A 72,089-nucleotide genomic window follows, 5' to 3' on the forward strand; every position below is an offset into this window, starting at 1 on the left:
CCTTTCTTCTTCAGGACGATCTCCTGGAAGACAAGACATTACTGGCTTGTGACAGAGCAATGACCCCAAATCCTGTCTCTGACAGTAGCCAGACAATTCTACTGCTGAGTTTCAGGTGAAGGTGAGGTATACATTACCTGTCCAAGTGTGTCAATACCTGACCACAAGGTAGACTTCAGAGCGAAGGCTAGAAGTGACATCGTGCTCTTGGCCCTTCTGTACTCACAAAGTCTTAACATGGCATCTGGTCTGTAAGTGGCAGTGTCTTATATCACGTTCACTCAGAAATAATTCCTGCCTTCAACTGTACAGCCAAAAAGTCCTTCTTGTCTCTTTTTCACCACTATCACCTCTGTTTTTTCCATACGCTTGAGGGAAAAACCTCACTGTAAAAAAGTCAGTAAAGTCATCTCCAACCTTCCTTCCTTTTTCAAAATTCTTTTTTTTTTTACCAAATCTTTTAACACAGTTGAGACATTATCAGCCATACAGGGAAGAAGTATTCAGGTTATGTATTCATCCCTTTTACCCCAAAAGCAACTCTCCAAACATATTTCTTCAGCTTTCTGAAGCAGCACCTAATGATCTCTCACGTGCTTTGAAAGTGTCTTGATTAGAAATCTTCATTTCTCCAAGGAACAGTATTGTCTCTTGTAATGTTCGTAACTGCATTCACCTTCCCCTGTACTTAGGTCTGTGCTGCAAATGTAGACTACAACATTTTCAAAAGTCTAAGATATAGGATCTTCACAAATAAACAAGGTACAGCATTTTCAGGTTACCATTTTCCAAGTCATATTTGGATAACAGGTATAGATTCTTAGATAAACTACTCCCTGCTGAAACCCAAATTTTCAATCTGTGTCTAAATTAAATTCAGTAATGTTGATAAGTTGTCCCGGGTTCAGTCAGGATAGGGTTAATTTTCACAAGAAGACAAGAAGGGTCATAGTCAGGATGGCTGACCCAAACTAGCCAAACAAACTGTGAAGTCACGCTTGGTGCCGAGTGGGGCAGCTGGCTGGGGGGCACTTAATTGCAGCTCGGGAGCACGCATGGCATCGGGCAGTAAGAGAGTTGCTCTGTGTATTCACTTGACTTTTTGTATATTCTTCTTATCAGTATCATTGTACTTATTGTTTGCTTCCTTTGCTGTTCTGTTAAACTGTCCTTATCTTGACCCATGAGTTTTGCATTTTTCTTCCAGCTGGGGGAGGGGTGATAAAGCGACCACATAGTCCTTTGTTGCCGGCCAGAACTAAACCACAACAGAAGTTTAAATCCTTTCACACATGTGGTTGATGTCCAGTGGAGTTTCTCGACCTTTACTTGCTGAACAAAGATTTGAATAAATTAAAAGAAGAGAGGAAATTATGTTTAATGCAACGATATTCAGTACAAGGTTTTTTTTTTTTCCACTGACCACAGTTATTTTGGATCTACTAATAACCTCTTTTCTGAGGACTCTGAAAATCATTTTTCCTTCTGAGATCGTACCACACTACAGATACATTCTAGTTTCAATATTTTACTACGTTTAGTCTGTCAAAATAACACGTATTGATGTCATTCTTATCTATCCTGCACATTGGTTTGTCCTTTCTCTCATTATACTTACAGTGCACTAAATGATTTAGACTGCTGTCTGCTTTATTTCACTGTAGAGAAGAGCATTGCTGAGTCAGAATATACATTGAAATGTGATGAAATTATTTTCCATGTGTGTAGCCAGCCTTGTACTATTAATCTGATAATCTTTGTGAAAATGACAGATTTTAATGTCTGCACTACTTGGTCTGCTATGGTGATTTAAACTATCAACCAAGGCTATTATTCTGAAACTTAAAGGTCTATATATTGATTCACAACCCAGGTTTGTTTTACTAATTAAAACAATATTACTCTTCTGTTTTATAATAATCCCTATATCTGATCACTAGAAGTAAATAGGATGTTTCCTTACACTAAGAACAATCTGAGAAAGAGACCCTTTCAAAAGGTTAAAAATTTTTGCCTTTATTTGCAGGTATTACACCTCATATCTGAACATTTAAATAGGTTATTACTTTTAAAACATATGGAGAATCAGTGATCCTTGGATATTTTAGGTGAAAGTCTTATTTATGTTCCGAAGTACTATATGAAACATTAATTAGTTGCTGGGGAAAAAAAAGATAAATGTAACAATACGCTGGACTTCAGTTTTGGTAGGAATGTATGGCTGAACTAACAAGAATAAGGAAAGTAAGCGTAAAAAATGCTTAATGCTTGTAGTTAACCCTTTGTCCGATGCCTGAGTTTTACACAGTATATATGTATATATATACTTGGACTAAAAAAGGAAGTAGCATGATTGTTTAGATTTCATAATGTTATGCTAAAAGAAAAACTTTAATTTTTCTCCATTATATTCACAGAACAGTGAACTTCATTGTGTCTTTATCTTGATTTGCAGAATGGAGTTATCTATCATTTCACATGACTAAGAGTTTTTGTTTTACCTGTATTTCATTTTCCATTAGCAATTGCTACTGCTGCTACATTGTAATCTGTAGCACAGTATATTTAACATACAAGAAAGATTATGGTGTTTCATCTTTACTATGCCATCACTATTCATTTCTAAGTAATACATTATGAACATTTTATGGTTAATGAACTCTATCAAAAAAATAGTTATTTAAAATCTGCGGATTGTAGGAACAGTTCCAGGACAACTTTCATTAAGGTAACAAGGCAGCTCCAGTGGAACATAAAATATGACTGAAAACAAATAACTGGCTGAGTGAATTGTAAACCCAGTCCAAACCCCAACTTCTGGGGTTTTTCCCATGTTCCATTGCCCCATTTTTGTTTTGTTAGATTTTTAACTTTATGTAGACTTCAATATTTGGGCTACTTAAAATACCAAACATAAAAAAAAATCTTGTTCAATGGAATACAAAAAATCTAATTTTACATTTTCAGGAATGGCAGAGATGCACAGTACTTGTATGCGCAAACATTGTGATTGTTTAAGCATTAAACATTAATGGTGGGATAAATCACAGAATCACAGAATCTTAGGGGTTGGAAGGGACCTCTGTGGGTCATCCACTCCAACCCCCCTGCTGAAGCAGGGTCACCTAGAGAAGGCTGCACAGGACCTTGTGCAGGTGGGTCTTGAATATCTCCAGAGAAGGAGAATCCACAACCTCCCTGGGCAGCCTGTTCCAGGGCTCTGTCACCCTCAGAGTCAAGAAGTTCTTCCTCATGTTCAGGTGGAATTTCCTATGTTTCAGTTTGTGCCTGTTGCCCCTTGTCCTGTCGCTGGGCACCACTGAAAAGAGTCTGGCCCCATCCTCCTGACACCCACTGTTAAGATATTTATAAGCTTTTCTAAGGTCCCCTCTCAGTCTTCTCTTCTTCAGGCTAAACAAGCCCAGCTCCCTCTGCCTTTTCTCATAGCAGAGATGCTCCCGTCCCCTCATCATCCTCGTAGCCCTTTGCTGGACTCTCTCCAGTAGCTTCTCAAAAAAAAAAAAGCAGATCCTCAGCAGATTTGCTGATGATAAAAAAATGGAGTGGCTGACATGCCAGAGGGTCATGCTGCTATCCAGGGGTACCTTGACAGGCTAGAGAAATGGGAAATACAGAGCCCTGCACCAGAGAAGGAACAACCCCATGCACCAGTATGTCCAGTTGAGGCCCCCCACAACTGGAAAGTAGCTCAGCAGAACAGGACTTAGGGATCCTGGTGGACAACAAGCTGAACATGAGCCAGAAATGTGACCTTACCACTGGTAATGGGCACAGATTGAAACACAGGAGGTTCCCTCTGAATATCAGAAAATGCCTTTTTCATGTGAGGATGACCAAGCAGCGGTAAGTTTGCTCAAAGAGGCTGTGGAGTTGCCGTCCTTGGAGACATTCAGATGCTGTCCTGGGCAATGGGTTCTGAGTGGCCCTGCTTGAGATGGAGAGCTGGACCTGGTTTCTCCCTGAGATCCCTTCCAACCTCACCCATTCTGTGATTCTGTGATTTCTTTCCTAAATCATTCTCTTCCTGGTTTTCAGTGTACAAATTACACAGTGGCTACCAGATAGGCCTAAAAATTATAATAAAATAATTTAGACTTTGAGTATACAAAAGTCTTACGTAGCAACTGAACTGAACAAAGCCCATGGAAGTATCTGCAGCTTGCACAGTAAGTCTCCCTAAAGCTAATATTAAGAATGGTTATTCCCTATTGAAGCAGAGCGGCTTAGGTTCTGCTCCGCAATTTGCATCAGGCACAAAAAAGTTAGGCAATGTCAATCTGAAGTTTTTCCAATTTAAAAGACTATACTTTACCTTTCAAAACTGCATACTTTGCTTGGAAAGAATTCTAATAAAAGAAAGAAAAATGATGAAATATTCTGCATAAACTCCATGTGAAACAAAATATTTTGTTTTAGTAGCAACAGTACCTTTCATTATTCGCTTTATTTTCGGTCTTCTGAAAGCATCAAACCCAAAATGTTTTAGTTTCGTTCAAGTCATACTGACCTCATTTTTTTTATTTGACCACTGAACTAAGAAGTACAATACTTGACCAGTTTTATTTTAGTATTATTAAAATTACAAGTTGCATATATGCTTAGGGTAGATTTAAGTATTATTCCGTATCTGAAGCTGTGAAAAATCCTTCACAAACAGAAAATACCAAAACCTGATGCATATTTCCCTTCCTATTTCCTAAAATCAACAATTTTTCATATTTACACCCAACATCTTCTGTACTGTTCATCCCTCACCTAGAGTTATGCGAATGAGTCACATAAACTTGTTAATATTTGGTCATTTAAAAATTGAACTAAGAATATTACCTTTCTGTTTTGCATACCTCACAGTTTATTTGTAGTTGGGATGGGATCTAACCTGTGACTCTGGAGGGCAAATTCTTCCTATGCTGAAGTGATTCTCTAAAATAGGCTAGATGAAAAACTGCAACAGTGTTGAATTGTCCTCTTTGGTTACACACAGTATCTCCAGTTACTTCCTCAGGTGAAGATGTCTGTACTCAGGATGTCTACAGTTAGTTGAGATTAATCCCACTGATAAAGTTAGGTGGGATCTATTCACCTTTCATGTATAAGAAATATGTGGTTTTTATGACTATAGTAAATAACACTACAGTTTCTTAAAATATCCTTTGAGGATACTAAAAAGATCTGTAAGCATACCAAGAATGACTCTGTCTTAGCCAGACAAACCCGTGTAAGAAAAAAAACTTATTCTTTAGGCAGCTTGATGGAACATTATGGCTTTTTAAAGTCAGAAACAGAACCTTTTTCAGCAACATTTTAACCCATGATGTTTCCATCTACCATTTAACAATGGTTTCATTTATTTCATAAGATTGTATTTAGGCATGACTGTTTATCCACGCCAGTCAAAGCAATCCTATTGTGGTAGGACACAGGTTATTTGTACAAGATTAGCACCTGCTGATACATCTTTTTACTATAAAATGGAAAAACCACATGTATAATTTTAAAAACAGTAGTGTAGCTTTTGTTTTGCCTCTCTTGGTGTAAACTATTCTAAATCTCAATCTAAACAATAGTTTAGAAACTATTCTAAATCTCCTGAAAAAATTTCATTCCTGGGTTCTTTTCAACTTTTAATTCTTTCTTCATTTTTTTGTTTTATCTAGAGGCAATTAGTTACTTTGTCAGTATATCAGGGCAGGTATATCGAAAAAAAAAGTACTACTGAATCATGGAATATCCATAGATCAATTACAAGCAAGAAATATGAAAAAGGAGGTTCATTGCTTGGTGTAAATTGTCAAAGCATCTATAATGCTGATGGAATGATGTTGCTTTACTCCAGTAGAGGAAGTAGCATTAGAGGGTTTTGGCTCCGTATATAACTGTGTAAACTTTGTCCTCAGCCTGGTTTAATATACACTTGGTCCTATTTTCTCTAGGTGAGCATCCAAAATGCAGTAGTAAAATCACTTAGAACTGCAGGCTTTCATCCATTCTGAAAATCACGTCAGTGTAAGGAGTTCTGAAGGTTTCTTTCTTTAATGTGTTGGGGTCTGTTTCCCCCAGAGGTACTTGCCTTTCTAGATACCTACCTGCCACTTCAACCACGTCCTAAAGACTTAATCTTGTAAAACTATGTTAGACTGATAATGCTGAAAGTGTTCCTGCAAAATGCTAAAGGACAATCAACATGGCACATTTCCAGCATTAAATTTATAGATGCCTTTGATTAATTCATCAATAAATGGTGGGAAAATCTGGTCCTGTTACCTTGATTCTCAGATCCTAATCGATGGCTAATTAGCATTAAAAATATCAACAAGCTCTGCTAAAATATACATCTAGAGTCATCCTACTGAGTGTAAGGGGAAGAAGATGCTGATAAAGCTATTCAGGTAACTGGTACTTTAATACTACTTTCTGCTTCGAAACTTTCTTTATTCGAGTTGGAGAAGAGAGGAATAATAGAGAAGATGTGAGATGTGTTGTCATTGGATTCTAGAAGTATAGACACATATCAATAGTAGAGACTGTTTTAGATCTTGTGTAAAGGTTTAGACAGACGTGAATTTCATTTGAAAACATGTTTCATCACCATAGTTAAAATCTATCTTCCTCCTATTTTCTACATTTTATCCAGAATTTACCTTCCATACTCACCTCAACAGAAGGAAAAACGCAGCTAATTTTCATGCTCTTGTCCCATGAGACCTGTGATGCCTGCAGGTGTTTTTATTGAGGATAACTATATACAGGAGGCTAATTTTTTTGAACTACTGAACTAGATGACTTTATCAAGCTTCAGATTAAGATACATTGCCCACTCATCAAAGAGATCTAAGGGTGGAGAGCTGCAAATACAAAGCTCATAAGGATTTCAAAATTCTACTAATATAAACAGTAGAACTAAAGTCCAGATCAGTCATCAGAAAGAAGAAAGTCTTCTTCTGGTAATTAAATACACTGGATTCCTCATTCCACCTTCTCAAAGCTGCTTTAATATGGGTAAAAAGCTGTTGAGAAAATCCATGTTTAACACGTCATGAGCAAAAGAATACCAAGCCTACAAAATTCTGGGTATAAACTGAATGTCCATTAGCCCCATCTACTGGCATGTTAGTGTTTGAATACAAGTGCATTTCAGTCACTGGTGAGTATAAGGCAGTATTACAGCCTTCCCTTCACTTCAGTGGATTGTTATTTTCCCAGGTATTTTTAAGGGGAAATCTTGTTAGGTGCATATATTTTCCTGACTGAAAGAGAAATAAATTGCTGTGAAATAGAATTGCTGATTTCTGATCAGATACCACAGAAACCCCAGAATCTATAGACAGGATATGGATTCATATATGTAAAGCTGAATTCTCAGGAGACTATGTTTACTGATGTAATTACTGATGCAATACTGTGGGATGTCATACATCAGATCAGATGATCCTGTCAGGTCACAGACACTGAGTCATGTCCAGACACAGGGTGGTGAAATGGGAGAGGGCAGAAGCCAACACAATCATAAAGTTTTGAGGACCAGGACTTTGATTACCACCAAGGACTGAACCTGGACTAGATGCCAGGCTTTTTGAGCTAAAGGAACAAAGAATTCTTTCTGGTACTTTTTTTCAGTTTTTTTGATCAAGTACAACGGAAAAGGTGCACAGTACAGTACACAATGAACAGCACCAGCATGTCCTGAAGTTTGGTTTAGGTGCACTAATACAAAGGAGGCATGAAGCTATTACTGCTAAACATGTTTGACACCTTCAAAAGCAGGAATTGCATCAATCTATCTGCTGATTGTCTGCGGTAGAGATGGTGCATAAAGAGTAAGAGTTGTCTCAAATTCTCTTCATGTTTCTATATTAAATACTTGCCTGGTGTAAATCACACTGTTGCCAAAGATTTCAGCTTTTATTCCTACCGAGTCAAACCCTTACCTTTCTTTCTTCACATGTTGCCAAGATACAGTGCATGCTACAACATTCTCGAGGAGGGAAAACATCTAAAGAAGCAAGAAAAAAGTATGTGAGATGGAGAGGATATGGGATTGATTTGCTGTGGAAAAGAAATAAGCCTTTTACTTCTGTAAATGTCTTTGTACTATAGTAAATATGCAATGCTCATCAGGTGTCACTTGTGTCTCTCAATTCCTAAGCAAAATAAGAGCAATGACAAAACAATAAAAAAGTCTCAGAGACAAAGATATCAAATAATAATAATCATGACAATAACAACAACAACAATAATAAAGCCTTCCTTTAGTTCAAGAGAAAATTTCAACACCAGAAGATAAAATCTGTGATATCATGATACTTATTAGACAACTGATTTTTTATTAATCTGGAGCAGTCAAAATCCCTTGGGTAAGGAGCAGGTTTCTTTGCATGTTCAACATGAATTTAAATCTAAATTTTTGTAAAGAATCCCAATTTATCTTTTGTCGTATATAACACATTATTGTTTGCAAGACGAAGCTAGTCGACGGTTTTAATAAATCACTGACTTAACACCAGAAGGTCTGGAATTTTCTTAATGGGACAGAGTCTTACTGCATACTCTGTTGCTCACTGTTCGTCCTCTGTGCTTGTATCAGGCCATGGATGAAAAGTTGTAATGGTTTCCTTAAACGTGCTTCATGAGCACCTTCTGTACACACAGCTGGGAAGTTTGTTCTTGGCCTGCTAGGAAACTCCCATCAAGTTCAGCCTTCTTTCTCCTTCTTTTCTCTATATTGGAGATCTGGTACATCAACTAACTGCTGGATCCCTTCTATAATCCATAGTTCTTCCCTTCAAAGTTCAGTACCAAATAAGAACTTCTATTGTTTGGTGACCTTTTGTACAAGCACTTCAGCAGCAATTAAATGTTCCTTTCCTTTTGTGCCATGAGAAGACACAGACTGTCTGCTTGCTTTTCAAGTGAGGAGAAAAACAGTGCTGTTAAGAGCAGCGACAGTAGCCTCCTTTTTCATTAGCAGCAACAGTAAGAAAAGTCAGAGAAGGCAAAGCAGCTGCTATAGCTGATACCAATGTGCCAGTATTCCAGCAGGAGTATAATTTGATTTCCAACTGTGAAGTGACACATGCAGCACATAGCAGTAATTTTGATATTAGTGCATAAATAACACTGTGCTCAAACTCAACATTCTTATTTTCACCTATTGCAAAGAACAGGAAGCCAATTTCCTTCTCACAATTTACTCTACCATGGTACACAAGTTGTAAAGGCTTTTAACTACTAAATAGACATAATCAATGAGTTTTGTTCCTCTGTGTAATCATTTTTTTTTTATAAGAATAGCTAATGGAAGCTGCAGAACTGACCCAGTTCCCTGGATCATGCTATGTTTCTCACTTTTCACCTTGGCTTGTCCACATAGATGTGTTAACTGAAAGGATGAACAAGAAATGGTGAAAACCATCATATGCTATTTATTAAAATACCTTCCAAAGTATTGTAATGGTAAATAATGAGTTGGAACTCGGCATTTGCTTACAATGAGAAGAGCATACTGAAGAATTCATGGTGCCTACAAGCTGACAAAAAAAAAGGAAAAAAATCTGATGCAATGTGACATGAGCTCTGCAGCATGTTAATTTATATCCAGCCACCAGACCACACAAAGTACCATGTAGCAATATGAAATATGAAACTTTGTGTTGTGCCGAATCACTAATATGAAGAAAAAAAAAATGAAACAAAAAAAAAACCCTCAACAGAAAAATTGAGATCTTTCAATTCACTGGGATATATTCTCTCAGCTTCTGAAGCCACCATAGCAAAAGACTGCCTTTATTTCAGTTACTTTTCTTTCTATTAACACCCCCAGCCACATTAACTTAAAAGTAATTTTTCTCTTCGTAGAGCTACTTCATCACCACAGCACTTATGTATCAACTTCACTAGCTCCTACACTTTTGTACACTTTCATATTGCACTTGTGAAGGGCAATTTTCAGGTAGGTTCACTTACATGCAAAGTGCATCTATCACCTACCTGATTTAAATCATGGTGTGTTATAGATGAAGTTTAGCCAGAAATTATTTGTTCTGTTTCATAAAAATATTTCCATTTCCAGTGATCGAGCTTTGAAATTCAAACTTATCAAATGGTGGCAAATACTTTTCTTTACATCAACTAACATCACCAGTATCAAAGAGCAAAATCTTTTCAAACAGTAGCTGTAAAACCTAGCACACTTCTTGGCTTCATTGAGGCTAAGTCTTGCCTGACCAACCTAGTGGCTTTCTATGATGGAGTGACTAGGTCAGTGGACAAAGCAAGAGCTATGGATGTTGTCTATCTTGACTTCTGTAAGGCCTTGGACATGGTCCCCCCCAGCATCCTTCTCTCTAAATTGGAGAGATGGATTTGATGCATGGACTGCTCAGTGGAAGAGGAATTGGTTGGATGGTCACAGCCAAAGGGCAGTGGTCAATAGCTTGATGTCCAGATGGAGATAAGTGACAAGTGGTGTCCCTCAAGGGTCTACACTGGGACCAGTACCTTTCAATATCATCATCAATGACATAGACAGTGGAATCAAGTGCACCCTCAGCAAGTTTACAGGTGCCACCAAGCTGAGTAGTGTGATTGACACACCTGAGGGACAAGATGTCATCCAAAGAGACCTGGACAAGCTCAAGAAGTGAGCTCATGTGAACCTCTTGAGGTTCAACAAGGCCAAGTGCAGGGTCCTGCACCTGGGTCGGGGCAACCCCCGCTATCAATACAGGCTGGAGGATGAAGAGATTGAGAGCAGCCCTGCCGAGAAGGACTTTGGGGTACTGGTGGATGAAACACTGGACATGAGCCAACAATGTGCACTTGCAACCCAGAAAGCCAACCATATACTGGGCACCATCAAACAAAGCATGGCCAACAGGTTATGGGAGGTGATTCTGCCCCTGTACTGCACTCTGGTGAGAATCACAGAATCACAGAATGTTAGGGGTTGGAAGGGACCTCTGTGGGTCATCCAGTCCAACCCTCCTGCCGAAGCAGGGTCATCTAGAGAAGGCTGCACAGGACCTTGTGCACGTAGGTCTTGAATATCTCCAGAGAAGGAGAATCCACAACCTCCCTGGGCAGCCTGTTCCAGGGCTCTGTCACCCTCAGAGTCAAGAAGTTCTTCTTCACGTTCAGGTGGAATTTCCTATGTTTCAGTTTGTGCCTGTTGCCCCTTGTCCTGTCACTGGGCACCACTGAAAAGAGTCTGGCCCCATCCTCCTGACACCCACTATCAAGATATTTATAAATATTTCTAAGGTCCCCTCTCAGGCTTCTTTTCTTCAGCCTAAACAAGCCAGCTCCCTCAGTCTTTCCTTGTAGGAGAGATGCTTCGGTCCTCTCATCATCTTTGTAGCCCTCTGCTGAACTCTCTCCAGTAGTTCCTTGCCTTTCTTGAACTCGGGAGCCCAGAACTGGATACAGTACTCCAGATGGGGCCTCACTAGGGCAGAGTTGAGGGGGAGGAGAACCTCCCTAAACCTGCTGGCCACACCACCTGGAGTCCTGCATTCAGCTCTGGAGCCCTCAGCACAGGACACATGTGGACCTGCTGGAGCGGAGCCAGAGGAGGCTACAAAAATGATCCAAGGGGTAGAACATCTCTGCCATGAAGAAAGCCTGAAATTGTTGGAGCTGTTCAGCCTGGAGAAGAGAAGGCTCTGGGGAGAGCTATTGCGGCCTTTCAGTACATACAGGGGGCTTACAAGAAAGATGGGGACAGGCTTTTGAGCAGGGCCTGTTGAAACAGGACAAGGAGTAATGCTTTTAAACTAAAGGAGGGTAGATTTAGACTGGACATAAGGAAGAAACTTTTTTACAATGAGGGTGGTGAAACACTGTAACGGGTTGCGCAGAGGGGACATAGATGTACCCTCCCTGGAAACATTTAAGGTCAGATTGGATGGGGTTCTGAGCAACCTGATCTTATTGAAGTTGTCCCTGTTCTTCGCAGGGTGGTTGGACTAGATAGCCTTTAAAGGTCCCTTCCAACCCAAACTCTTCTATGGTTCTACGATTCTGTGATTCTGTGGCTTTTAGTGTGTCATTACTTCTTTCAAATATGAAGAGTTTGGGATTTTTTCCTTTCAGTCACTGCTCTGTAGCATCTATTGCCAAGTAATATACGTTTTTCTAAGATAATTGTTGTATTTCAGAGTCCACTACAATGTATCCAGTAACATATTGATGTGAGCCTGAACTAATCTAATACTAATAAGTGAATCTAATACCATTTTAGATGAACTGCCAAGAAACTCACATAAGACTCTTCTGGACATCACAGCAGCTGTGGGAGAGCCGTAGGCTCGAGCATCTCAAAGGTATAAAAGCTTGAATGTAGCACTCATGTGAAGGCAGTTGAATCAAACACAGGTGTAGATCTGGCTCCATAGATTGACGCCAGAGTGTGGGGGACTACATGGATGTGCTTGTATGTGAACTAGGTGTTGAAGTTAAGAACATTTCAGCCACATTTAAAAAGATAGATGGTCAGTCTGTGGAGAGTTGAGTATGACTACAGCGCAGCTGAGCAGTTCTCTGCTCTCAGTTATCACACTGACTAGATGATGCATATGGACTGTCAGGGGAGCTTGGACACCTACAGCACCTGTGGATGCCCATGTGTAGAAACCTACATCGTGTGACCTACTTGCTGACCTAATAGGTTGCAGAGAGAGCAGAAAGATTAGTAGCTTGCTTTGGCCTGTCAGTTCCCAAATCACCACACCTCATTTTGAGCCACTGAAAAGCTCAGTGTTTTTTCTAGCAAGTTAGGTGAGTAGTAAGAGAAAACCGGAGTAATCCAGAGACTGTACAGAAAATGGGATGGTGCTATGCAAAGGAAGAGGAAGGTGAATAAGGTTGAAGCCCACAGGAATTTGGCATCTTTAATTCTGATGCACAGGTGACAATTTACCTAAACATATAAACTGTGCCTCAATGACAGAGGTGCATAAAAGGATTCCAAATAAAATTTAAAAAATGCATTTCTGAGTGACAATAAGGCAACAAAGGATGCAAATCAGCCCTGCTCATTTACACTGATGGTCTAAAGTAAGTAACTTATGTGGACTCCATCTACAGTCAGTGAAGTGAGAGAGGTATTGCCAGAGGATGATTTGCATTTCAACATAGGTTAGCTGAGTCACTTCTTGGAGATGTCCAGTTCTATCATGCAAGCATGTTGACTACAATCAAGCATTTTGATTAAATTAAGATGGCATGACAAGAAGCAGCAAGCTGCAGAAACATAAATTTCTTGATGGAGAAGGAAGTAAATACGCATTGAGGTGAGCCGAGCTGTCCATAAATATAAGCTACAAGGAGGAACAGCATAGTAGACATAGAGGGAGGTAAAATCGCACAAGTCCTTCACGCAGAGGTAGTGTTTTGTGTACTGATACCATGCAAGATGAGAATTCAGTACTGCCTCTCAAGGCTGCTGGCAGGAGAGGTATCATGCAAAGCTTACACTGAACACCGGTCAAGCCACCCCATCATCCTTCATACATTCCAAACTTTAACAATTGTTGTTCTTATGAAAGAAAAAGCACACAGCTGTTACAGAAGAGACTTTCTGAATACATAGTACAAGTAGATAATACGTACAAAGACAGAATAAATGCTGAAATACCGGTTGGGAATGATGCATTATGCCCACAAAACCAATTGAGTCATCATCATGCCCTTCACAATCACATTTTCCCCTTGCTCTGCAGCATATTGGTAATTCACAAGATTATTATGCTACAAATAACTTATTCAAAGCAAAGCACACTGTACCCTGCCCTTAGTATAAATGTGATTTTTTTAATAAATGTGGTAGCACAGAAATACTCAGGGAGATAAATAAAATGAGACAAGCAGGGTTTTGTGGTTTTTCTGAGGTTTTTTAAGAAAGATGTGCCACATCTGGAGTCAAATGAAGACTTTAACAGTGGATTTTATGATTATTAAAGTTTTATCCAGTCAAGAAGGAGATAAAACTACAAAAACTACCGGAAATACATAAAACAAATGAGTACAATTACTGCACAAGGTTGTAATTTCAAGAGGCAATATTGACTCTTATGGTTGGTTTTGAGGTGAAGAAATTGGAGAAAATGAGCAATAGCAAGACGTACCTAAAGCATGGCATACAGAAATTCAAATCCTGTGGGTTTTGAATAGCTTTATTTTATGGGGAAAAGATGAAATTATAAACTTGCAGAATAAAAAAAATTTGAAAACCTCAATATGTGTCAAAAAATAATTATTATTATTTTTTCATTCGTGCCTTATATGAATTGGTTTTGACAGCTGATTATTAACTCTTAATAATCATAAGCTCTAAAATTTATACCCTTTTTAACAGGTTTAAATCTCTAGACAGGAATACAGTAGTGATTTTATCTGGCATGCTCCTGGGAAAGACCAGTTAATATTGTACTATTCTCATTCTAGGGCTATAGAAAAAGTAGGGAAACAAAATCACCTCTTCTAGGCTGTACTTCAATCAATAGTGTGACTCAGACTAATATTATCCCCTGGCTAATATATAAAAAATGCCTTAAACACAACAGAATTACTTGGACTGTAAATCCTCTGGGTCAGGCATAATTTTTAAATACGAGTTCAAACAGCATGAAGCGTATTGTAGGTTCTTATGTGCTTATAATTGGAACTTCTAAATACTATTGCAATACAAATAGTAAATAAAACCAAAAAAAGACCTTAATCTCACTTATCATAACAGTAATTAGAGGAACAAGAAATAAAAATTGATTCACAAAAAGCTTCCAAAATAATGCCTTGGAAACAGCCCTGTGAACTCTGTAATGGAAAAAGTGTATTTTAAAATGTAGCAAGGGAAGTTAATGCCTATGGAAACCAAGCAGATAGCTTCGTGCATTTCTGCCGAGAAGGGTACAGCATTATTGAAACTTTCTTACAATTGAAGCCTGCCTTATCAATATATATAAATACATATACACAACTATATATACAATTAATATATGTATACACAGACACATGAAATTTTCCTCCAGGTGATACAGCGCAGAAAGGCTTAGGTCATATTGATAGAAGACAGAAAGGCTTGGGTAATAGTGACGCTTTAATTTAGGCCTGACTACTTTGTACAGACAATCCATGTCTGACTAATGACTGTGCCCTTGAAGAGGAATTAACAGACTGATAAAAAGGAAACATCCTGCGCAGAAGGCACCGAAAGCCGGATGATTGCTGAAGAAGCATGAAGTTCATAAACACCTAGGGTAACTAGGCAAAAGGTAAAGGCGGCAGGGGGAGACTGCAAGCACCAACTCAATTCAGAACCATAAAGACTGCACTGCCCCCACCATGTAAGCACACACAATTAACATGCGCAGTTAAATAAAGAAGGAATATACCTTTAAGATGAGTGTATAACACAATGACCCAGTCAGAATGTAATGAATAATTTCTTATTTTTTGTAAGAATTTATAGTCCTTGCGACTCTGCAAAGCGGTGTGCTAGCTTTGTGGAATTATCACCTAGCACTCACATTTGCGCAAATATGCAATAAAGACAGTATATCTGCTCTGTGTGTGTATTGGTGTATTGCACACCAGTTAAATGATCCCACTTTTGGAAAAACACAAGTATCTGTAGGTATTTTGCCTTGTGGTCATTTTCATATTGTGGATCTGGCTGAGAAGTATTTCAGAAAAACTACTAGACTCAGACTTATGTTTTTTAGGATGACTGGAAAACAAGCTGATGATTGAAATTATTCTTGAAGTGACTCACACAGATTTTTACCTTCATTTGCCTATAGGATTATTTCCTTTGGAATGTTGTTCTCTTTCAGAGATACTTGTTTTGATCACTTCTTGAATTTATTATATCTTTTCAAAAATAGCTCCCATCTAACGGGGTTAAAGAGCTAGGCTTTTCCTTTCTTTTTTTTTTTCTTTTTTCTGTTGGTTTGCTTTGGGTTTTTTTGGTTAATCTCTCATGATTTCAATAATTCATTGTTTTATTACTTTTGACTACGAGATGCATTTTACCACTGTACTTTTAACCTGGGTGGAATTTGTGTTTGTATCTCTGATACTACATTCCTGAAAGGCTTTTGTTGCTATTATTGTCATAAAATGTCCAATTCCCATCTTTTCCAGCAGTCCAAAGATATAATCTATGTAATTGTGTTTTCTTTGATTTTTTTACTTTTGGGGAAGTTCAAGAGTGATTGCATAAGATAAGATGTATTTGCATCAAATCTGACAGCTACTTAAAGTGACACTTAAAATTCGGATTTGATGCTTTTACAAATTTCATGCTTAGAAAACCGATAAATATGGCCTGCAATTCTTTGCATGGATTGAGAACCGGGCAAATCTTTCCCCACAAAGAAACACTTCTTCTTCCCTCCCCCCCCCTCCCTATTCCCCCCACCCCAGGAAGCCTGAAAAATGCCTTTGAATAATGGGACTGAAGCTACACAGCAGCTCCTGCTGTGTAAGATGGGGACTGAAATAAATCTGAGGAGAACTCAGTGGGACTGGTCTGCTTCCAGCCCTGTAAGCCAAATTGGTGTGTCATGTCTACAGATCCTTTCATTCTGTGGGTTTAGCCACTTTCAACAAACATTGTCAAGCAGAAAGAAAAATCCCAACATCCATAAATACATACAATCTTATCTCTGCCCTTACTCATGATTAGGCCACCAGAGGCACAATTTTGCATTTTTTGTTTCTATTTTGTGTTCAAGAACAGCAGAGTTCTTACACACATATCAAACCAGTGCTTGATCCGTAAAGGTTTCATTGCAGAAGATGCCCATAGGAAGCTTTGATGCATTGAGACTGCATATTTAAGAATGTTGTAATTCTTATGAATGATTCTGAAAAGTTAGTTAGAGAGCTGACATGCAGTCTTTCTATGCTGGAAGTTAACTTTATTGTTGTTCATTTCAAATCCCATCTGTTTCCATAATGCTGCCTAATTTTGAAATTATAACATTTATTTTCAGTAGAACATAAATAAAAAAATTCATCACTAAATCAAGTATTTTTACATATCTCTCATCTAAAACAACAAAATAATGATTAGTTATTTTCCCCCATCAGACACTTCAGCTGGAAATACGCAAATTAATTAACTGCTAGTTGGTTGTACTCATTAGTTCTGTGTTTGTCTAGACAGGATGTTGATTCTATTCCCTTATTCATGGGAAAAGGAGGTGAGTAGGATCACGGTTCCCATTCTCTCCACAAGCATAGGTTTTTGGAAAAGCTTCTCTCCCTGTACAAATGGGAACGCAGGGATTTTATGTCTTCTGTTTCTTTGATAAAAGAGGGTAATCCACAGAAGTAGTGTCCTTCTAGCAAGTTGCAGCTATGTACCACTTTGAAAGTCCAACAGACAACAGGAAGGAAGGCTTAGGTAACAGTTTAGGGCTTTGTCAAAGACTAGGACTGAATTATCTTTTTTTCTCTTTCTTGAATAATTTCAGCAGCATGTGGTTTAGAGATTTCCAAGGAACCTGATGAATGCCCTTCAGGTTCTGTGTAACACTAGTCCCCTCCAATGCAGAGTAGCTCCAGGCAGCAATCAGGACCAAGAATTGAAGGTGCAATTACCTACCTCTTCTCACACCAGCTGTACAATAGCTGTCACCAGACAACAATAACCACTGGGGAAATAAAATATTTCAAAATCACACACCATCCACTAACTAATATTCAGATATTCTCTACTAGAAGTTGGAGCTAAGATGACATAATTGGTGCTTTCCTGATGTGTGGGCAATGGTGCTTTCCAGCAGCACCAGGTCATTTAATTCTCCTTGAATCAAGGTCCTGGGACTGACTTATCCTTGCTGTTGGTCTGCTGCCAGAGAGCTTTTCGCGAAAGAGAGCTTACAGCTTGTGATGCATTTTCCATGGCTCTGAGGCAAAGATATCTATCCTTTCACAGTGTGTCTCTCTCTAGACTAAGAGCATCACATCAGAGCTATATCCAGTGATACTGTGATTTTACTTTGTCGACAAGCTAACATCATTCTGAAGAGCTGGCAGCAACTCATTGACCTCAAATCATGCCACTTTTTGGTGTCTTAACTGTGTTGTGTCTAAGTCTGCAAGGGTTAATGTCAGTTTTTAAGAATGTTAGTGTTCTTGCTGTCAATTTTCTAACGAACAAAATATCCACAGTGGTAACCTATGCTTCATTGTTCACATTCTGTATTTTACCAGCACTAAATACAGATTTTGTAGCCTCTTTTTAAGACGTACTTTATTATTTTGACACTATTCTCCACAAGCTCACTAGATCACACAAGATAGAGATGGTTGTCTTGTCATTCTGTGGGCCACTGCCAGATTTTATTATTGTTAGTCTACTATAGATGTGACATGGCGACCACTACTTGGGAAATCATATCTTCTACTTAGGTTTTCTCAGGAAAGTGAGAATAAAGATCAAGGACAAGTATAAATATTTTTTCCAAATAATGTGAAAAAGTTTTATTTCTCTTCCAGAACCATTTTTTTGGAGTGTCTCAAGATATTTCAGCAATCTGATGAGCCTTGACAGAATTAATGTTGGTAACAATGTTAACAACTTTAACCATATTGCTACTACTGTAAATAAATCACAGATTTTTAAGGCCTTTCAGTTTATCATAATTTTTGTATATCCTTCAAATGCATTTTCCTTGTAACAACTTAGAAATGTCCTATGACTGGAACAAAAAATATCCCATTCTTCCCCTTAATAGTTAGTAGAGGTTAAAGCTTACTTTTGATTCTATCCTCTACAGTAGAACCACATTGCACTGGATGTCTTTTTCTATTTTACCTAATTTTATTAAGATATTTACATCTATGTATATCATTGGTTGCTTATAAGCTCTTCAGTCAAAACTGCAGTGAGCGTGTGTTGGTAACCACCAAGCTTCAGTTAGGTTTGAGTTCAGTTTATATCTTGAGAATTCATACGTAAAGGCAGGAGAGGTGTTTAGGTGATTGTAGTACATGATCTAGAGGCTGAGGAAGCTGAGTCTGTCTAGACTGAAGAAGTCTAACGGCTCACGTAATCCTTGTCTTCTACTAGCTAATTATGGGTTGTAGAGAAAACAAATCCAAACTTTTCTCAGAGGTGCACTGTAGATGAACAAGAAGCAATGAGAACAAAATGCAACAAGGGAAACTTGAATTAGCCACAAGGGAAAAATCTATTTGCAATGAGAGATGTTAAGCACTGGCACAGGTAGCCAGAGAAGCTCCTCTGAAATCTGCTCTTACACATTGCTAAAGCTCTACTAGATTTTATCTTCTTTGACATTCACTTGCTTTGCAGAGAACATTGAACTAGGAGACCTCCAGAGAGTTATTCTACTCTATTTTTCTACGAATCCATGATATCTGTGATTCTATGTGTGACCATGCTTGCATCTGTGTGTAAGTATAAATATATATTAGAGTAGATATGCATTTATACAAATAAAACTTGCATGCGTGCAGATAGTATATGTGTATTTACCTTCAAAAGTAACAAACACACCCCCTATATCTACTGCCCACACACACATATATTTATACAACATACAACATATTTATATACCATATGATATACACTGTAGATCAATCAACTGATTAATTGACTATAGTCACAAACAATGGCAATTGGTTCTATACTTTCTCCTAAATTAATAGTATTTTATGGCCAGCTCCATTTGACTCTACTTTGTCATAAATAAGTAATTTTCTGTCCATAAACTAAAGCTAAATAATTCTTTGCTGTTGCAGAATTGTGGTATCCTGTTTCAGTAAAGATACATATGTCACTTCTTTCCCATTTTAGCTGTATTGATGTAAGAAGGTGATGTCAGTTTTCTTCTGAGTGGAGTCTCTGGACAACACAGTCTTCATGGTCTTTCATGACTGCTCATTTACTAATCAACTCCTTTGGCTTCCCAGACCCTACATTTAGAATTGAATCCTGTGTCCCCTGAATGTTTTTTGTAGAGTACTGCTATAAAGCAAACGTTTTGTGGTTGTTTGTACTTCCTGAGAGTCTGCATCCTTCCATTGCCTACTGAGATTGATGATTATCTGAACTTTACCTGTGATCTCTATGTGCACCTTGCTGTGTCAACATCTCTCCAAGATGTATTTCACATGTTGCATTTTTCACTGTTTTGTGCTAGTCCAGAAAGTCTGACCCTGTCAGAGCTGACAGGAACCTCTGCTCATGCTATTCTACTGCTTTTCATCCTCTACCCTACAGAAGATCATCTGCCTTGATCTTGCTATCCTCTATATCATCAAAAAATTATTGCATTTCTTTGCAACTTATTGTCTGCAGAATAAGATCTGTGTGACCTTCTGAAAAACTGTTTGGCCAAAGGAGTATCAAATGTGTGCAAATGCAAGAAAAGAAAAATGTCTGGATCATCCCTCTTTGCTTCCCGCATCAAGGATTGTCCTGTTTTAAATTTTAGGGGTTGATAAAGAACCACTAGATTTTCTCTGTTTTTATATTACTTCCAGAACCATCGTATTTATCTCTCCTTTGAGTCTTTTTATTCTAGGAAGGAAAGCTTCCTCTGAGGGCAATCTGTCCTTTTTTCAACTCCAAGGCTACAGTTTAGGAACTGAGCTCTTAACAGGTAAGTCTTGCTAAGAATTTCTGAGTGGGTGAGTTGGGTCGCAAGTATGGTAGTGTCATAGATGACACAGATACTAGTTCTGTTTCAAGCAGCAGCTGTGACTGATTCTTAGCGTGTTGTACATGAAATATGGGGCAGTTGGGCCAGTCCCCTTTTCTGATTTGTACCCAAAGCCTGATACTCATCTGTCATCTGTTCAGTTCAGTTTCCGAGAGTCTTGATTCCAAACTTCGGCCAACAGCATTGGACTAGATGACCAATAGTTCTTCCTCACAAACTGCATCTGAAATAAATATAGGTGGCCCTAAAACATACATTTCTGAATATATGTTTCTGAAAACTTCTTTGTATTACAAGGTGACATCAAATTCTTTCTATTTTGTTATAATCTTTCATCCCTTCAAGAAGTGTACTTTTTGAGAACATTTTTGATGTTTTTTTCCTTGTATACTGGGTACTTTTACTCCTGGTTCAATTCTGAGTTGTGCTGTATTTTTCTTCAGCTTATTATTTACACAAAGCTATTGTTTGTCTTCTTGGTGAGAAGCTCATCACTTTGAATCCTATGTTTTATATGTTAACCTCTTATTATTGATGTTTGTTGTGGTGTTTTTTCTTATTATTTATTTTATTTATTTATTCCTGGGCTGCTATTACAATTTCAGTGACATATTGGCTTAAGAACCTGTGTACCTTAAAGTTAATAAATTCTCTGTTTGTTCTTTGACTACTGCTCCGTTCATCTTTAGGTATACCTCATTCTTGTATAAAGAATTCCTCAGAGTTAAAGGTAGTACTGTCATCCTCTTTGTCCACGCTGTTTATATTCTGCCTTTGCTTGCATGTCTTTGCAATTACTAAAAACCTATGCAGTTCCTGACCCCTTTACTAAAGTGCTATATTGCATTGCCTTGTTTGCCAAAGTATATGTTGCTCTGTGTGTTGGTTTTTGTGGACTGCACCTTGGAGCTCTTCGTGCCTTCACAGAATGGCAGGGGTTGAAAGGGACCTCTGTGGGTGAAGGATGCATGCCTCCATCAGATCTAAGCTTTAATTTGAACTGTGTGATTTCCTTGCCTTAACAATTCTAACTGCGTTTGTCAAGGTTTAGTTTCAAGTGTATCTTTTGACTTTTTTCGTTCTAGACACCAATCACAGTTTTGCATTTCATCAGAGTTTTGCTTAGTTCTCCACAAATTACAAGACTGGCTCTCAAGCCACAAATATTTTCATACCAAAAAAAAAAAAAAAAAGCAATCAAAAAAACCCAACCCAAAACAAAACCTCAAAACATTAGAGCATAAGTTTAGAGATATGTTTTGAAATAGAAATATTCCTCCTATTTCAGTAAAGATTTAATTCCATTTTGCTTTGTAATAGAAGTGTTCTGAAAATTACAAACACGTCTAGGTAAGCTATTATCATAAATTCTTGCTACCTTCCTCTTGGTCGTACCTATTACTTGGAGATGCAAAGAGAAGCACTGTGAACTTGTTGAATTTGTACAGAATATGGGATGCCATACACAATGTCCTTAGTCCAGAAAAACCCTGAACCTAGTACTGGCATATTTTTTCTACCTTAGGACAGTCAGACTTTGGTGCAGGATGCCCAGAGATGTTGCACAGTGTCTGTCATTGAAGATTTTCAAGACCCAACTGCCTAAATCCATTAGCAACCTACACTGAACCCATAGATGACCCTGCTTAGAACAGGACATCAGACTAAAGACTTCCTGAGGTCCCTTCCAACCCATTTTATTCTATCATTATGTGACTCAATGATTTACTAATGACAGAGAGTCCTAGGACAAAGGACGATTATGATTTCTCTCCTTCATTTACAATTCCCCACACTTTTTGGGATATGCTCCAATGCAAAATGAAATAAGGATTAGTAACCTAGCCTGCAGAAGTGTTGGGAGGATAAATACATTAAAGATTAGTGAGTGCTCAGATACTGTGTTAATGGGGGCCCTGTAAGTACCTTGGAGGGATCCAGAGCCCTAAATCACTATTAATGAATTGTATTGATTTCCCTTTAATTTCTGAAATGAAGCTATTCTAATAAAGCTTGGCTTTTATTTGACCTTTATCCAACGTGGTAATTATAAACACTATTTTACAATTATTTTATTCTTACTCCCAAAGGAAAAAAGTACTTGCTGATCTAGTCTGGGCTAAATGTTCCCTCTTTTATCTTTCTGGGGTTTTCTTCTTAGGCACATAGTATCAAATTATTCTACAAAAAAATAAATCAATTTATATAATGATTAACAGAGTAATACTTAAATTTTGGACTGGAGCTTGAGCATATGAATTCATTCATATTTAGTCTAGCTATGTCTAGGGTCAAAAATAATTAAATAGTTGAAAATGAAATAATGGCCTGGTGGGAAAAACCTGGCTGTAGTATGAAGAAAACTGGAGTCCAGTTATTGATACTTTATGTTGCCTTTATGATTCTTCCGTAAATTACTGAAGAACAGAAACATAGAATATCTTAAATACCAATTCTTATCCATGAAGTCAGGTTTCTAAAAATCATTTTAAGACTTTGCTGGACACTGTAATCTTCAAAACTCTTTTAACACTGTGGAGTTCACCCACTAATCTGCCTATGTGCAGATGTACCCAGATCCTGATAGTAAGGGAAAACTCAAGGATTGACTGAAACTGAAACCTTTTAAAGTACACAGCGTTTATTCTACAGACTTGAAAGTGCAGTACAATCCAGAAGACATTACCTGAATACGCTTTAAGCTCTAGCCTTTGCAAAAAAGCAAAGAAAGAGAAAAGAAAGAGAAAAGAAAAAGAGAAAAGAAAAAGAAAATATAACGAAAAAAGGAGAAAAAAAGAAAAAGAAGAGTAAAGAAAATACAAGAAAAATAGAAAAGAAGAGAAAAGACAAGGAAAGAAAGAGAAAAGACAAGGAGAAGAGGGGGAAGGGAAGGGAAGGGAAGGGAAGGGAAGGGAAGGGAAGGGAAGGGAAGGGAAGGGAAGGGAAGGGAAGGGAAGGGAAGGGAAGGGAAGGGAAGGGAAGGGAAGGGAAGGGAAGGGAAGGGAAGGGAAGGGAAGGGAAGGGAAGGGAAGGGAAGGGAAGGGAAGGGAAGGGAAGGGAAGGGAAGGGAAGGGAAGGGAAGGGAAGGGAAGGGAAGGGAAGGGAAGGAAAGGGAAGGAAAGGGAAGGAAAGGGAAGGAAAGGGAAGGAAAGGGAAGGAAAGGAAAGGAAAGGAAAGGAAAGGAAAGGAAAGGAAAGGAAAGGAAAGGAAAGGAAAGGAAAGGAAAGGAAAGGAAAGGAAAGGAAAGGAAAGGAAAGGAAAGGAAAGGAAAGGAAAGGAAAGGAAAGGAAAGGAAAGGAAAGGAAAGGAAAGGAAAGGAAAGGAAAGGAAAGGAAAGGAAAGGAAAGGAAAGGAAAAAGAAAACTAAGGTATTTCCGACTCCTGTCTCCATAGTAGTTTATCTGTGCAGTCACATGTTAAAGCAGTCGCCACAGATATGCGCTTCCTTGTCTGAAGACTGAGATTTCTAACTCTCAGAGAGTGCTCCAAAAATTGAAATGTATATTCAAGCCAGGAAGCAGGAATCTATTTGGTCTCTGAATCTCTCTTGAAAGGCACTCCTCTTTGCACTGAAAAATTAGTTATGCAAGGGGCCAAGAAAAGCAAGTATAATTTCCTGTCGTGGCAAGCTTAATGAAATAGATATGGCATGATATAGCTTTGAGTGTGGAAATCTGGATACTAATCCATTTTCTGAAATGACAGTGAACTAACTTATTTGTTGACTGTTTTATGTGAAATACGCAAACTATGGCCCTGGAAGTTTTCTCCCCTCCTTTCCTTATTAATGGAAGAATACTTTTGCTCCTCTTTGGAAAGAGCTCACTTCCACTTTTCTGAAAGTTCAGAGATGAAAGGGAACTGCTTATCAAGGAAGAGCAGTTTTCCTACTACTCTTCCGTCTTTCTAAGTAAGTAATGAATTACTGTTGAGAACTTTCATTTTAAAGGGAACTTCTACCCTATCAGAGAAAGGTAATTATTGAATGTAGGCAATCCACATTTTCAGTGCTTCATTAAACTGAAACTTTGGATGAAGGAGAGGGGCAGCACCTTCACAAGATGCTTGATTGAAGGAATTATTGTGTCTAGCTTTTGAAAGAAAAAGGATAGGAAAGTTCAGGAAACCCTTGAGGGTTGTGAATCCTCCTTTCTAAATAAACTATGCTGCCCAAGAAGATTATTAAATCTCCAAGTCTCCCGAAAGATTAGCAAGAATATTCAGCTATTTTTTAGGTAGAGGTGTAGGTAAAAGTTAGGAGTGTACATGAACAAATGAGCATTCCTCTAGAGGGTCAACACCAGCTCAGAAGAGCCCTGCATTGCCCAGATATCTGTCTCAGTTCCAAGAAAGGGAGTGGAAGCTCTCCCTGCAGGTCATGCATCCCTGCTTTTTGGTCTGGGGATGCTCTTTCTCCCATACCAGCACCACCTAACTGTACAGGGCCATACAGGAGCTCTGCTGGCAACAGCACAGACAATTAACCAAGGCTGATCTGCAGGCAGCTCCATGTTCCAAGGAATCTCTGTTAAGCAGACTAGTGTCAGATTATAAGGAGCACAACCCATTCAGGTGTACTCACATAAAGCCCCATTCTCAAGCCTATAGTCTCCACACTGCAACACCAAAAGCTGAGGAGGACCCCCAGCACATTGAAGCTATAAACTGTTAAATGTCCATTTAGACTGCATTAGAAACTCCAAATGAAATCTGAAAGACCCGTACTCGTCAAGGCATGTCAATACCAAAACTAGGAAGTAACACCTATAATACTAGTGAGGACATTCTACCCAAATTCAACAGCTCCTTTCTGTGCTGCTTTTCTGTCTGTAGGATAACTGGTTTTTACTCCGGTTATCCTGGCACTCAGTGATTCCATATGGCCAACAATGAATTTGTGACTCAGTTGTTGAAAAAGAGTGAGGTAAGGCTTAAGAAACAGTCTACTCTCTACCACTTCTAATTGTACGTCTTTACCATTGCTTTTTTAATATCTTAATATCCTTGCTTCAAAGGTTAAATTTTGTGGCTCTCCTCTCTGTCACATGACCAGACGAAATCCAGCATTGTTAACTGTATTGTCATGCCAAAGTCCTTAAATTTTAATACTTCCTCTTTCTAGGTCTGTCTTCCCTATCTCTAAAAGGCAGTAAATCAAACTTTCATTAGTTTGCCTTATTGTTGTGGTTTAACCCCAGTAGGCACCACACAGTCACTCGCTCAATCCCCTGCAGTGGGATGGGGTAGAGAATTGGAAGGATAAAAGTGGAAAAACTCATGGGCTGAGATAAATACAGTTGAATAATTAAAGCAAAACCTGCATGCACAAGCAAAGCAAAATAAAGAATTCATTCACTACTTTCCATCAGCAGGCAGATGTTCAGCCATCTCCAGGAAAGCAGAGTTCCATCATGGATCACGTGTTAGTCGGGAAGACAAACACCATAACTCTGAACGTCCTCCTTCCCTCCTTCTTTCCCTGAGTTTTACTGTTGAGCACAATGTCATATGGTATGGGATTTAGCTTTGGTCAACTGGGATCAGCTGTCCCAGCTGTGTCCCCTCCCAGCCTCTTACGCAACCCCAGTGAGAGAAGCAGAAAATGCCATGACACTGTGTAAGAACCTCTCAGCAATTACTAAAACATCACTGTGTTATCAACACTGTTTTCATCACAAATCCAAAACATAGCCCCATATGAGCTGCTGTGAAGAAAATTAACTCTATCCCAACCAAAATCAGTACACTTACTTAGACTGTGAAATGTTTATGTTTGACACTAATCCTTACCGTGCAGGAATTTTTATAGGGATACACTCATTTGTAACCCTAAGAACTATATGAATTTATTTGAGTTTTGTTTCCCAATAGTTTCTGTGACATTCCAAGTAAGTACTAACATGATAGTGATGACTTGCCTCCCCAAATAATATTTTTATGATCTCCACCAACATATTCCTTTACCATCAAGCCTAATTACCCAAGGTTTTTGTTTGTTTCATAAATGCTATATAGCCTAACCTTCTGTACGGCAGTGTTTTTCTCAGTGAGTTTTGTTCTGAACTTGTGAAATACTGAGTTTAACTGACCTTCTTGACTCTAATGACGTAAGTGGGGATTGAAATCATTGAGCACTTTATTGGTTTAGACCCCTTCACTTCTTAAATCTCAGAAGATTACTTCCAGTCACACATGGTCAGCAGGGTACTAGCCTTTCTAACACACTCTTTTAGAGCAGTTTCAAACATCTGACTTCTTACAACCTTCTTATATCTATGAGATTTCTCTTTCTTGGTACAAACCAGCTACTCAATAGGTCTCGGAATAACTTTCCTTCTTTTACACAGTATTTTGTTTGTTTTTCACTGACAGTAAATTCTAGTGTTATGGTTCACCATGTGACCCTGCACTGTTCTTGTTAATTACACAGCGAGATGATAACAAGCTGAGAGTTGTAAAATAGATGAAGTGGAGCAATGCCTTAAGCCCAGGCTACATTCCCTGAGTTGCTGTTCATATGGATAATAGCATTACTAAAAAATGAAAAAATCAGCAGGTATCTCTTTGATGCCTGGTAGACAAAAATCTAACCCAACTGCTGCTGGGGAGGAGGATGCTTATGTGAAATACACTTGAAAGGAAACAAAAATGCAATCGCATGTCCAGCAAGTTGCCAGTAAAGTTGTCTGACCTCTAAGGTAAAATGAATGACAAGAAAATAGATTAGCAGAGCAAAAGTTAAAAGCTCAGAATTCACAGATAGCACACCTGCAGAAATTATATTGCTGAAAATAGAAATCCCAGAAAACAATAAATATAGAAATAATATCACAAGAGCAGGTGTGTTGGTATGCAGTAAGAAGGCTCCAGTGAAGGTGGCAGCACCCTTAATTACATTTTCCCACATTTAAAAATCTTCCCTTCCTTAATGAGTATCCACATATGGTTTCAAAAGAAAAATAACCCCAGAAACTGTTCTAGACTTCTGAAAATCCTCCACCTTCAAAATAAAAATAAATTAAAAACAGGGATAGTCTTGTAATTTGAAATAAGACAATCAAACACAGAGGAGGGCCACAAAAACGATCCAACGGTTGGAGCACCTTTTCTAGGAGGAAAGGCTGAGAGTTGGGGCTGTTCAGCCTGGAGAAGAGAAGGCTCGTGGGACACTTTATAGCAGCCTTTCAGTACTTAAAGGGGGCCTACAAGAAAGCTGGACAGGGACTTTTTACAAGGGCATGTCGTGATAGAACAAAGGGTAATGGCTTTAAACTCAGAGAGGGTAGATTTAGGTTAGATATAAGGAAAAAATTCTTTACTATGAGGGTTGTGAGGCACTGCAATAGGTTGCCCAGAGAAGCTGTGGCTGCCCCCTCCCTGGAAGTGTCCAAGGCCAGGCTGGATGGGTCTTTGAGCAACCTGATGTAGTGGAAGGTGTCCCTGCCCATTGGCAAGGAGGTTGGAACTTAGGGGATCTTTAAGGTCCCTTCCAACACTTACCATTCTATGATTCTATGAAAAGTATGAGTCAGCATGCCATTCTTGTGTGGAGATCTAATGCAAATGGGGTGAGTTAGAAGAAATTAGAAGAAGAGTTAGTTAAAAAAATTCCTTTCAATGACAAGAGTAGATCCCAAGCTGTTTCCAAGGACTTTAAAAGGAAACCACTACTCGGTTCCTTCTCTTTCTTTAAAAGATAAAGAAAGCATCCCACTTAAAATATGCTTAAGAAATATGCAATGAACCACCTTTCCAATATATCACAAAAGATATCTAGATGTACCAGCTTAGTAGGCTATTGAACATGACTCACTGGAAAAAATATAGTCAGAGTAATCTGTTCAGATGCATAAAGGACAGATGACCACAAGATGGAAGTGGGACCCCTAGAGAAAATCAGTTAAATTTAAATCTGATGTCAGTGCAGGCCTTCCCAGTTTAAACACAGACACTCTGAGCACAGGTGCTGATGTTCTTCCAGCATCAGCATCACGCCAGCTAACCACTACAGGAATGTCCCCAAAGCCCTCCTCAGAAAAATGGCCTGGATGTTAGCAAGGGGAGACTTCCAGGGACATGCATGTGACCTCAGAGCACAGGGAGAAGGAACCCCTGGGTGTGCACGAATACACTAACAGGGGTTTCTCACTGTCACGTGCATCAGGGCTGCAGGGAGCAGCACGGCCCCATGTAGTGCTGAAGCATCTGCATCACCCATGGGAGGGAGGTGCATATAGGGACTAGACCCTATAGAAAGAGGCGTGCTGGTAATCCACACAGCCTTTGAGGTGTGTATTGGGGGAGTGCATGTAGCCATGTGAATGTGGATGTGTTCGCGTGCGTACAGGTGTGATTGGAACTTCTCAGGATTTGTCTTAGAAGCTTGTCTAGAAATTATTAATATTGTGTATCTAGTATTGTGATTTGTCCATTGTCTTCCTGATAAAGATCCTGAATTCATAGTTCACTGATTGCAGCTTAATTACATGCTGTTAATAAATCAATAAACTACTTCAAACCTATTCTGACTTTAACTACATGAACTGATCAGTTTTTCCCTGCAACAGGCATCAGAGAGGTGTTTTATGCTTGTAGGTTGTTTTGGGCGTTTTTTTGAGTAGAGACAAGACTGAATTTGTTTTCACACAGAACCAATTAAAAACTGTAAGAAGACCTCAAGGGGTGCCTAGTCCAGACTGATACTTTGGACATGGTTTGTCAGTTTGGCCTCAGAACTCTGCAAACATGCCTTCATGGCTCTGGCATGAGCTCAGAGCTCAGCCTGAGCAAATCTGAACCTGTTGAAAATTCCAGCAAAGCAAGACCTCATTTGCTTCACGTTTGTCATATTAAAAAAATAGTTGGTGGAAGCTTTGTATTATGTGCATACCAATGCAAAGCAATATCAATGAGAAAGTCTGTTCTGTTTCACAGTCAAAAATAAACCTAGACTATTTTTTTTTCCAGAACTCAACTAGTTTAGAAAGCATACATGACTCTCTGGCTGGTGTCACCAATACAACTTCAGCTTTTTTGACAACGGGATGGCCTACACAGCACCAGGCTTGTTGGCATCAGATGGGATTCACCTTTCTCAAAGGGGAAAGAGTATTTTTGCTCAGGAGCTTGGGGGGCTCATTGGCAGGGCTTTGAACTAGATGTGCAGGGGGAGGGAGAGCACATTGGGCCTGCAGGTGACAAACTGTGGTGTGATACACAGAGGCTGGAGGGACGGGATGCTAGTACAGGCCCTCAGCCTGTTGCCCAGAGGAGTGCTGGGGACACTGCAGCACAGTCAAAGTCTTGCAGAGATGAGCTGGGAGCTCCTGAGGTAGTAGGTGCCAACAAGAAAGCTTCTCTGAAACACCCCAAGGGAAACAAGGGGTGTTCCTCTGTGAAGGTGAAGGTGACATGGCCAACAGCCCAGATGAAGTGCCTCTGCAAGAACACACACAGCATGGGAAACAAACAGGAAGAGCTGGAAGCTACTGCACTGCTAGAAAGCTATGATCTGTTTAGAAAGGACAGGCAGGGAAAGAGAGGTGGAGGTGTTGCCCTCTACATCAAGAAATCAATACAGCCGTCCCTGAAGAATAGCCATGAGAAGGTCGAAAGTTTATGGGTAAGAATCAGAGACAGAGGCAACAAAGGGAACCTTGTCATTGGTGTCTACTCCAGGACTCTTGATCAAGGGGAACATACTGACAAAGCCTTCTTCCTCCAGCTCCAGGAGGCTTAGCAGGTTTGCGTCCTGCTGGGAGACTTCAACCACCCTGACATCTGCTGGAAAAGTAGCACTCCAGGAGACTCCTGGAATGCATTGAGCATAACTTAAACCAGGTAATTGACACCCCTACCTGAAGGGATGCAATACTGGACCTGATGCTCACCAATGCAAGTGAGCTCATCAGTGACATCAAGACTGGAGGCAGCCTGGGCTGCAGTGATCATGCATTGGTGGAGTTCACAGTCCTGAGGGTATGGGAAAGGTGAGGAGTCTAGTCAGGAACTCAAACTTTAGGAAAGCCAAATTTCAGCTCTTCAAGGAGTCAGTCAGTAGGCCCCCCTGGGAAATAGTCCTCAGCCTCAGGGGGGGCAGAACAGAGCTGGCAGATCTTTAAGGATGCTTTCCATAGAGTACAAGAGCTCTCGGTCCCCAGGTGTAAAAAAGTCAGGCAAGGGAGGGAAGAGATCAGCATGGCTGAGTTGAGACCTGCTGGTCAAACTAAACGGCAAGAATGAAATGCACAGGCAGTGGAAGCAGAGAGAAATATCCTGGAAAGAGTATAAGGATGCTGCCCAGTTGTGTAGGGATGAGGTCAGGAGGGCCAAGGCACAGCTGGAGCTGAACTTGGCAAGGGATGCAAAGATTAACAAGCAGAGCTTCTACAGGTATGTCAACCAGAAAAGGAATGTTAAAGAAAGCGTACCCTCTCTGATGAGCAAGAATGGTGACCTTGTATTAACAGATGAGGAGTAGGCTGAGGTACTCCACAACATTTTTGCCTCAGTCTTCACTGGCAACCTCTCTCTTCACCCCTCCGCTGTTGATGGACTGTGAAATGGAAACCAGAGGGGCAAAGCCCTTTCCACTGTGACAGCTGCACTGGAACACCAATCAAATCAGATATTGCTCACAATAAAGCTTTGCTTAAACACTGGCAAACATAGGTCTGGGCAGTGCCAGTACATCACCACCTTATGCAGGCTTATAGCAAAGTGTGTGTGTGCAGAACCATACAACCACTGCAAGCAATTCTTTTAATTGGGAAGGATGTACCAAGCAAAATTCTGATGGGGCCTATTCTCGGTCTGCTGCTCCTCAGTGTTTTCAGTAGTGACTGGGATGGAGAGCATACTTACGTGTATGGGCACCATCTGACAGCACTGTCTCATGTTCAGCTTGTGATCCACAGTGATCCACTAAGTGGCCAAGATCCTTTACTAAAGAACAAGTACTGACACAGTTAACATTTTTCCCTATTTTATATGCTGAAGAACAAGAGCAGGTTTTTCTTGAGAAGCTGGAGGAATGTTTAAAAAAAAACTTGAAAAAAAGTGATGCACAACTTACTAAGGCATGTAAAGAGCAGTATCATTTGTATGGTATGAAATAGTTCTTTCATTTTCCTCAGTGCTGCATACTGTGCTCCATCTCAGCAAGCACACTGTGTTTCGTTTTCTGAACTGCATTTCAGAAAAAGCATGGACCAGTTTCAAAAGAAGCTAAAGGAGACCAACCGGGAATTACCAGCTATCCAGAAAGCATGACTGATGAGGAGAGTTTGAAACAATTGGGGTAGTTTAGTTTATAGAAGACTGAGAGCAGACATAGGAATGTAAAAAGTGGCTGTAGAGAGTAAAGGACTAGAGTGTTCATGTCCCCTGTGGTTACAACAAGGGTAATGGGTTTAAGTTGGTTCAACAGAGATTCAGCTTCAACTGTAAGGAAAGAAAACCTGTGAGTCCTGCCACTAAGTTTAGGGAGGCTGTGTTTTAAAGAGCACATCTGTGAGGAACAGTCAAGGACAGTTACTCTTGTATCAGGACTACAGAACAGATGAGATGACTTCTTGATCTTCTTTCAGTCCTGGGTTTTTTTGATCACCCAGTTCTTCTGGATATTGTGTAATTCAGAAGTAATGGAAACCTTCCTGTCACTTGCAGTGTTTCCCTTACCAGGAGTGCATCTTCTGTTCAATATGCAACCACGTGCCATAATGCTCTGATGATAGCGGCTGAAAAAATCAGCCATAGACATCTTCCTCCACACTTCCATCAAGGAATCCATGCTCAGACAGTCGGAAGGGCCTGCAAACGCATGTTTTGCCCTAATGGCAACTGTCACGGGTTGGCAAGGCAATTGTCCAGACATACACTGTGCCTTATGAGAGAACTTTGAAAACCAGGATTAAATGGAAGGGAAACTTTCTTCCTTAAAAGGTGGTGGAGCCCCTTTTGTGATCTGACAAGGGAACTCAGGGAAATAATGTTTAGAAAGATAGAAATTAAAAATGTAAAGGCACTGTCTGTAATAACAAACATTGTGAAATAATTTATATTTGTGTGAGAATTACCACTTTTCTGTTACAGAGTTAGTGCTGTAATCTACAAGACTGGAGGTTATTGCAGCTCACCATCTTAATATATAAAAAAGAACTGTATTTTACAATAGATAAAGGGCAAGCTGATAAAAACTGAGGGGGTTGGTAATAAGAAATTATTTTTAATATAAAGGAAAAATGTAGAAGCATAAAATACTGGCCCTTTAAATGAGGGAAAACTAGGAGCTGAGGAAAGGTGAGTGGAAAAGCCTTGATATTCTATCAGCTGAGATACGCAGATCGGTACCATGAGACTGGTTTCTAGCCTTAAATCCACATACAAATTACCCTTTGGTATTCAGTATCATTCTGTTGGTTTATAGTATGCCGTGTCTGGGTAAATGAGCTTTTCAAAAACATTGCAGTACTGCTATTCAGTGCATAGTCTAACCATGTCACAAGGTGATGTACTGCACTTCCACCGTGCTACCTACCGGTTTACATCAGTGAATTATAAAGCATTTGATACCTTTAATAGAGTGGCATGTTTTGTCATTTGCAAGAGTTGTGTATTTGATGTATAGTCATAGCAGTATATTTTATTGAAGTAGAGCATATGTAGCACTAAGGAAATCAACTTTAAAAATATTCACTCATGCACAGAACAAGATTTTCTTCCTAGTCTCACAGAAAGCACCCATAAGCCTGTTTAATAATTATGTGATAGAAACAAAAAGGTTCCATTCATAGCAATGATAAGCATGACCCATATCCTCTGAAACCAAACTTTACTTTCTTATACTTCATTGAGAATCTAGTGACTGTCCTAAGGACTAATTCCAAATATCTTCACAGTATTCTTTTTTCTGGGTTAAGAAATCTCTAAATTCTGAAATACGTGGGATGAGATGATTATATTTTTCACAGTTTAGCTACAGTAGTGTGACAGAATCACTGCTTCCCTTGTAGCAGACTTCATCCAACAGCAACATATAGGACTAAATTAGTGCCATCCCCTAAATTACAGAGGCATGTTAGGGTTAAGCACCTCTTACATGACTAGCCCTACTGAACTTGTCTCCACCTTCTTTCTACCAGCAGAAAAATTTCTAGTTGCAGAATAAGGGTGTCTTGTGACATGCGTGTATGTCCTCTTCTGGCTCAGTAAATCATGGCACTGGGATATCTACAATGGATGAAGAAGATGGAAGAGGAGGTGCACTTCTTTTACTAATTAATAAAGAGACAGATGCCTTAATCAAGGGATGGAAATAATGCCATAAAACTGAAGAAAGTGACATCAACTAATTTTGCAGTGATTACTTTGGCCAGAGCCTTAACAGTGTTAGGGTGTGTAATTACTGCTAATTTCAATCAGAGAAGTTAAATACCTGTGGAAATATGGCTTTAGATATCTTAAATAACCCTGAGAATATGGGTTATAGTTCATCTTTTGCTACATTTCTCCCCCATGTTTTTCTTCTTTCTTCTTTCCATACTCAGTCATGGCTCATATCTTCTAACTTTTTTTGAGACTCTTAATATAATACAGAATCAGCTGAGGTTGAAAAGGACCTCTGGAGATCACTTAGTCAAACTCATCTGGTCAAAGCAGGGTCATCTACAGCAGGTTGCCCAGGTCTGTGTCCCTTGAGATTTTTAATATCTCCACAGATAGAGACCCCACATCACCTCTGCACAACCTTTTCCAGTGTGTGACCACCTGACACCTGGCCTTCTGACACCCTGCCCCTTGACCAACATTGTCAGAGTAAACAGACTGCTAACACCATGCCACTTGACACCCTGCCCCTTGACTGATACTGGCAGCCATGTAGGCAGGGTACTGCCCACATTTAACGTAAGGTGTGATTCTTTCAAATCATGATACCATAGATGGAGCTGAGGAGTGGTGTGACTCTTACCCACATTTAAAAGGCATTTACATAATTGGCTGTTGCTGCCAGTTGACCCAGACACTAAGTGTCCCTGGCAGCCTGCTAGAGCCATGGTATTGCTTATAACAATGTGTTTGCTATCAGCGATAGGATGAGTTGCCTTGTGTGCACATAGTTGCTCATCTTTCTTACTGCCTTAATGAAGTTTGTTTTATAATGTGTTGTCAAACGCCATTACTGTTTGGACCACACCACTGTCACAGTGAATAGAGAGCCCAAGCTGAGGAAGAGTAGAGGATGTGGGTGTGGGCTTCGGGTGGGGTTGGTCAAGGACATTAGGGCCTATAACACACCACCAGGGTGTGTCGAAAGCCTTGTTTAATTCACAGTAAGTAACATCCACTGCTCTTCCCTCGTTCACCCAACCAGTAATCTCATCCCAGAAGGCTATCAAGTTTGTCCACCATGATTAACCCTTCACGAATTCATGTTGACTGCTACCAATCATCTTGTTAACTTTCATGTGTTTGGAAATGGTTTCCAGGATGATTTGCTCCATCACTTTCCCAGGAAGTGAGATTCTTGATGACCACCCTGCAGTTCTCTGGGTACTTCTTGCCCTGTTGGTAGATAGGAATGACATTTGCTTTCTTCTGGTCCTCAGCAACTCTCAGCGCTTCCTTATTTGTGTGCATGTTTAGGATCGGCTAGTTCTGCGCTGTGTTTTAGTTTTCAAACTCTCTTGTCCATATCTGTTACTCATTACTAGAAAAGAATAATGTATTATTCTTACATCTTCTAGTACATACTATTCTGCATGTACTGCCAGCTGGAATTTTTGGAAGTGTCATAGTCCTGGCACAATTAACAGCTAACTGAGATGCACTCTTTCAAATGGAAGAGTGTTTTTGTTGTCGAACATCCCTGATGATACCCTAAAATCCTCATTAGTCGGGATACACAACAGAGTGACAGAAGTAAACCCTTTGCTGACAACAGATGTGTCGACATACTAGAAACAGAAGAACAAGAAAAAGGATGTTGCCTTCATCAAGGTTAACCACAAAATAAAAACTTTTTTTAATATTTTATTTTCTAATTCATTTCTTGTGACACAGAATGATAAAAATGTTCATGCAAAAACCTTCTTAACACTGTAACAATTAATTAGACCTATGTAGCAGCAAAAAATAATCATTCACAAATAATGAATAAATTCATCGAGCCAATAAATCAAAATAATATGCTTCTACTAATCCTGACTTTTTTCTTATACTAGAAATGAGTGGAAAATTAGCATTTAACAATGCAATTATTAAATGTAATCTTTCTATTGTAAATTCTATATATGTGGATGGACTTTGGTTCTTACAAGCTTTGTCATTTTTTGAAATTATTCCATGTGTAGAACCTCATAAGGTTCAACAGGGCCAAGTGCAAGGTCCTACGCCTGAGTCAGGGCAAGTCTCGATGTCGACACAAGCTGGGGAAGGAAGAAATTGAGAGCAGCCCTGCCAAGATGGACTTGCTAGGACACAGATAGATGAAAAGCTGGACATGAGCCAACAATGCGTACTTGCAGCCCAGAAATCTAGCTGTATCCTGGGATGCGTCAAATGCAGCATGACAGGCAGGTCAAGGGAGGTGATTCTGCCCCTCTGCTCTGCTCTGCTCTGGTGAGACCCCACCTGGAGTCCTGTGTCCAGCTCTGGAGCCCTCAGCACAGGAAAGACTTGGACCTGTTGGAGTGGGTCCAGAGGAGGGCCACAAAGATGATCAGAGGGCTGGAACACCTCTTCTGTAAGGAAAGGCTGCACGAGTTGGTTTTGTTCAGCCTCAGTAATTTTTACAATTAGGGTGGTGAAACACTGGAAGGGGTTGCCCAGAGAGATGGTAGATGCCCCATCCCTGGAAACATTCAAGGTCAGGTTGGATGGGGCCCTGCGTAACCTGATCTAGCGGTATATGACTCTGCTTGTTGCAGGGGGGTTCGACTAGAATGCTTTTAAACGTCCCTTGCAACCCAAACTATTCTATGAGTCTATGAGTAGTTTCATTTTAAGTTTAAAGATTACATTCACAAAATCTTCTGTTTTAACTGTTCTTCTGTTTTAACTAAGCCCATCTTGTATTTGGCTTCTTCATCTGATATGCTTTATAGCAGCTCACCAGTGCACCAGGAAACACTAAAAAGCTTGTACTGTGGTGATCAGAAGGGCTGTAGTGTCTGTTTCCAAAAGCATTCCAAAGGAAGCAATTTTTTTTCTATGCATATTTAAAAGACAAAAAAGAACAGGAAGGCCATCAGATTAATTCATTGTTTTCCAACCATGTTCTGTAGTATTTGGCCTGCCCTGTCATTCTCGCTGAACACCAAATGCTTCATTTTGCCAAGTACAGTGGGAAATGCACTTTGAAATTAAAATACGCTTTGATTGTTGCAATCTCTTCTCTGACATTAAATGAACAAATATTCAAATATTCCTTTCCAGACAAAGGATTGTCTTGAATTTATAGCTCAGAAATATACAATGAAGGCAAATTGAATCCTGGGCTGCATCTGCAGGAGCGTTGCTTGCAAAAATAGAGCAAAAGGAAGGCTAGGGACAATGTGGGGCCGATGCTGAATGAGGTGGGTGTCCTGGTGAAGGAGGATGCAGAGAAGGCAGAGCTACTGAATGCCTTCTTTGCTTCAGTCTTCAGTGCTAAGACTGGCCCTCAGGAATCCCAGGCCCCAGAGGTAAGAGAAGAAGCCTACAGAGAGGATGACTTTCCCTTGGTCGAGGAGGACTCTGTGAGGGATCGCTAAGCGATCTGGACGTCCACAAATCCAGGGGCCTCGATGGAATGCACCCACGAGTGTTGAGAGAGATGGCGGATGTCATTGCTGAGCCACTCTCCATCATCTTTGAGAGGTCCTGGAGGACAGGAGAGGTGCCCGAGGACTGGAGAAAGGCCAATGTCACTCCAATCTTCAAAAAGGGCAAGAAGGAGGACCCAGGGAACTACAGGCTTGTCAGCCTCACCTCCATCCCAAAAAAGGTGATGGAGCAGCTTATCCTAGAGGCCATCATCAAGCAAGTGGAGAAAAAGAAGGTTATCAGGAGTAGTCAGCATGTATTCACCAAGGGGAAATCATGCCTGACCAATCTAATAGCTTTCTATGATGACATGACTGGCTGGGTAGATGAAGGGAGAGCCATGGATGTTGTCTACCTCGACTTCAGCAAGGCTTTCGAAACTGTCTCCCATGATATCCTCCTTGGGAAGCTCAGGAAGTGTGGGCTAGATGAGTGGTCGGTGAAGTGGATAGAGAACTGGCTGAACGGCAGAACTCAGAGTGCTGTTGTCAGCAGCGCTGAGTCTATTTGGAGGCTGGTAACTAGTGGTGTCCCTCAGGGGTCAGTACTGGGCCCAGCCTTGTTTAACTTCTTCATCAAAGACCTGGATGAAGAGTTAGAATGTACCCTCAGCAAGTTTGCTGATGACACCAAACTGGGAGGTGTGGTAGACACACCGGAAGGCTGTGCTTCCGTTCAGCGTGACCTGGATAGGCTGCGAAGTTGGGCAGAGAGGAACCTGATGAGGTTCAACAAGGGCAAATGCAGGGTTCCTGCATCTGGGAAGGAACAACCCCATGCATCAGTACAGGCTTGGGGTGGACCTGCTGGAGAGCAGCTCTGCGGAGAGGGAGCTGGGCGTCCTGGTGGACAACAGGTTAACCATGAGCCAGCAGTGTGCCCTGGCTAACAAGAAAGCCAATGGGATCCTGGGGTACATCAGGAAGAGTGTGGCCAGTAGGTCGAGGGAGGTTCTCCTTCCCCTCTACACTGCCCTGGTGAGGCCTCATCTGGAGTACTGTGTCCAGTTCTGGGCTCCCCACTTCAAGAAAGATGAAGAGCTACTGGACAGAGTCCAGCGGAGGGCTACAAGAATGGTGAGGGGACTGGAGCATCTCTCCTACGAGGAGAGGCTGCGTGAGCTGGGCTTGTTCAGCCTGAAGAAGAGAAGGCTGTGAGGGGACCTTATAAATGCCTATAAGTATCTGAAGGGTGGGTGGCAGGAGGATGGGGCCAGACTCTTTTCAGTGGTGCCCAGCGACAGGACAAGGGGCAATGGACACAAATTGAAACACAGGAAGTTCCATCTGAACATGAGGAAGAATTTCTTTGCTCTGAGGGTGACGGAGCACTGGAGCAGGCTGCCCAGGGAGGTTGTGGAGTCTCCTTCTCTGGAGATATTCAAGACCCACCTGGACAAGTTCCTGTGCAGCCTGATGTAGGTGACCCTGCTTCAGCAGGAGGGTTGGACTAGATGACCCATAGAGGTCCCTTCCAACCCCTACCATTCTGTGATTCTGTGATTCTAGGTGATCAACCCAATCTACTCAACGTTTTTCAGGCTGAATCTAAAGTACTGTGTTCAGGTTTAGTCCCCACAGTTTAGAGATGCAGAAAGACTGGAGAGGGTCCAAATGAGGTCCAAGAAAATGATCTAATGTCTGGAGAACCTGCCTTATGAGGAAAAGCTGAAGGAGTTAGGTATCTTATTCCTGGAGAAGAGAAGGCTCAGGGAGAACCTCATTACAGTATGTCGGTACTGAAAGCACAGCTACAAAGAGGACAGAAAATATCTCTTCACCAAGAGCCACATGGAGAACACAAGGGGCAACAGGTACAAGTTTCACCATAAATGGTTTCAGCTTGATATGAGAAATAATTTTTTTACAGTGAGAACATGGATTCACTGGAACAACCTCACCAGAAATGTGATGGAGGTTTTCAAGATGCAATTGGGCGAGGTGCTAGACAATCTCATGTAGGGTTCCTATCCCATGAAAGGTTGGATGAGATGACCTTTCAATGTCACTTTCAACCTGGTCTGTTCTATGGTTCTATGAACACCTCTCCTGACTCTGCCACAACTGCTGGCACATAAAGTCTTCGATCCAGAACCACAAAATTATTTAAATCCCTAACTCCTGATAAAAATAAGCCAGAGGAGGATTCATAACCATTGTCTTTAGAATGAAGTATAAAAAAAATCTTTTTTTTTCTTAAATCTCATTAATTATCTATTTGTAATATAAGCTCCTGAGGTAGGAGTGGTCTTGTAGCTAGTATTCTATTGCTCCAGTCTTAGTACGGCCTTTGGCTAATACGCTATTATAAAGATAAAATGCAGTTCACCAAACAGCAGCAGAAATCAGCAGAAATATTTCTACAGCCTTTCATGAGATATTGACAATACTCATCAATATTTTTTGTGGAATCATCTTGTTGTTGCTCTAATTAAGTTACAGCATTATTCTGAAATACTTCACTTCTAAAATAGCAATATCCATTTCTGACTATGAATAGAATTTCCAGAAATATCTAGAACATGTTGACCAGAAAATTTTCCAGTACAAGGAGACACATTCTGTGGTTTGGAGTTTTTCCTTTATTATTCCTTTTTAATAACTATTATGCATTCTTTTTCTACTAACAATGAGTTCCATTTACAGCTTTATGTATTTTCATGAAAACCCAACCAGATGTTCTTCATGAAAGCGGACATTTTTCAGGAACATTTTGGTTTAACTGAAAAGCTATTTCATATTATTGAATGTGGAAAACCTTTCAGCTAGTGCTAGTTTTCACAGATTTCTAAAAGATTGAAGGATACTTTGCAGACCTCTTCCTGAGAGCCAAAGTGAAAATAACAGAGTTGGTCTTTTATCTTCTTCTTGGCATTCTATTGTAGGTATCATTAAGCATGACAGCTTTTAAAAGTCTTGTGTTTCAGAACACCCATTTACAGAACTCGGTATAAAACCCTGTCTCTCCTGTGAGAACACAAAGCAGTTTAAAATGCAACCTGATTTAATATAATTGCCATGTTCCAGTTCCTTACCTCTTCACTTAAGAAAACAACAATTTTTCTGAGTTTGTTATTTTTCCTTTTTAAATACAATTTTCAGATAAAGTGTAGCAGCCAGCAGTTTTTTTCTCCCTTGATAAAAGTATAGTGAAAACAAGCTCCTTCACACACTCACATTTACTAAAGCAGACACAGAACAAACACCTATTTGCTGAGGTGAGTCAGAGAGAGTTCTGCCAAAGTTAACAGAATAAAAATATTTGGTTTCATACAATAGATGTGTCATTGTCTTCATTCCGTTGTTTATTCAATACACCTCACTTCACAAAGAGGAGCAGATGTTCTCAGGTGATGCATTCAAACATGACACCCTCAAGTCTTCTTCCTCAAAGAACATGTTACATGTGTCCCTAAAGCTCCATCCTCAAGACCAGTATGAGGAGCCAAGGGGCACGCATCGAATCTTCCGTCTCCAGATCTCTGATTTTTTGTAAGATACACTAGCTGTCCTGTTTAGCTGTATGGTCCCTATTAAAACAGGTGAAAAGTGTTTCTCCCCTTTAGAAAATATCAGTGGTAGTAGTAGTAACAATAAGTGTATTTATACCACTAGCAACAAGCAGAGCACTAAGGGCAGTAGAAGTGTTGCTAGTATTAGTAAATCCACAGTTTCCCAAACTCTGTTACACACCCAACAGAAATACATCAAAGACAATACCAAGCAAAATTCGTTATTACCAAATCCAAGTGTTTAAAATTAATAAACCAGACCTTCTTCCTGCAGCCCTTTCTGGCTTCACCCAACAAAATTCTGAAACTAGTATAAATATTTGAGAATTTATGGAAATATACAATGTATGTAATGAATTCTGTTCATCTTGTATATTTCAAGCCTTTGCAATTTACGGAAGCTGTGTTTTCAAGCTCTGTTTCTCTGCAAAGTTGACAAAAAAAAGGTTGAGATTCTCACTTAAACATATCTCCTGCAGCCAAGATTTTCAGTAAATCATCACAAATGGCAAGACCATCAATAAAATTTTAACAGTCGACAACACTATAAAAATCAGCATTGTCCTGTTGAAATCAATGGAGTTATACTGATTTTGTACTAGCTGAGAGTCTCGTCCTTTGTTTCTTCTGCAAATAATTTATAGTCTAACTAAGAACTTCTTACTCTGTCAGCACTGAGTAATGCAGCAGGTAAGGAACTGGACTTTTAGAGATGATCTTGAGTCTATGTCCTGAGTCTCTTCAGTTTATGTAGTGACCAGTATAACAGGCTTAAGTGTTCTAGCAGCAATATGGACAACAGCTTTTACAACTTCAGATGTCACCTAATATAGGTAGTTTTTTAATCCTTTGAGGCTCTCTCTCTCTCAAATCTCTGCAATTACACTCCAATCCAGCAATATAGGAACCCAGCACCAAGCCATGAGGTACTTGTGTATAACATTATACGCAATCACAGCCTGGGGCAAGGACCATCTCTCCCTTTCTGCTGCATGGAGTAAAAAAAAAATTTAAGTTAATGTCATATGCCTACTTTCAGAGCCCAGTAGTGAGCCTCCTCTGGCTCCGTAAATAATGTTCTCTGCTTTTGGAGTAGAATGAGCTTTGTCACAGTAATGCTAAAATCCCCTTTTAATCATTGCAATTGAATTTGGGGCCTCTGAGTCGGTGCTCTGCCTCTAGAGGTGCAGCAGACAAGCACATCAGACCACATCAGACTCAGCAAACCCTATCACAGTTCCAGCCACCACTAGACAGCACCAATGAGGAGGATGAATCTAGCCAAGTCAGTGGAAAAGGATAAGAAGTTTTAAAGCTAGTGTTCAAATAGGTTCTCAGACTGTATAAACCTCTATAAAGGCTTCAAACTTCTGTAATCTGTATGTAGAATGACCAGACATCAGTGCAGCCCAGGAAATATCAATGAAATACTGATGACTTACTTGACTTGCTTCTACTAACTGGACAACTTTATTCTTCTCTAAGTGTACTGTAGATTCTGAATTGTTGAGAGAGACAGTATAGACTTTGACATGTATGTTCTGCAGAAATAACTGAAGTTCTGGGAAGTGCAGCACACAAGGGACACAGAGGTCTGGCATACTAATAGTGGCAGTATTAATCATAAAGGTTATTTGACTAGCCTAGATCTTTATGAAAGATGGAGTAGTTCTCACAAAATTTTCTTAGGAAAGAACAGAAAAAATGGTGTGAATGCTGGGTAAAGCCCTGGCCATTACAAAAAAAAAAAAAAAAAATTATAAAATCATCCCATTAAAAGATCTAGACAACAGGAGGAAAGCACTGTGAAGGAGGAACTGGTGGTTGTGTTGAGCAAACTGGGGAAGATGTGCCACTGAGAACCTTGAACAATGTCAATAAGAAGAAGCCTAAACAAGTCACAGAAAATCTTAATAATGCCTTGGAGGAATAACAATTGAGGTCACGAGGAGCCTGCAAAATCTGCATTACAGTGCAAAGAGAGAACCGAAAGTCATAGGAGAGAATAAGATAAACTGCTATCAGAAAAAAAGTCATTACTCAGATTAGTCAGAAGATTCGATGGTTAAGACAGTTTGAAAGTAAGTCAGTGACTGAGTTAACTGAAACTGAAGAGTTGGTCAAGACAAAGGAGTTTACTTGGAAGAGCTTATACTTTGATTTTGTGAGAGCTAAGGAGAATAAAAGCAGAAACAGCAGAGACGGTACTTAATATTGTGCATATGATTACGCATTAAAACAACTATATCAGCATATAATTGTTTTAAAATGACAAAAATGTATCATAGATTTGAAGTAGAGGGATGAAAAAATATCATTATAATCAATATTTGAACAGAAATCACAGGGAAGGAAGTTGTATCGTTACCTAGATACAGAGTTTTACAAACTTGCACCCTTGGTTTCTCTAGAAGAAACTGAAGTAGAGCTATGCCTGCATAGCAAATTTACATGGAAAAGAAGATGCTCAACCAAATAGTTGACTAGGAAAAGTGTACAAACATTACAAGATAATACTATAAATATTTAAGGAAACAATTTCTGATGAAGAAATAAAGATATTTCAAAGCTATTCTGGTTTGGACAAACTGCAAACTCTTTCAGGAAGTGGAAATTAATGGTAAAAAATATGGCCAAGGCGTGAAAAAATATTCCTTGACAAATACATAGAATTTTGAGGCAGTGTTGCACTGGCCAAACACTGACATAAAGAAGCTGGGCAGAGGAGCCAGGCTAAATTTAGGATTTTTTGCAAGGCACCTGACATGAATTTAGGGTGAACAGGCTTTATGATCATAGAAACTGTGCAACAGGCTTAAAGTGAACTAGAACGTCCTGGATTTTTCTTGTGACAGACTACTCTTGATGACACAGAAAATGGAATTAATGTATCTTGGATAAAGTTCTAACACTAAAAGAGGAATGAAATGCTACAGAGAGTAAGCCACTCTGAAGACACCAACGTGAGATTTGTAGTTAGAAATAAAAGAAGACTAACACAGTTATGTATAGATTTATAAAGAAGGTGTCAATTTTTAAATGGAATACAAACCTGAGAAAAGAAATCAGAGCAGATATAGATGTGAACCAGTACGTTAGAAGTCTAACATCTCTTTGTACTCAAAAGAAAGAATAGAGTTCAGACAGCTGCCAAAAATTTTGGATTCTACTTCAAGATAAGATAAGCTCAAGTTTCACTATGTGTAATGAATAGGGGATAGCACCCATGTAGACATCTCCTGACTTTTAAAATACCATATGGGAGACCCTAGTGGCACCTGGGCACCATTGCCTGAATGTTGGTGCTCTAAGGAATTCTATCTGGCTGTTACTCCAGAAAGGCCAGGAGGGTCACATAGTTCTGTATGATAGCTAACTGCCCTGTGTAGAAAACTTCTACGAAAGCTTTTACAGCCTAAGGCACACACACAGACCATAGGTGTTTGTTTGTATGCATTTCAACTAAACTCTAAAGAAGTCTATAGATATATGTGTGGAAATGCCTAAATATAAGCATCTCAAGTTGGAACTAGTTTTTACCCAGAAAGTTTAGTTACGGATATAGAGAAGATCACTCAGGAAAGATAAAGGAAAGAGACACAGTAGAAAAAGCGTACATCTAGAAAGTAAGATATGTGGCCATAACCTAGAGACCATTAATCATACGTAAGCAGGCATACTAGATTCACTAGACATGAGTGTAAAATACAGAATCGACTGTTTTAAGTGCTAGGAGCTTTGCGGGAATTACGGGCTCAAGGCAGAAGAGATGTCATACTGTCAGAAGTGCAACAAAACAGTAGATAAGAAAAATACAAAAATGTTACTAGACTTTTGAAAATCATTAATGTTCTTGAAGTGCATTGAAGAACAGCAAATATGGGGCTTATGTAAAAGCAGGGAAAAGAGTGCCTCCCTATGGACTTTGTTGTTTTATAATTTGTTTAATCGAAAATACAATAAAAAATGGCAAAGAGCGTCTGGCAGAAACTGAAGAAACTGTGGGGCATGAAAAATATAAGCATAAAACCAATTATGTGCTGTGCACTGGAATCTCATGATACATTATCACAGCAGTACTGTGCACAGTGAATATAGTCACACTGAATATAGACATGACAGAAAGCAACCTTGATGGGAACACTTGCAATACTGAAGAAGGTGATAAAATTCTGAATTCACTTACAACAGTCTAAGTTAGAAATACATTAATAATTATGTTCCTATTGAGATCTCATGTAATAGGAAGAAATAACAATAATATATAGTTTTTATGTGGGATGATCCAAATGCCTTTGACTTTACTAGAGCTAAGCAGTGAGCATGTATTTAACTAGGAAGTCAATGACTTCATAGATATTTCAACAAAGATGAATCTGACCGCCTAGATAACATAAACTATGGATTTCACAAGTGATTCATGTATTTGGCTTATGACTTTTCACAGAACTAGACTGTATGATTTAGAAGATCACCAAATGTGATTTATAGGCTTTAAGCGATTTTGCATCTACACATCCTTTACTGAATACATCAAATGATTAATTACCACTGTTGTTTAAAAAAAAAAAGATAATATTGGTCGATAGTTATCTAGAAACGTGCAGTACCTGAAATATGATCAGTAGATTAAAGTCTTCAATGCCAGTCAGGTAGGCTAAGATGAAGACTTCAACTAAAGAAATATCTTAATTTTTCACTCCAACACGTGCAAAAAATGCTTTTGGCTGTTATATTATCTCAATTTTTTTTTCAATGACCTTGTATAGAGGTCATACATATTTTGAAAGTCAAACACTACAAGCAACCTGAACTTCTGCCCCAATTTGGACCTACAAATACTCAGCATTTTTCTACTGTTAAGAAGTCTGAATAAACATTCAGAGTCCCAACAGTACTTATCCTTGATCGAAATGTTGGCTGTATGTCTGCACTAAAGATTGGAAACTTCTTGCATATTGTTGTCTTGTACAGGTGAAGAATGAAATAAGCTGCTGTGAAAGTACACCTGAGAGATAGTACTGATTATAGCAGCTAACACAAGATTGAACCAGCTAACAAGTTAACCAGATCAAGAATGGAGTACCTAAGTCAGACAACAAGAAATTGTGGAGAGAAGGCTGTGTCTGAAATTATGGATCATTACTACTTTTTTATTAGGAGTAGTAAAAAAAGTTTTCCAGTAGTCCTTAAAGGCCAAACCTGGCAGTACTAGCCTCTGTCCCAGTTTGCAAGCCTCTGTGGAAACATTATGAATAGCATATCCCAAAGGTTACTCCAGAACATACAAGGAACAAACAAATGAGCTAGGAGTTGCTTTAGGGTGTTTTACTGAAAGTGGTGGCAGTTGTATTTATTTTCAGTCATCATCATGGTTTAACCCTGGCCAGCAACTAAGCACCACACAGCCGCTCGCTCACTCTCCTCCGGTGGGATGGGGAAGAGAGTCAGAAGAGTAAAAGAGAAAATTCATGGGTTGAGGTAAAGACAGTTTACTAGGTAAAGCAAAAACCATGTGTGCAAGCAAAGCAAAACAAGGAATTCGTTCACTACTTCCCATTGGCAGGCAGGTGTTTAGCTATCTCCAGGGAAGAAGGACTCCATCACTCATAACTCTTACTTGGGAAGACAAACGCCATCACGTTGAACATCCTCCTCTTCTTTCTTTATCCCCCAGATTTATATGCTAAACATGATGTCATATGGTATGGAGTATTCCTTTAGTCATTTGGGGTCAGTAGTCCCAGCTGTGTCCCGTCCCAACTTCTTGTGCACCTCCAGCCTACTCGCTGGTGGGGTAATTTGAGAAGCAGAAAAGGCCTTGACTGTGTAAGCACTGCTCATCAGTACCTAAAACATCCCTGTATTATCAATAGTCTTTTCAGCATAAAGCCAAAACATAGCCACATACTAGCTACTACATAGAATATGAACTGTATCCCAGTCAAAACCAGAACTGTGATAGAATTTGTCTTTACTCAATACTAATCTACCTTTTATGAGATAAATTCAGATGGCTATTCATGTGAGATCAGAATTTATCCAAATATTGTGTGTTCACCAGTTCCAGGGATTTTTTCAGTGTTTGAGCCTAAAAGTAGGTTGTTTTTTTGTTTACCCATAAGCTAAAGAAACCTCATGAGATTATTTCAGTTGATTCTGTTTACAACAGAACCAGTTTGTTCTAGATTAGCAAGTAATTTAATCAGTGTCTCCAAGCTGTTAGTGACTTAAAGATTTTAAAATCAATATTTAATAAAGATAATGCTTAGTATGCCCCACACTGAGTGGGTCCTGTCTGCCTTTGGTAATAACAACATGCTGCTCTCCTCCATCTCCAGTAACTGCGTTCAGAAATGAACTCATTTAACAGTGAAGCATTATGAATTACTCTCACCTGATTTTGCAAAACTAATTCAAGTGTGAGAAGAGACTTTTCTTCCCTGAAGTGTAACCTTCCCCCTGCCCCACCTTTTCTTCTTGCAAAGAAAAAAATAGTTGTTTTCTCTGTGAAGAAAAAATGTGTCCTTTGACGAGCTGAAGAGCCACACACAGACACAGAGGGGGAGAGTGCACCTATTGTGCTGTTCAGACAATCAGACAAGTTACATTATACTTCCTCTATGTCAGCTAACCTGGATTTTTTTTTCTTAACCTAAATCAAGCACTAGTACAGTTTCTGCTTTGTGTATACACCCAGCAGAATAAAGTGGAAATAGAGGATAGAGTTTTTCAAAGTCTGGACTGCCGCAGTATTCAAACTATGTACTTAGAACTACATATTTTCTTTTCTTGTAGGAAATACAAGGGGAAACATGCAAGAAAGCCATTTCCTCTTAAATTAACTATGAAAATCTCTACTTCTGAAGGGTACTGGGCAGCGTGAGAAAAGAGAAAAAGTAGATTACATGGGGATGATTTTTTAAACATTTTGCAAAAATGGTTGATTTAATAGCAAGTTATTTTTAATTGTATCTGAAATAGTACATTTCTGAAGCAGTAATTTTTATGAACATAAACTTAATATCCTCCCTTAAAAGAGTAACAGATTATCAATATAGAAGTTATCTACAATAGTTATCTACCACTACCTACTCATTGGCCTCATTCATATCATATATAATTCGATTTTCTGAATTCACTAGTATTTGAACTGAACACTGTTCAAATTGTGTAACATTTTGTTTCTTGAAAAACTTAGTTTTCCATCAAAAGTAATTTCATAGGAAAATTTCATCTCAGACCAGTTTAGGAATACAATATACTGACAGATTTTAAAATCGAGCAAAAGAATTTGTCTTTAGACAGAATCTTGAATTTAATATGTACCTAGTGACACTCTCCACAAGGACTGATAATTCTTCACTAATGCCCTCATGTACATGCTATACTAAACCAGGCCCGGCACTTTATTGTGTTTTAGGAGTTATAATACTATCCTCTTATTTTTTCTGAAAATATTCTTCAAATATTTGTTTCTGCTATGTGAGGAATAAAAGTGCATTTGCTTTATTATTTTAAAAATTTTGAATATCTCTCCAGGTAGTTGTAATCTAGTATATCACCACAGAGTTTGAGAAAAACCTCTATGAAGCCTGCAAGATCAAGTATCTGTTGTGCCAAAGGGTGTTTTAATTTAACTAGGTTTCTGGATCCTTTTCACTTTTTAATTTGGAGGTTAAAAGTCTAGTGATCCCATCATTGTGTTCTTAGAGTTGTTGATGGATGTATGTAAATTGCTTATTTATTTCATCAACAGACAGCTTGCTGAGGGCCTCTGCAAATTAGCAAAACTAACCTCATGTTAGTTTATTGTGAATTCAAGGTTGTTTTCCTTCATTTGGTTCTCTTTTTTTTTCTTCTATATTTTGTCTCTCCCTCCCCTGTCCCAAGGCAACATTACATTCCTTTTTTTTCCTATGAATTGGTATATTGGTGCATACCATATCAAAATAAATTTTTTGTCACCTTTTCCCCCCACTTTTGGATAATCTTCTCCTCTCTGCTGAATGCTATGTTTCAAAGAAATGTATTTAGGAGAGAGATGAAAGTGGAACAGCTTTCTTTCTTATGTCTGTGGAAGAGCTATAAGCTTGCTTCTACCCACAAGCAGAGGTGATGAATGTGTGTCACCTTATCAGGAATATAACATGATGAGTAAAGAACAGATGCATCATGGAAGGGACATGAGAGTCTGCTTGCGTATGTTTACTACAGAAGCAGCAGCATATGAACTGTTCCGTTTATGCTTATTTTAACCTCTGCTTTCGTACATCACTGCTATTCTTGACAAAAGCTTCTTTTCTACTTTTCTAGTTAATGGAAACAGCTGTCTGCAAAGATACAGAATACAAAACTAGAAGGGACTGAATAGTCTATGCATCTGCATGATGCAGGCCAATGTAAAGACTGTGAGCTAGTGTTCGTTTGAAGTAGAGCATATGTCTTAGGAACACAGCCACTATTGATTTCAAAATTTCTAGTGATGGAAGATCTACACTAGTCCTTGATAAGTTCTTCCCATGTTTCATGTTCTGTTTTTAAATATATGGACTTTCTTTCCAGTGTGAACTTGTGTTTGGTCATCTAGGCACTGTAACTTGGTATATGTGTTCATTCTGTACTGAGCCAGGGCACCTTATCTCAGAGACACAGTCTGGGCAGCACATGAAGTGTTTCCACTTTTTCCACACAAAAATATAAACAATCCTGTGTTTCTGAAGGGAGGTACCAATGTCCTAAGCAAGTGACTTCCCAGGGTTGAATTCATTGAAGTGAATCAGCCCTGAGGAGATTCCAGCTTCCTCTCTGCCAAATACTTTCAGACTTACAGCGCTCATTCAGAACATGCTAAATACAGTCTTTAAGTCCTTTTCTTCATGGTGGTGTTTGAGTCTTCCCGTTTTTACATTTTTTCCAGCTGGGCAGACTGCACAGCAATGAGAATGTGTATTCAGTTTTCCTGGCAAGGTTTTGGTAGCGGTGGGGCTACAGGGGTGGCTTCTGTGAGAAGTTGTGAGAAGCTTCCCCCATGTCCGACAGAGCCAACGCCAGCCAGCTCCAAGATGGACCTCCTGCTGGCCAGGGCCGAGCCCATCAGCGACAGTAGTAGTGCCTCTGTGAGAACACACTTAAGAATGGGGAGAAAACCCTGTATAATCGCAACTTCAGCTGGAGAAAGCAATGAGAACGTGTGAGAGAAACAACTCTGCAGACACCAAGGTCAGTGAAGAAGGAGGGGGAGGATGTTCAGCAGGTGCCAGAGCAGAAATTCACCTACAGCCCGTGGGCAAGATTATGGTGAGGTATGCTGTGCCCCTGCAGCCCATGGAGGTCCATGGTAAAGCAGATATCCACCTGCAGCACATGGAGGACCCCACACTGGAGCAGAGGTATGCTTGAATGAGGCTGTGACCACACAAAGAATTCACGCTGGAGCAGACTCCTGGCAGGACCTGTGACCCCGTGAAGAGAGGAGCCCACACTGGAGCAGGTTTGCTGGAAGGACTTGTGACCTTGCAGGGGATTCACGCTGGAGGAGTCTGTTCCTGAAGGACTGCACCCCGTGGAAAGGACCCATGCTGGAGCAGGGTATAAGAGTGGGAAGAAAGAAGCAGCAGAGACAAAGTGTGATGAACTGATCCCAAACCCCATTCCCCATCCCCGTGCACTTCTCTGAGGAAGGAGGTAGAGAAACCAGGAGTGCAACAGAGCCTGGGAAGAAGGGAGGGGAGGAGGGAAGGTGTTTTAAGATTTGGTTTTATTTCTTATTACCCTACCTTGATTCAATTGGTAATAAATTAAAATAATTTCCCCAAGCTGAGTCTGTTTTGCCCATGACAGCAATTGCTAAGTGATCTCCCTGTCCTTATTTCGATTCACGAGCCTGCCGTTTGATTTTGTCTCCCCTGTCCAGAAGAGAAGAGTGATAGAGCAGCTTTGGTGGGCACCTGGCATCCAGCCAGGATCAACCCACCAGATGAGTAGATGATATACTTCCTTTCACGTGTGGAAATTGCTCCACTTTGTAGGGATAAATACAACAGCTGAAGGAGAGCAACTTTATGGTATCATTACTTATTTCATAATGAGACCAGAGATCAAATCCATCCCATCTTAGCTGAATTGCCAGTCCACAGAGCAACATAATTATTTTGTTGAATCTAATAATAAATCATGTTTTCATTTTTCCGTATTAAAAATTAAATGAGAAGGGCAGAAAGTGTCAAATTCCAGCATTGATCCAGGACTTGGAAACTTGGCTGTTCTGAAATTTACCTTTAAACCCAAATAATTATTCTACGTGTAGTGCATGTTCTTTCCAAGCGGTCGTTGAAGAATCCAAATTCACTCCCTTGCAAGCTACTTTAACTAGGCACTAACCTTGAAAAATAGAGGAAGGTTAGCAAGAAAAGGTTAGTTCTGCCTTACAGTGGGAAGAACATAGATTTTTCTTTCTTTTTTAATTCATTCCATTTTATGAAGCCACATATAGTCTTTAACAAATGCTTTGCCAGGAAAAATTATTTGCAAGTTCTTCTTAAAGAGAAAAAAAAACACCAATACACAAACACCCCCCCCACACACACCTTACTTGCAATGCTGCATATCGGTCTAGCAACAATTATAGATTTGTTTCTTTGGGAAGACTACACATTTCTAGAGACCTTTAGCAAGCCTTGATAATATTAATGATGAATGAAGAAAATATTTGGATTCAAAGATGTGAGGCTTATAAGAACTGAAGTCAGAGATGAGACTGTTTCATGGGTTGTATACTCCAGATTACTGCTATTTTGTCAACCTTCAGAAAGATTGTATGGTCCCCAGAGAACTGTAGTTCCTGGATATTTTGTGTGAAATTGAACTATGTTTATTATTTTTAAATGTTGTTTACTGTAATAATCATGACAAGCTTGATTGGCAGTTCTTTTTCTACCTGGAAAAACTGGTAACAATTAGCTAGCAATATTTCGTATATACTCATGAGGCGAAGATACCTGCTGGAAAGGAAAATGTATGAAAAATTCATGTGGACATCTCAGCAGAGAAAGAATGAGTTACCATATCAGATTTGGAATTCCATCTCCAGTAAATAAACTGAATACAGAGATCAAGCATTTTACTTCTGTGTTAATCTGTAAGATACTAGTAAGAAAAAAAGAAAAAAATAAACTCTTTCCTCTTTGACTATTGTGTCATGCATCTGCAGCAAGCTGCTTTGTTCCCTAAAGGGGAATGTACAAAAATTATCACATTCATCTTCCCATCCATTTACTTACCTCATCAGTAGAAATTCCTTGCTTTTAGCATTTAGGTCTTCCTACTCATTTTAGTCCATCTCCTTTTCAACTTTCATCCTAAGTAAATCTCAAATTTTTTTTTTTTAATTTTATAGTTGCAACCTTTGGAAGACAAATGAATCACGTAAGAAATGAGAGAACAGAACCTTAAATTCTTACAATCTTTAGCTAAGATAATAGACTCCCCCTCTGTTCCAGTATTCTGTATTCTATTTTATATTCCTGTCATTAATAATGATCTCTGCAACCCTGCTTCCGTGGTGTTGAAGCTCCACGACAGAGTTGTCCCAAAGCCAGGGAGGCTGGAAGCTTGTTCCCAAGCCAACCAAGCTATTTGCTTGCTCATGCTTATTGAACCACTGGCAATTAGACTCTAAGTCTGCACCGTAAAAGTAACTGCAACATAATTCAAAAAGAACACTAGTTTTTACATTTATTAATTCCTTTTAACTTTAAAGATTTTTAAGATACCATTAGAATTATCTCACATTTCTTGTTTTGTGTTATTTTTTCCCTTGTAAAGGCCAAGTCAGATCTGGAACAGACCAGGACTTCCTTTTTGACACGACAGTTACCTTTCTTTTGTTCCTTTTATCTCTTCACTAATAGGAGCAATGAAGATGAGCTGAAGAGATGACAGTTGAGGAGACAGTTGAACAAAATTGAAATATCCCTCATGAAAAAACTCACCTGAGAAAGTAAACCAGACTAAGAATTTTGGCTAACTTGGGTATAACACCACACCAAAGAAGATATTTTGCCTTAAAAGCTTTACCTGAACTGTGTGATGTGGGCATACTTCCTTAGGTCAGCATTAGCTCGAATACCTTTATATCAAAATATGTAATGTAGCCATGCAGTAGACTCATCGGTTATGAAGTGAATACAGATTTTTATTATAATAGACTTACCATTATAATACTCAAAGACTGATACATTTTATCCCAAGTTCACCCCACATCAAACTCTTCTGGATGAAATATAATCCCCAGAAAGTATTGGTTTGTAATGGAAATGCTGACAGGCCCATAGCTATAGAAGCTCTACTAGCTTTGCTATTCTACAAGGTCCCTAACTGAATTATTATTCTCTAATTCAACGAGAGGATTTTGCTTCCAAATCACTTTTAAAATCCTCCAGCTGTGCTATTTCTTAGTTTATGATAGCTATATTACTTTTCAATTAAATTATTCCAATGTTCTTATATTTTCTGTATTAAATTGTCGCTATATCTACATTTTTCAAATATCCTAGGATCTCCCCATCTCTCTCATTTTGCCTTATAAGTACCCAAGTGTAGGAATGTTATGTCATATTCAAGTCTAGTGGTGACACAAGCATTAGAGCTTCTGGTTTATTTTATCAGTCTCTCCCCCAAAAGTTTTAGTAGACCTTGTTATGTTCTTTCAGAGGTGACAGCAGCAAATACATTAAGATCCACCATTTTAAATATAAGGCAAGAGACAGAATTTGCATCACAGCATGTTGTTGACTGCTTGCTATACACGCCACCGTTTCAAAACATTGTGGTCATTTCAGATATAGCTGCCTGAACAGAGGTATCTGATGTTCTGTTCAAGTGCTAATGAGTTTTCCCAGTTGCCCTCCATATGCTAGTCGAGAAGGATACAATCTTGCACTGTATGCCCCAGCCCTGTGTGGATGTCTGGGATTTTCCAGGGCATCCTAAATGACATTAGATAGTCATTCTGACTATGCTGTTACTTATCTGTGGCCCTGGGGCCACTTCTAAAGAGCAGCTTCACCTTCTCTCTATGGAGCAAGCCTGAAGCAAACTCCAGATTCTTTCCAGAGCACAGGGGCACGCATACGGTAGAGCACACTGCTGCACTGACATGCCAACAAGACTATTTGGAAAAGTTTTCTGTAGTGAGTCTTCCACCTGTCCACAGGGAAGCCATATGGACAGAAGGTAAGCAATATGTAGACCATGAAGTGCCTGCAGCAGATCTAGAGCAGACTAAGAAATACCCATTGACAAAATCCAATAGCATTTTTAAGCAGATGAATCTCCAGCTTGTTCACTGTCCTTTTGGTGATGTTTCCTAGGAGAATGTTCTGATTGCTGTGTGCTTTGTAGAAGTAAATTGCCACACTGAACATTGGAAGCACACTAATGCCGTTATAGTTTTTAGTGAAGCTTGTTCTACTTCATTGTCTTGTGATATCAGAACAGTTCTTGTGTCTCAGGAATTGACTGTCATTAGCAGTATACTTTGGGGATGGATGTAGCTTAGATTTCAGGAGTCTAAGCAGTTTGAGGAGATTTCTGAGGTCATCCCTTTGGATTTACATATCTGATTTACATACAAATTTAATTTGAAATATATTGGTGTTAATGTGACTCTAAACCTATATCTATAGCTCAAATTATAGGGAATATGCAGTAATGTTAGCAAAATAGCACAGGAGCATATATGCCAGAGCTTAGAATCAAAGTTGTGTTCTTAACTTTAGTTTTGGTGGTTTAAAGCAAGATTTATATTCTTAATTCGAGCAAGGGAGGGAGGATTTACTCAGACATGAAAATGTCTATTTTTATATGTCTGTATACAGATTTCTAGGGGGATATTAGGGGCAGGATTCAGCTTCCTGAACAAAAGCATCCACTTTTATAGCACAACCATGGGATATATTACATGGCCTCCAGGTGTCAAACTAGAATGCTACGGATCTTCTGAAAGTCATATGTCAGAGCTGCCAGTCCCACCTGGTGCTCAGTCACCTGAGTGCATCTCAGCAACTAAATCACCTCCTACTTCTCTTCTTTTGTCTAAGATGAATCACTCTTTTCTAGTACTTCTTGACACTTAATTGTGGTGGACATCCAAATGTAGATAACTCAATCACAAATGAAATCCTACTCTAAGAATTCATAGTTGCTCTAATACGAGGTCCTTGAATTGGGACTGATTAATCTAGATCCACTTTGTTATGAAGAGGGGAACTGTCATTTCTAGAGGGTAATTCATTTAATTTAGCTGTCTATTTTAAGATGGAATATCCCCATTGAATATTTCTTGACTAGCTTTAGAAACAGAAGTCTTCAAAGTAGGTAAGGTTAAGGTGAGATGTTTCCTCCCCTGCATTACTTGTAAATAAGCCCTTTTATATTATGAGAAAAAAAGAGAAGTTTACGATGAATAAGGCTCTGGATTTTATTTTTTAATTAATAAGGAGTGCATATTTGTCTTCAGTAAGTTGTTAGCTCATTTCAGAGATACGGATTTACAAACAGTCATACTCTGGGAGCTTTGAAGCTGCCTCTAATCAAGGCAAATGAGACATACACCATTTGATGTAAAGCAAACATCAGAGTGCTTAAACTGATTTTGGACTGTTGCCATAGTTTTTGCAGTTTCTGAAGCTGAAATCCAGACAGGAGGATGAGTGTGGTAGTGGAAGACATTATGCAGGGTACTGTTGAATATAGCTACCCAAAAAAGTCATAAGCTTTAGACAATCCACAGAAGATAGTTTTAGACTAAACTGCAGGACGTGAGGTAAAGAAGAGCAGAGATCTGTCCTTCATCTGTCTTCCTGTCTTCACTTTGTATAAGTCTTACTATCCTGGTCTGTCCCCTGCCTTTCTCCTTGCAAATAGACACGCAGATACCCCCACCTTCTCCAGCAAGCATTTATAAAATTTCTGTAGGTGGATCATCAACTCCTGTATGTGCTACTTTTTCGTTATCTCCCTGCATAATTCCAGACCTGAGGGACTCAGCTAATCTACATCATGAGGAGACTTTATGGACTGTGTGGGAAGGGAGCAGATACATCTGTAATTTCACCAGTGTCCTTTGTCTGATAGGAACATTAGTCCATAATGATAGTGAATTTTCTGATAGTTCCAGTGATCTTTTCCCTGAAGGTCTTACACAGCAGAGTACATTAAACACTCTCTCACACATACAGTAACTTGCCTCCTTCATCCATCTTGACTTCTCTAGAGGGATTTTTTTTCACTTTGATATGTTGCTCACCTTGTTACCACTCATCTTGTCGGCTATTTCCTCTGTGGCTTCAGACATTTTATGCATGGCTGCTTATGTCTTGTTTTCAGATTCTTTCTGCATAGGCCTGGAATAATTTTTGTCAATTCAATACTACACTCCATTTCTCATATATAAAAGTTTAAATTCATTTTTGCAGTGTCTTCCCACCTACATTTCAACACTGCCTAGGCTTAAATACTGGGGGAGTGGTACTATGAGTGGGAGTAGAGAGGAGAATTTAGTGAAGGGCACATAAGTGAAACAGCTGTATGAAAACACAGAACGTGTGGCAGGTTCTTTTCTCCAGTACAGTTAATGATGTCTAGGGCAGCCTCAATCGAAGTCCACCGAAATCAGTTGTAAAATGCAGTCACCCTTTTGCAGTTTTGGACCCTTTGAGACCAGATTTCCAGAAATGGAGGATAATCAAGTGGCATGCAGTGAATGTTGAGATGGGGGTGTAGTGCAAATGGTCTTGCCAAGGACATAGTTAGGAGACTTCCTCTAACAACAAACAGCAGTCTCGCACTCTCAGGCCCTCACACTAAAAGGGAATTTGAACTATATAAACATCTATGGGGAGAAAACATGGCACTGGGTAGATGTTTCAGGAGGCTCCTAGATCACACTGGTGACTATTTCCTTACATGAATTCTTGAAGGGCCAACCAGGGGTAATGCTGAACTTGACCTACTGCTCAGAAATGAGGACAACCACGGTGACAGTGCCATAGACAACAGCTTCAAACTGAGCTGAAAACAAGAGGAAGGCTGGAGGCTTAGCAGCAGCATTAGGACTCTGGCCTTTAGAAGAGAAGGCTTCAGCCTGTGTAGTGAATTGCTATGCAGAGTGTCCTGGGAAGGCATCATGAGTAGGGAAGATACCAGGCAGAGCTGAGGTGGGGTTTTTTTATGAATTAACCATCCATTAGTTATGCAGAAGAAATGAGAATTTTAGCAGAAAACTGAAATAAAATGTTTTATGAACTGATTCACAAAAAGGAAGCATACAAAAAGTGTGTGTGGGGGATAAGCAGCAGAAAAGGGGTATAATAAAAGCCCACTCCAGCAGAGGTTTTGGATTAGTGCCCTCTCTCTTAACCTTTGCTTCCACTGCAACTGTATTATAGAGCATTATTAATGGGATCAGGCAGAGTAATATGAAAAGAGTGCCTCTGAGTAGAAGGAGGAAAGGCCAAATGAGTCTAGGAAAGGGGGAAAACAGGAAGCATTCATCGTGCCAGACATGGGCAATACTGTTCCTCTTAAAGGTTGCTGTAAATCCTAGTCTAATACATATTTGCATTAATGAGAAACTGTCCATTGTCTTCACTGGCTTTGGTTTCTGATTATACATGACAAGGCAGGAAATGATCAATCAGGAAATGGAATACTTTGAAACCTCATCATCCCAGCAAGATGTGTTTGCTTAGCCAGGTTTTGGTCTCTGTTTCCAGAAGTCATATCTGTATGTTTGCAGTTCCCTTTTTCTTCCACGTTTTACACAGTCCTTTTATACAGCTCTTAGGCAATACAAGGCAGTCTGGAATTAAGGTGTGAGTAATAGTAAGAGTATTCATTATTCTATTAGAATGTTATTCTAACATCCAATATTCTATGAGGAAAAAGCTTTCTGATTCGTGTAAATTTCAAGGATTAATCAGGTTTTATCTCATCACCTGCACCATTAGCCTTAAGCAGTATGAAAATCTTCTGCGTAATCTACTGAACATACAGCCAAGTTAGTTAAAGAGATTTTTTCTTTCTGATATCACATAATCATATTTAGGAAATTTGAATCTGCTGTTCCACTGCTGTGATTCACAAACAGATTGACCAGGACATACCTCTCTTCTGTAATAATTACAGTCCTACTAGAAAGACTATTCTATATCAAAGGTTATTGCTTAAAAATATTTCTAGCAGGCCCAGGAGAAAGCTGGAAATGTGTAATCCCTCGTTTTCATGAAGACAAATTGCATTTTAAAACTCTCCTAATAAGGCAGCATTCATCAGCCCTCCTTCATCTATCTTTTCAGAGTGAGTTTCAGTGCACAGATAAGATTAATGCCTCTGAACTTTTGAACACTTTTTGTGTCATTATAGTAGTACCCCAGTGAGATGAATTAAATCAATATGGTTACCACTAAGTCCAGAAACATTTTTACATGTTATGATACTTGTCCCTTCTACCTTTCTATTATAGGTCTGTAAAGATAAAATAAAGCTACTGTGAATCTGATTGGAACTTTGAATTTAATTTCATTACCTAAGGACTCTTAATGAACAACACGAGCAGGAGAAAGATAATCAGTATAACAACTCTTCCAAGTTCATGTGTGGGGGTGATTATGCAAGTGTATATGAATATTTACATCCACCAGACAAGTATTTTTTTTTTTAGATTGCAGGGAGTTTGCATGCTTCTTATTTTAAAACAGCAGAATTTTCATGGGGCCTGTCCTCAATATCCTACAACAGAATCCACAGTCAGAATCATTTGGATACTGACTGCCTTGTCACACAAGTCCCATCTTTCCAGCTCCCTTATTACATGACCTCAGAGAGCTGAGCTCCCAGAGTTTCTATTCAGACCAGAAAATGCCATGATTACAAGTTTCAGCTGTTAAGAGCTGGAATGCACTCTCTCATTCTGAGTAGTTTCTCATTCCACATGCCTTTCCACGGAGCCGAGTAAGACTGGAGTAGCATAAAGGGTCATCCAAAGTTGGTAAAGGTAAAAGAATTTAGTAATTTTGGTAGCAATTTTGCCTACCAAAACTAATGTAAAAGGAAAGAGCTTGCAAAGGAGAATATTAGGTTAAACTTATTTTCCAGCATATAAGAGATTTCTAATCAGAAACTAAACAATGTGTCATACAGCAAAACATCAGAAAAAACAATCATGTGATTTGTTGCAAAAATCAAAACCAATCTGATTACAATTGTGCTTCATAGACAGGATGTTTACAAAAAAAGCACCTGTAGCAATTTTTTTAGATCAAAATGTTTTGCAGAAGGTATTTGGCAAATAGTTTTAAATAATACACATAGCTGAGAAAATCACAATCTGTTTAGACTTGCTGGTAATGCCAAAATGCAGGGAACAAATATAAGTAGTGTATGTAGACTAAAGATGTGGCAAAATCTTCACATCTCATGATTCATACACAAAACTACTCCAAACACTATTAGCAATACCGTGAGGGTCAATCAGTTTTTCTTTAAGGCAGTGAAAATACAAGGTAACATCAAAGCAAGCAGCTAAGTAAAATCAGACTCAAGCCCTTCATTTTTAACATATGTGTATATACATACATACATACACGCACTCACATAAATGAATCAAGGCTCCAGCATACTCTGCCAAGATTATCAGTGATGTATTACAGGATGGCTTTTTATCTGTAACTTGTCTCACTGGAAACAGCAGTTTGACATGCCTATTATTTCAAGGAGGCATTCACATTTCACAAAATGCTGACACCTCCCTCTCATGGCTTTTTTAGAAGCACCTTTAATTCAAATATTTTTGCATGACAAACTAGTAGTCAGGAATATTTTCCTACTCACAACTAAATGAGTCGGGTTATAGTCTGAGTAGCTTTCAGATGCTAGGGATAACCCTTATTATATCTTTAAGAACATTAAGAAATCTTTTTTAATATATTGGTACATAAGACAAAAGTCCAAATTCACACCAACCTAATTTTTCATATTCTTTTTCTTCTGCAAAAGTTCAAGACAGACAAAGAAAAGTGATGGATTGTCATTATCATTTATTTGTATGTGTAGAGCTGTTAATGGACCAAAACTTAACCATAGCACACACTGAACAAACTCAGACAGCCTTCCAGAAATACTTAGGTTTTATTATAAGTGTACATATATTTATAAAGGCACCAATGAATTTCCTGGGTGGCATTAATATCATTCCATTAGGAGGATCTGAATAGCTTTTTCAAACTTCCTCATAGGCATAAATAATGCTATTCATATTGTGGAAGCAGCTTTGATTTGCCTCATGTAGAAAAACCAGTGATAAAAATGAACTATGTATCTTAAAATTATAGGAATTTTCGTTTGAACTATGTCCTGCTTCAAACCTCTAGTCAGAAAAAAGTATCTCCTTTGTAAATTTTGGGCAAACTCAAGCTTAAAAGATGTTCGTTGCAACAGAGAGCTCATGTTCTACATCTAAAACAGCCAAGGACAGATAAATATAGATGTAGATACCAACTTGCGTGGAAAGAAGTGCTTACTGTCATATACAGCAGCTGTAAAGGCTGTAACAGCAAGAACTTTAAAAATTTTTTTGATAGCTATTATGTTAGACTTACTAAAAGAAGGTCTTACTGAAACTATGAAGTTGTTTGTGGAGTTCTTCCATCTTTAGGTGGCAAAAGAAGGAAAGCAATTAAGTGTTTGATGAAAAGCTTGAGTTTGGTCTAGAATATATGGCCTAGTTCTTGTCTCTAAAGAAGTAAACATTAAGGATACACAGTAATAGTCCCCATATATCCAGAAAACTAGAGAAATCTTTCCCTCCCTCTCCGTTACCATGGCAGACAAGCCATAGTTGGCTTGGACTCCAGCAAATAGAAGTCAGATTTCTGATATAAAGATACTAAGGGATGAAGGCAATTTACTGGACAGGCTTTTAGTTCTTTGTGGGTCTTTAGAACAGATTGGCCTAGTCTAAGGGCTCAAAGTCTGGTGATTGTTAGACAGAAGTGATAGGTGGAATGAAAATACAAGAGTCTTACAATTAAACATCACTAGCTTGTTTTCAATGTGTCTGAGAAGGGGGACTTAGTGAAGAGTTAGAGGGAAAGCTGTAGAATGATCTCACTCATGTGACAAGAAAATGCTATTTTTAGCAGACAAAGCTGTGAATATAGTGAGATATTACTCCCTAGGGCCAGGGAAAGTCTGCTCAAAGAGGTAACCCAAATAAGCGATCCAACTGTATGTGGTTGCTAAGTTTCGTCTTGGGATATCTGAAGTAGCACAAAGATCTTCAAAATTATCTATCTAGTAGTCAGCTCATCATCAAATTTATTTCTGGGGATCCTCATTTGTGTTGTTTATTCCAAAAAACATTGAAACTCAGCAAAATTCTCAGCATACATTAGGCAGTAGGTCAGCCTGAATGATCAGAGTTATCCCTCCTGGCATTAAAATTACTAAATTCTGAAACATATGAATATATATTGCACTTACAAAATGAGCCCAGTATTCTAGTTTACAACAGGCAAATGCAAATATCCAATGTGTAGGGCTTAATTCTAGCATTTTGCAGTATAACTGTATAGCATACATACCAGTAAAATAGACACAAATAGTTGTGTTAATCTACATATATACGTTATCTAAGTGTCAGTGTTTTAATTGTATATATCTCTGATTATCAGTGAGATCAAACAACAAAGCCTCCCAAAACATTACCTACTGCTACTATGAGCTAAAACAATTACTCCACCTTAAGAGTTGTCCAATGACTAAGAAGACACAGAAGGCTAAATTATGCATTTAAGCACTGACCACAGCAAAAAATGGTTAACAAAATGCAGTGTCCTAGGAACATCCTTTTAAAGACACCACCCTGTGTATGGGAATCTCCTTTCTGCTGAGAAGGGCAGTAGCATTTTGCCGATAGCTCATCTCATTGCTAGATAACACCATCCTAGAAGTTATCTTGCGTTCATTGAACTGCATAACAAGGAAACATCCAAGAGTCCATTCCCTCCTTGATTACTGCTTTTTACGTGTAAAAGATAAGAGACAAGATCATGCACCAGTCTAGCTAGACCAAAAGCTTAGGAAGATTCCAAAAAGCTGGAGAAACACTCTTTTTTTCTTGAAAAATATTGTTTATCACAGTACGAAGTTCTGCATATCCAAGACATTTCTTGCACAGTTTTTAAGTTTGTAGGTTGAGGTTTTGCCATTTGTTACTGGCAGTGGTATTCATCTCAGCTAACGTTACATCACTAGTGCAAACCTCTGTGTACTGAATTAGTTCTCCAGACTGTTTTTGTAGCCTGGGGAGAGAAATGGGCAGTGCTAGATTATAATTTGTATCCTCCTCCTTCATATAACTAAATTAGATCAAGGCAAATTGCTGCCTAGAAATGTCCATTTCTCTCTGTCGACTATCAAATGAGTCTGGACTGGCTAATTCAAACATAGATGTCTATGATGCAGTCATGGGTGTTCTCTCCAATGACTGAGTTGTTAAGGGAAGAAGAAAGTGAAAGGGATTTGCAGGATCTGACAAAGCTTTACTAGAGTTTTCTGAGTTTTAGCAATCTATGAAGATAATGAGCTTTTATCTTTCTTGTCACTTTCACTATTGTTATCTTTATAGATTATTGGAATAATGAACAAAGAAGTGACCAGAAAGTATATGGCAAGTGGTATAAAAATCTGCAAATAATATGCAAACTACCAAAATCTTCCTAGATAAAAAAGACCTCAAAATACATGCGAAAGCTATAAAATATGTTAACGAGTATTTTGGATCTACGTGTGTGGTGCTGCAGCCACCCTCCCCCCCTCCCCCACCTCACACTGGGCGATCCTGAAACCAGACGGCATTGTATTCTTGCTTACCCTACAAGAATAGTTAGGTGGCATGACTGGTCACACCCGGCACCCAAAAATTAACCAGCATTGCATTCTTGCTTATTTTGCAAGAATGGCTAGCTGGTGTGACTAGCCATTTTTCATGTCCTTGAACGAGGGCAGTGATTTGGAATGACTTGGCACTTTCCTTACCTTTGTGCAAGATCAGTGAGTTGGGTCAATCAGGTACCCCCTGACCGCACCTGGAACCACTGATGCCCAGAGCGGTACCTGCCTGCCGAACTGTACATTCTGGGTGGTACTGGAATTGTATAGTTTCTGTCTAAAGATTGGGATTACATCATGTGGATTGCGACCAGGACGGAAAATTACTGATGCCTAAAGTCAATCACCTTGAGACCCTATAAACGGCAGTACCAAGGAAGGCCCTTTGAGGTCTTCTGGTCCACAACAGGCTGCACCCAGTAACTTCCTCTGAGTGGGAGGCTTCTCAGAGTATTTCAAACTCTGTCGGCATCAGCCTGGGCTAATCTCCTGGAGACTCAACCTTTTCCCATTGAGAAATTGTTTGATTTGAAGTGAGTATTTCACTGAATTCCAGAGGAATTTTTGTGTGAGTGTATCAATTCAACATAATAGTCTATTACTGTGATTGTAATAGTAAATTCTCCTTAATAACTGAATAAGTATTAAGTTAACCAGTGATTAATAACAGTTAACTTCCTGTGACTCTCCTTCTCTTTAAACTGGGAACACACAGATATACTCCTTAGACATAAACCATTGTGGTCTAAGGCTGGTTCTAGATCCAGCCGCACCTAGGCTCCTCTCTGAGAAGGAATTTAGAAAGCAAAGGCGTCCAGTCCAAACCTGGTGACTCAATGGCAGGGCCTCCCTATCCCCTTAGGCACTTTCTTACACTCTGTATAAATAATTTTCCATACAACCCCCTTTTGATTTTGTATTCCATTTATTTAATAAGTAATAGAATGAACTTTACCAACAGCTTTGTAAGATCACATTTTCTAAATTTTCAGTAAAATCTATTCTTGCAAAACCTTTGAATGATCATTTAAGTGACCTAACTGCTGGTTCGTGACAATGTGGATTGACCTATCAAAAGCATGTGGAAAGCAGGAAGATGAGTTAGAAGGGAAGAGTAAAAACTCAGACAAAAGAGTATCATGACATTTTTAAAAGGAAATCTTTGATACCACTGAGATACTAGGTATGATACAATGCTTAAACGTACACAAAACTGATACTTAAAATAACTAGATAATCTTGGGATACTTGATATAACAAGGTCACAATACAAAGAGTCTATAACTTTGTAAATTCATTTTTAAGAATGCCAAATAATGGGGTTGTGTAATAACATTTCAAACCATACAGAGAAGAGATACAAAAAGGCAAAATATGCATGAACAGGGAACAAACAGACGGACAAAGATAAAGTGTAAGTACCATAATATTATCGTAATAATCCCATCAAAATACATACCATAGAATCACTAAGAAGGCAGAACAGACTTGAAAAAGCAGAGTAATAAAACTCAGCTGGTTCGCAATTGGTATAAGGCAGAAAGAAATAAAAAGAAACATAGATGAGAAACATAAAGAGAAGAGTAACAAAAAGGAAGGAGGTTTGAATGTATATAATAATCTGTAAAATAAATTACTACATTGCACAGTACAAAAATTAGTCATCTATTTGAAATAAGTTATAGAATCATAGAATCATTAAAGTCAGAAAAGACCTTTAAGATCTTTGAGTCCAACTGTTAAACTAACACCACCAAGTCCACCACTAAATCACGTCCCCAAGAGCCACATTTATACATTTTTTAAATACCTCCAGGGATGGTGACGTGATCACTTCCATGTGCAGCCTGTTACAATGCTTTATAACATTTTTGGTGAAGAAATTTTTCCTAATATCCAATCTAAACGTCCCCTGGCATTATTTGTGGTCATTTCCTTTTGTCCTATCACTCACTACCTGGGAAAACAGACCGACACTCACCTCGCCACAACCTCCTTTCGTGTAGTTGTAGAGAGCGATAAGGACTCCCCTCAGCCTACTTTTCTCCAGATTGAACTCCATTTTCCTCAGCTGTTCCTCACGGGACTTGTTCCCTAGATCCTTCACCAGCCTTATTGTCCTTCTTCGGACGCGCTGCAGCACCTCTGTGTCTTTCTTGTAGCGAGGGACCCAAAACTGACGACAGTATTCAAGGTGTGGTCTCACCAGTGCTGGGTATGATGGAGCAATCCAAAGCTCTCCTATTGCAGAGGTTCTATAAGGAATTTCTCTCAAGCTGGAAACACAGATCTGTCCAAAAGTCTTTACATCCTGTTTGTTGTAGACACTTATTTAAGGATGGAATGAGTTGGCATCTGACAGTGCCAGTTCCTTTCACTTGGCTGCTAGGGAGAGTTAGTGTTTTATATTAGTGTTTTTAGTATTATAAAATCAGTTTATAGTAGAATAATTACCTTATAACCGATACCTACATTTTAGTCATCAAAGAGAAGTAAAATTAATCCTGTTCTCATTGTTGGGTTAAAATATCCATAGGTTTTGCTAAAGACTAGATCCCTTAATGGACAGATAATTCCAGTTGTTAAAGTTAGCCATAAACAATTAGCAAGTTATGCTATACAGAATGTAAAGAAAAAAAGATATAGGCAGTATTTGGAGAAGGACACAGAATCACAGAATAATCCAAGTTGGAAGGGACCTTAGGAAAACTCTGGTCCAAACTGGTGTTCAAAACAGGTTCTTCTGTGAGGTCAGACCCCGTTGTTCAAGACTTTCTCCAGCAGGGCTTTGAATATTTCCAATGATGGAAACTCTATCTGAGCAATCTTTTCTGGGCAACTTGTGGCATATTTGGACAAGAAGTAGTGTTTATGTTCATATATGTCTATCTCTTCAAGGTGACAGCTAGTTTAAAAAATAGTTGGTCATACTGGTTAGATATTTCCTGTTTCTGTGTTGACATGTTTCTACTGATTCATGTTGTAGCGTATGATACAGTTGAACTAGTGCGTAGAGACATCAGTCAGGATAAGAACATATTGTGGTAATGAAGGAATTAATCAATAACGTGGTCTTTAATAAGGAGTAAGTTCATTTAAAAATGGGGATGTGAGACATTATTAAAAAGGAGAAAAAAAGGAAATTTAAAATCAATTTTAAACAGAAAAACATAATGTGGAATGATAAAAATGTAACAGTTGAGTGGGCTTTTGTGAGAACTACAATCTTCAAATTGACAACAACTACCCAGAGCAGTCTGCAGTTTTTGTTCCTCATTTGAAAAAGTGATCAGTACAAAATGTTTGTCCTTAAAATGCCAATATAGGTATTACTGTCCTATGAGGACATTTCTATGTGTCCCGAGTCACAGAGCACTCTCTTTTCTCAGTGATCTACTTCAGGGATCTGTCAGATTCCGAACTCTTGATTCTGAATAGAAATTAGTAGAAAATGTAGATTTATTGCTCTACATATTTTCTTAACTAGTCTGTATTACTAGAAAAATCATAAAGCACGTATAAAAATAATCAAAATAATAACGGTTAATATCAAATCCTCAAAGTAACCTAAATATCAGATTGAGTCCAACAGATTTAAATTATTAGGTTGTTCAAGCACTACATTATCATTTGAAAAGACAGCAATACTACTTCACTATCAGATATAATAGTGTTTGAATAGTTCAGTCTCAACTCTGAACAATATATATTTATAGCATTTCCAGCAAAATGTCTGTCTTCATGAGGGACATATCACTGCCAAGTTTAAACGAACGCCAGCCTGTTGAAATTGTAACTCCTCATGTTACACGGGTCCTGCGTTATACACAGGAAGACACATCAGCTGATTGTATAATTCCTCCTGACTTGAATATCTACAAATCTAAGATCATACTTCATCCTTTCCCTCTCAGAACAGGGTTTCAATAAAACATCCCAATACAAACATCTCAAGGTTACACAGATTGTTACATTTAAATTCATGTGACAAATTTAGGTGAAAACAACAAGAGCTCTCAAGATTAAATGTACAACTTCCATCCCATGAAATATATGCATGTGTGATCTTTTAGACAGCAAATTTGTTTACCCAGAGGCTGTTTTATGAGGAGCTATCCTGTCAGTACTGCTTTCAGATAAATTCTGTAAGAAATAAACACTCCCATGCATACACCTATTACCAATCCCTTGTTGCATTAATGCAAGAATGCTGTGTGAGTCCATATCCTGATAAGTGAGAGGGGAAACAAGCCAGAAACAGTATTCACAGGTATGATTGTCATGACAAGGCGATATTAATAAGATTATGTTCTGGCTTCCTGGCTTTTGTGTTAAGGAGTGGATTCTGTGTCTCGGGGAGATTTAGTTCTGTACAAGTGTCAAATATTAGATGTTTAATGTTCATAGAGTGTTCACTGATGTCAATGGTAACTGACTCTCCTTAAGACTGACTGTGGCACTGGAGAATGCCCTTTCTCAGCTGTGGTGTCACAGGCTGAGGCCAGCAAGTGGTTTATCGGCTCTGTCATACATATTGTATTCAAGAGTTTCAGTTTCTGTTCTGCCAGTAGAGGTCTAGAACAGAACTTCTTCTCATGATGAGGAATCAGCAGAAGACACTGTCATAAGAAAATGGAATCCAACTGATCGTGTAAAAGAAGAAAATTTCCTATTCCAATAACTAGGGGCTTGATAACTCCACAAATCCAGAAATAAAAGCGGTAAGTTAGCTAGATATTTTGAGATATTTGAGGTGACAGTCTGCAAATATTTTCTTAGCCACAAAAAATATCAACAGTAAAGTAGAAATAAAATTATGCAGAATATATTAGTTAAATTTGTTCAGCCATTGTCTGAGAGGGATAGTTCTTGCTTTGCACTTGCCTTTAGATCCACTTTTGTACTTGAGTATTCGGCAGCTCAACTTTGGGTTTCAAAAAGTAAAGCTAAAATCAGCCAGAAAAGCTGGAATTCAGCTTGAGCAAATAAAAACTATTTTATTCCTAGAAATCAAATGTATGGACCAGTCCACCTTACGGTAAAAGGTACGTGTTGGAATTCATATTCAGTTTCTGCATGAAAAGATTTTCATAGTTGGTTCAGCTGCCACTTTTATGTATGCAAAACAGGAGCAACTCACATGAACCACAGTTACACATGACTTATTATCACTGCAAGTGAGATCAGAATTTGATCTAAGAATTAAAATAGGACAAACCCATCCAACTGACCGTAAAAATCAAAGGAGAAAATAGCAGCTAAACCCATTGTTCTTGAAAGTCTAAAATCCTAATTGCTCTCTTTAGTAGGGAAGTAAATTCCAGATTTGGCTAATTTCTTTTTTTTATTGCTTTTTAATCTGATTAATACATTTTCATTTTTGTAAAGCCTTATAGATGGTTGATCTAATTTAGAGCTTATAAATTGTACAGTTATATATAATATAATTACTGCACATAAGTCTAACAGACTGGTGATCTTTTTTAGAGATTCAAAGCGGTGTTCAGTTCAGCACTCTGTGGATGATTAATTTTCAGTGGTTATCTGGTCTAAAGCTGTGAATTGTTTAATACGAATATGCCATATGGATCACCAGTCTTAAGAAGTTGTAAAAGTGGTTCATTTACCAATAACTCTTTGAAAGAGAATGAAAATTAAGACAGTTTAATGAAAGATGGAATACTTTTTTTTTTTTGTTCAGTAAAGACTGCAGCTCCTATTCAAACAAACAAACAAATAACCTAACAAACAGGTAAACAACAACACCAACCACACCCCAAAAAAGTGGTCATCATCTATTAAAAAAAGACAGAGAAAGCCCTCTCTATTTTCTTTTAAATGTCACATTTAATACTAATTGGAGTATTCTCACATCACTTGCTTTCTTCAGGATTCTTGACCTTAGGGGGAAAAAAAAAGACTCGATTTTTCTGCAGAATACCTTGTTCTGTTGACTTGATAACAATGTCCCTTGAAAGACAGCAGAATCACCTTTTGCGTTTGAGGCAATTTGGTTTCATTACCAACTCTAAACTAAATCCATCTTGAAAAGATGCCATTAGCTGCATGGCAATAAGAACAACATACCTGACCTTTCACCCATCAATCTGAAGCAAATGATATTCCATGAATGCTCTTTTGATATACAAATGTGTGATCATGTCATTCGAAAATGTACCATCCAACATTATGTTTGTTCAGTTGAACATAAGCAACTGGAACTGTGCCAAAACAATGAAGTTAAAACCTGCTTTCTTACTAGTATTTCCTCAGAGCCCTTGACCAGAGATAATTTAACTAGAGCTTTCTTTTTATCAGTCATTCAGAGTAAGACAACTCACCTTATCTGTTTAAACTGTAGGAATATTTTAATAATCCTAAAGTTTCCTTTCATAAAATAAAAAAAATATAGCTTAATAAAAATTACAACAAAAAATACCAAAACTGGTACAAGAGGACAGTGTCATTGTTCTTTCATTTTGCAGCAAAATATCATATTTAGATAAAAGAAAAAAACCCCACATATACATTAAGACAAGTTTAACACTGCCACTAGCAGGTAAAACCATGCTGAAATTGCAAAATTTGGGATAGAAACCTCAATAGCTGTAATTGTCATAGAAGACACCACTACGACTGAAATCCATCTGCAGTGACCAAACCTGATGCCTCTGGATTTGAAATATTATGTTAAGAAGTTAAGTGTATGAAGTAGCGATATACTTGATACAGCCAGTGGAGTGAGACAAAGATCCACTCTGTACTACTAAGAGTAACAGAGGGGAAAAATAACAACAGGCTTCCAAAGGAGTTGTTAGTCTTGATATAGTGGATAAATTTTATAATACTCTCTATTCCCTGCTCTTAATATTTTTCTTAAGAAGTTTTGAGTTTTAGCTTATTCTCCTCACTTTTTCTTCTTATGATTAGAAAGAGAAAATGCAGGTATCTTCCACACAAACACCCAAAGAGGACACATGACCTTCCTTTTATACAGCACTATTCTCAGTTTCTAGGCTAAAAAAAATGTTGAATCCAACAAAATAGATATTATGGTGCCCAAAGTACTGATCACCTGCCAACAGTCATGCCAGCCTCGAATATGCTGAAGTCTTGCAAAACCCCCCAAAAGTCATTAGCCAAGATTCTGAAAAGGGTATGTTGTTCACTTAATGAACAGTTCTAGCACAGCACAATATTCAAGCTCTTCTCTTCAGCTACTGGAGACTTAAATAATTAATGAAAACTGATCGTCTTACCTCATGGCTGTCCCACAAATAAGAAGATGTAAAGAAAAAGGAAAGCCATATTAACTGAGAGTGCCGCAGCTGTGTAGAGATGCAATTTAGACAGTCTCTAGCTACGTCTGTGTTAGCGAATAGAACTATGGCAGGGACTGCTTCTTGGGCCAGATACCCCATGACAGGTTAAGTCTCTGGAAACAGAAGTTGAAGTATACAATGTGAAAACACAACAGATCAAAATGCTTTGGATTACTTCAGAAGTTACAGATCTGTATCTTCTTTACCCTGATTTATCCATTGGTACTTCACTTTCTTCAACATGCGTAAAAGATCTCATGGAAACCCAGGATCTCCCAAGTTTGTAGCTCCTTTTCTTCCCATCATGGATATACTCTGCTTCTTCACGCTCCCACATCTCTTCTCTTCACTGCAATTACCATTCCTTCAGCTCTCGCTTTCTGCCTTCTTTCTTAGCTTCTGAAAATCATCACCTCTCCTTATAACTTTGAGGTCCCTTTACAAAGTGACCCCCCATGTTCAGAGGAGGTTATCTAGTTAATGGCAATGCTCCTTTCAAGGACAATCAGATTAAAACAAATAAAACAACAGGATTTAGTAGCTCCTCTGTTAGATGAGAGAAGGCAGATATACCTTTCAGTCAAAACAGAGCTTGTCATTTGTCACAAAATTAATATTTTGAAATTCTATTTCAGGTAAAAATCAGCTGCTACTCAAGTGAATTACTAAATTTTATGATATTCAAAGAATCAACATATTATTTAAAAATGGGTCGTCTAAAAGACCTATTACAAAGCCATATTTAGCTTGTCTGTTTTCATAACACGAAACGGTGGAGATTAAGGAATTCAAATATAGACAATGCAACCTCCGTCAACCTCCAGAATCTTAAGACCAGCCCACACTACTGATAACAGGTTTTTTTGCTTTTCCAAAGTATGGTTTTTGTGCTATATACACTGCAACAACTAAACTTTAGTTTAATTTTCTCTACTCTACTTGCTACTTTAAATATTTATAAGACAAAACCACAACACTCATCCTTCTGTAAGTTCACTGAAGGGTTAACAACTGAATCGGTATGAATGACATTTCCTGGTGAAATTTCTATGGACACGTTTGAAATAAGTTCATTGAGTAATCGCACTGTTTGCTAAATGTTAGCTAAAAATTAATTTTAAAACACTATTTCTTTATATTAAAAAAAACTCTAAAAATTCAAATTCAATCATAAGAAAAAAAATACTATTCTGCTTGTTTTTCAATGTAATTTTGAAACCATTTTTGAGCTCCTCCTTTTTTTGCAAAACCTTTTGACTTTGAGGAATTTACAGTATTAAACTAAAAATGGTTTTAGCTTAGACACTGGCAAAGGATAACAAGTCCTTAGGAAGAAAGCACATGAAAAAATGTAATACATTATTTAGCTGAAAATTAATAAATATCTTCTTCCATTTTCACCAGTAAGTTAATATTTCCAATATCACAGTCAGTAAAACAGCCTGAAACTCTTGTTAGGTAAACAGGTCCTTATATATAATAAATAACCAAACAAAATATGCCAAAACCAAAATTGAGGACCACTTCTGGCCAGATGTAACTGCCTTTATCTTTACCAGAGAAAAAATACCTGTAAAATAGCTAACACATTCCTTAAGGCAGAACGAAAAAAAAAAAAAAAAAACAAGAAACAGTCCAAAGAACTTGTCTTCATCTCCTGAAAATAAACATTTACACCAGAATTAAAACTAGCATCCTTTTTTCTGTCACCCTGCATGTGTATTTTACAAAGATGAAGGCAATACCTAGTTTGATTTTAGCTTACTTTCACCGGACCCTGGC

This window comes from Opisthocomus hoazin, chromosome 2, assembly GCF_030867145.1.
Source record: "Opisthocomus hoazin isolate bOpiHoa1 chromosome 2, bOpiHoa1.hap1, whole genome shotgun sequence".
NCBI classification, from domain to species: domain Eukaryota; kingdom Metazoa; phylum Chordata; class Aves; order Opisthocomiformes; family Opisthocomidae; genus Opisthocomus; species Opisthocomus hoazin.